This window comes from Canis lupus, chromosome 11 (assembly GCF_011100685.1).
Source record: "Canis lupus familiaris isolate Mischka breed German Shepherd chromosome 11, alternate assembly UU_Cfam_GSD_1.0, whole genome shotgun sequence".
In the NCBI taxonomy this organism is placed as follows: Eukaryota; Metazoa; Chordata; class Mammalia; order Carnivora; family Canidae; genus Canis; species Canis lupus.
In genome coordinates this window covers 60,299,483-60,371,571 of record NC_049232.1, presented here as the reverse complement: position 1 = coordinate 60,371,571, position 72,089 = coordinate 60,299,483, and the positions used below count along the sequence as shown (strand labels likewise).

At 37.0% G+C, this 72,089-nt stretch overlaps 1 long non-coding RNA gene across 1 annotated transcript; it reads right to left on the bottom strand.

Moving 5' to 3' along the window:
- Positions 1-30,007: 30,007 nt before the first annotated feature.
- On the bottom strand, positions 30,008-64,151 carry LOC119874048. The gene is made up of 4 exons (XR_005366432.1): positions 64,094-64,151; positions 51,815-51,905; positions 33,678-33,743; positions 30,008-30,096 (listed from the first exon to the last, which is right to left on the bottom strand). It is a non-coding gene; the product is annotated as an uncharacterized LOC119874048 (long non-coding RNA).
- Positions 64,152-72,089: the final 7,938 nt, after the last annotated feature.

Genomic DNA, 72,089 nt, shown 5'->3' with positions numbered 1-72,089 from the left:
GGGAATGGACATGGCTGTGTTCCAATAAAACTTTATTAGTGAAAACATGTTTTAATATAGGCCAACTTTGGGCAGCCCTGGTGGCTCAGGGGTTTAGCGCTGCCTTCAGCCCAGGGCCTGATCCTGGAGACCTGGGATCGAGTCCCTGCCTGGGAGCCTGCTTCTCCCTCTGCCTGTGTCTCTGCCCCCCCCTCTCTCTCTCTCTGTCTCGCATGAATAAATAAATAAAATCTTAAAAAAATATATATATAGGCCAACTTTAGCCTATGGGCTATAGTTTGCCTCTGTTAAATAAGTTGCTTAAGTCAAAATAGGATTTAGTTCCTTTAAAAGTAGGCTCAGGAAATTTAATTTAAATAAAGATAATATGTTAATTTAAGTAATATGGGTTACAGTAAGATTTGTTGACAATGAATATAGTAAATTTACTAAAACCATAAGATAAGATATATATCCTGAAACACATTGCATGCAAGCCTTTAATAATTTCTTTAACTGAGTGACATATGATCGTGTCAACTTTAATCCTAGCTCTATTTTAATTCTAGAAGTTGCAAAATTATTATACACATGTGTTGGTTTCCTATTCTTGTATAGACCTGTATATACATAAAAGGGTTATTTCTGAAACTTGAAATAAAGAAATCCTTTACCTTTTAATGTAGAATCTATGTTTCATTTTCACTGCACAAATTCTTAATTCTGGATGAAGCTTGAGGTAAGCACACACAGATTTTATGTTCAACAGAAATAGAGTTTCTGTCTTCGCTCTTGATGATTGCTAAATGAATAAGCTTGCTCACACATATCAAAGTTTGAAAATGTCAGGTCAGTGTTCATTGCTTTCCAATGAATGCAGGGTACTCTATTCACAGAAACCTAGAACTTCTCTAAGGCAAGTGAATAAATATCATCTTGAGTATTAAATCAGTGTGCAGCTCAGAAGATTCTTTTCTTCACGCAAAGTTCTCAGGCAAGGCAGAAGGTACAGAGAAAGTACCCAGTCATACATAGGTGTTCAAGAGAGAAGAAAAGAAAAACTTTTTTTTTTGTTGTTGTTGCAGTTTTCCTAAGTGGTTTTTCAGTATAACTTGATTCCCTCCCCCTATTCTCAAGCTCTGGCAGCAATGGAAACTTAAAAGATTTTCTTTTGCAACCTGAAATTTTTCCTCACAAAATTCAGTTTCCTTTTAAGGCCAAGAATCTTTCCATTTTGTCCAACCAGTTCACGTGAAGAAAAATCTCTCTTCAGTAGCTAGTTTCTGTAGCACTCTTCTTCAAACCACTCAGCAAAATCCAGCTACTATTTTTTTTTTGAAAATCCTAGTACTCCTACAATATATATTTTAGTTCCAATACTGTATTGAGAACTCTTCTCTGTTAAGCCGCCAGATTTCTGCATTTAGAAGAAATTTATAAGCTCTTTGTTCAGGTTTTTAAACCATTTTCAAGTAAACTGGTCTTTGCTTAATAAAGCTAATTACTTTTGTAGCATCAACAAGAATGTAATTTATTTCATCTTTACCTCTTGCAAAAAAAATCAGTGTGTGGATACAATGTTAGAATTTTATTTTTTAACAATTAGAGAGAGAAACCTTCTCACAGAACCAACCATTGATGGGGCACCATCAGGACAGATGCCAATGTAATTCCTCTAAGACACGTCTTTATTTTTTTCCAAGTATAAAGAAAAAAAAACATTAAATATAGCTTTACCTCTGTTCTGGGCAATGTATGGCAGCAGTGAAATCTTTTTTAAATTTCTCCATCATTTACAAATCTTACAAATCCTATAACATGACATTATTGGTGACATCTGTTTCTTCATCAACCTGGATAGAAAACCTCATTTTTCAGTTTATTATACAAAATTCCATTTGATATTATGTGACATATCAACCCTGTATTGACATTTTTTCATGAGAAATCTTTTCAATTCCTCCTGCTGAATCTTAATTTACTTACTATATACTGGCAGTTTTTTTCACCAGTTGTGTAACTTTTTTTCTTCTAGGCAATGTTTTGTTGCTCAGCAACTTGATTTTGAGACTTTTCAATGAGTGTGACCTTTTCTTGACAAAAGCTTTACTCTATTTTGAAATTCCAATAGATGCTTAAAATAATCATCATCTTTCTTTGTCAACTGGATGTAATTTGTACTTAAGTGTCTTTCCAAGATTTCTGGAGGCAGTGCAGCATTTTAACTTGCCTGCCACAGGGGTGCCTGGATGATTCAGTCAGTGGAGCATAAGACTCTTGATCTCGGGATTGTGGGTTCAAGCCCCATGTTGAGTGTAGAGATTATTTTTAAAATGTTTTAAAAAATAAAAAAAATCTTTAACTTGTCTGCCACAAACAACATGCAACAGGTCAAAACAACTTGGATTACCAGCCCATGTAAAAATCCATGGAAAAATAGCTTCCCTGGTAAGAGAGGAATTTATTCTTTGTCTCGCTTGATACACTAGTGCAATGAAACCACCAAGAAGATTGTAATTCTTTATCACGAACTGTATGGGAATTGTTCATAGGCCTAACTCTAGAATCTTCCTTTTCCATCTCATGTCTGCAAAGATGCTTCATACTGGACCATCTGACTTGCTTAAAAACACAAATATTAATAAAATATAAAACAAAAGGGCATAATAAATAATGAACAAGACATTTCAAAAATGTCTTCTAACTTACTTGATCGGTGGCTTGCAATATTTCTGAAAACAGCAAAGCAACAGGAGGACATTTAAGTTGTGGCTCATAAAAATTCCCTTTCTATGACGAAAAATTCCCTCTGATTGTCTGTTACATCAGGAGACTTGTTACACACTTGTTGGAGGCACGCATGGTCAACAGTGTATGAAATGATTAAAAGACTCAGAGGGGAGTGGACATGCTGGAACAGAAGAGCCATCAGAGGTTTAGCGGGAAACTTTAGGAAACACATAACTTACTAAGGCCTTCAAGAATGCACTGGAGAGATGGACACCATCATCGCTGGCCGATGGGCACAAGCTTGGCTTATTAATATAATAATACAGGGGATCCCTGGGTGGCTCAGTGGTTTAGCACCTGCCTTCAGCCCAGAGTGTGACCCTAGAGCCTGGGATCGAGTCCCATATTGGGCTTCCTGCATGGAGCCTGCTTCTCCCTCTGCCTGTGTCTCTGTCTCTCTCTCTCTCTGTGTCTCTCATGAATAAATAAAATATTTTTTAAAAATAATATAATAATACAGATAATGAGGTCCCAAAGTTGCAGGAAGGAGACTGCAATTAATGTAATGACTGACAAGTCAGAGAGGCAGAAGAGGAGGCTTGGAGATTATTAATAGACTACACTATCATGGTAACATAGATTAACAGCCAACAAGAGTGTTGCTTAATATAGGCAATCAAAAGAAGGTAAGCATGAATATTCAAGAGACTGTGGATGGACCACTTTAATTGGAAATTATGATCTTTTGCTGAATTTCTCAACTTGAGTCAGTTTTCAGACCCAGAACCTTATGACTAAACAGGTAATTAGATCCTGAGGAGGGAGGCCCATGCAACACCCTGGCAGATTTAGACTGTGGTGTTCTCAGTCGCCTAGTCATTTACTCAGATCACTGTGTTTCAGGAATAAAATAATATCTAGACTTTTTGAAGGCTACTGGACACAGGGTCTAAGTTGACATTGATACTTGCAGCCTCAAAGTATTATCAAGGATCTTGTTGGAGTGGGAGCCTACAGGAAGCAGGTAACAAATACGGTCCTGCCAAAGGTATATTTACAGCAGAACTACTGGTTCTGTGAATCTATCTAATATTACTGGTCCCGTAAAGGGACACCAAGTGATGATGCATCCAGAACTCTACATTTTGAGTTGGACTCTGTCACACTTACCAGGTCAATAAAGTCAGGTAGGCCCAGTAACAGTCCATCGTAAATGGAAATGGTCACTTAGCAGGTCCTTGACTATATAATTGGAATTGACATATTCAGGGGTTGATGGAAGCCCTACAAAAGATCATGGTCCCGTGGAATCAGAGTGATCAGAAGCCTCTGAAAGTGTTCCCCTCCTCTCCCAAAATATAACTAATTAATACAATATGGTATTCCAGGGGGATGGTGGAGATTAGCTCTATTCTTAAGGATGTAAGAGTGGTAGTCATTATTATATTGCCACTAAATTCTGAAAACACATGTACTCTGGAGAGTGACTTTGTACTACTGCAAACTTACCCAAGTGATAGCCCTGATTGTAGCTGTTGTAGCAGATGTGGTACCTTGGTTGGAGCAGATTACAAGGGCCTAAGGCACATAGTATGCAGCCACTGATTTGTCAAATGCATTATTTTCTCTTGCAAATAGTTTGTATTCACACAGAATGGACAACAAAATACATTTACGGTGTTGTTCCACACTACATTTACTTTCTTGCTCTCTGTCATAATATAACCAGAAGAGATGTGGACTGTTTGGACATACTACAAAATATCACATTGATTCATTTTGTTGATGCCATCATGTTTATCAGGTAAGGTTAGCAAGAGGTGGCTAGCATGCTGGAGGCGTTAGGTAAGATTTATACACTATAGAAAAGGACAGATGAAATTTATAATGATTCAAGGTCCTGCCACTTGAGTAAATTTTTAGATTCAGGTTCTGGTTTTTGTGAAAAGACACATTTCTGCTTTTTTTGCATTCCCTACTACTGAAAAATAAACACAATGCTCAGTAGACTTCTTTGGTTTCTGGAGGCAACGTATTCCACACTGAGGAATAATGCTTTGGTCCATATTTTAGGTGTCATGGAAGGTTCCTAGCTCTGAATGGGACTAGAGCAGGAGAGGACTCTATAGCAGGCCTACACTGTGGTGCGAGAAACTCTTCTATTTGAGTCCTATAATCCAGAAGAACCTATGGTAACAAAGGTGTCCCTGAGAGGATTGTAGGCTTTGGCAAGTCCCTGTGGGAGAATCATGACACAGGCCCCTGGGAATCTAGAATAAAAACACACCCCTTTCACCAGAGAATGATACACCTTTTGAGAAACAACTCCTGGCAATGTGGTTTGTCTTGCAGAGATGGGACACTTGACTATGAGCAACCAAGTGACCATGTGTTCAGAACACTACACTGAGTTGGATCCTATCAGACCTACCAGGTCAGTGTAGTCAGGTAGGCTCAACAACGGTCCACAGTAAGACAGAAGTGGTACATTTATGTTCAAGCTCAACTAGGAGGAGCAGGCCCTCATGTCACCCAACAGTTTGTCCTTCCCTCAGCTCATAGCTGTGACCATACAGAAGAAGGAGAAAGAAGCTTGAGTGAGAGCCCAGCTTGATTTGTGGGTAGAAGCCCAAAATGGGCAGTACTTGCCATCAGCCACATTTGGAGTCAGCCTGGTAATACAGTTGTAAGGAAAAATCTTCCCGATGAGCACAGCAGCCACCCATTCCATATGAAAGGAGAGATGGCCTTAGGTGAGAAGATGTACAGATGTACAGATGTACAGAACTGTGAGCAATAGCAAATGGCCTGGCCAGGTGCCCAGGGACCTGACAGGAAAAGGACAAGAAGACCAAAGCAAGGAGGTTGAGTGGAGATGTAAGTAGACAAGCACATGGAAATAGGCACTAAACATGAAAATTATTTAAACAATGGGGGTGGGAAAAATACCTGCTGGATAATCTGGATAATCCTGCTTGGGTGCTTTTCAGTAGTCCTTTGACTGTGACCATGGAAGGGACAACGAAGCAACTCTGGTCCTGGAAGGATATGGTTCCTTTGGGAATGTGGATTTGTCACACTTTCATCTCAGTCACCAACACAAGCAGAGGATGGATATTTGGAATGGACAGTGGAGGATGGATACCAACTACTCTACTTTTGTCCCATTAATCTCCTGCTCCTGAGTTCCTCCACAAAAAGAGAGGTCAGCTGGAACCCTGAGGATCTGTAAGTCGAACATGTATGGAGAAGTGGATTCATGCGGCGCACAAGGTGAAATGTGGCAGGTGTGCAGCTCAGATTGCCTTTCAAGAGGGAATTTGCTGGTGAGTTGCGAGGATGCTGCACTGCAGTGTTTGAACCAAAGCCATGTTCTTCCCAGGCAGCCCATAATGAATGAAAGATGTGGCTGGGTAACAGCGTCTGCTCATTCATGTCCAGTGAGAGATTCCTTTATGGGGCATCTTTGTACACCAGCAACCTGTTCGCTGCCTGACTCTTGCAACAAAGTGCTGTCATCTAAAGATCTTCCAACCTGACTTTCCTTTCTTTCCTTCCCCTTTCACAGATGTCAGATCAGCATTCCAGTCTTGAGGCTTCTTCTGCATGCTTCTGTTCCTTCTCTTTTGTAGGAATTTCCCCAAATACATCTCTTTCTCTTCTAACTCTGTCTTTGAGTCTACACCTGGAGGATCCAGCCAACACAGCTTCAAGGAAGGTTGGTTTTAGAAGGAAGAAGCCTGTCATCGGCTCCTCAATACAATACCGTGCTCATCAGTGATCACCACCATCCTTTATCTCATGTTAGCAACTGAGAATGGAATCAATTAAGTGCACGCAATCCTGCACACTGCCATTTGGGGTTAAAAGACATCTGATGAGATCACAAGCAAGGTGGCATGATGACTGTCTACCACTCTAAGTGCTGGCATTCCACAGAGCACAAAGTTCCAAAAACCATGAATAATTTATTTTTCTAAGTCAATCTCTCAAGGAACCCCTAGCATCATCTAGTGGACTCCTAGGATTCTGGAGAACCCTGCTTAAGAAACTCTGCTCTACACCAGCTGTCATATAAGACTGATGATGAATCCCTGAACCCTACCTTGGAGACTAATAATATGCTACATATTAATTGAATTTAAATAGAAAAAGAAAATAAAAAAGGAAAAACAAAAAGAAACTCTGCTCTAGAGGTTTTGTCTTCGTCTTCCTACCCTCTTTCCCTTGACCCCTCCATATGAATCTCTCATCTGCTATTTAAGTTGCCACTTTTCTTCCATGCTGCTGTCTCTCAGTCCTATCCTCACATGGTTTCTGTGAGCGAGGTGGGAGGCAGGTATCAACCTGAGAAGTAAGCCTATGAGCTTTTAATCTTTATTTCTGTTTTGGAGTGTGCTGAAAGAGAGAAAATGACACCTTGTGTTCTATTAAGAAGAGGAGAAACAAGCAAAAATACCCCATAATATCAATCAACGTTGTGGTATATAACCCTGTCACATGTCATTTTAGCAAAGAACTTTGGAAGCCTAGAAACATTAAGATAGCCCTCAATTAAAACATCAAATTTTACGAGGCACCTGGTTGGCTCATTAAGTTAAGAATCTGACTCTTGATTTTGGCTCAGGTCATGAACTCAGGGTTCTGAGAGATCGGGCCCTGCTTTGGGCTTCATGCAGGGCATGGAGTCTGCTTGAGATTCCCTCTCTCCCTCTCCCTCTGCCCCTTCCCACCACTCATGTATACACTTTCTCTCTAAACAAAAACAAAACAAAAAACTTTGGATTTTAAAGTAAACATGTCTGTATGACACTCCCAGACTTTTAGCAACTTCCTCTCTCTCCAAGTTCACACGAATCTGCCTTATTTTTTCCCTGACAGGTAGGTGATGTTTTATCCTATAGAAAAAGAACCATGACTGTTTATTTGGTTGATTCTTCCACTGCCCTTGATTCCTAGTTTGCTGATTTAATGTAAGTTATAGTTCTAGTCTACAGTGTTTTCCCAGTTGTTTTATACCAATAAGATTTAAATTGTTATAAACTATAAAATACCTATCAGTGAGTTGAGAAAAGGCAAAAAGCACACCCTAGCAAACAAACAGATAAATATTTGATGACAGCAATAGATTCTGGGGGAAATGGAGTCTTGTAATTAGAAGACTGTCGGTTCACAATTACTGAACAGGCTCACATATTTCTCAAGAGCTTCAAAATATTTCTATGTCGGAATGGTGACCATGCAGATCTGAGTATCAAAGCCCTGAAGTGAGGGTATTAAAAATCTTCTTTCATTATTCTTGTTCCTATTTAACTGGTATATCACAGAATTAGGTGTTTAGCAAAACTTATCTCCACTAAATGTAATGATCCTTTCCAAAGACAGTTAAAAACTTTTGAACTTATTTTTAGTGGAAATATATCAAAACAGGGACATATATCAATACACATTTGCTGGCTTTCTCAACTATTTGCACTTGAATGTTTAAACTTTTTGTAAGATGACTTGGGAGTTCTTATCAATTGTGTTAACACCTTATTATCCTACATCATGTTCTCTACACTCAAGTCCCTGAAACACAACTGGGAAGGGAGGTTTCTACTTCAAGTATATCTTTAATTTATGGACAGATGTTTCACTCTGAGTTTCTGGCTTTTTCTACACCGTGGTGGGCTAGGATAAAGAACATAAAAGAATCACCAATTCTACTTTCTGCCTCTTCTGAAGTCAATTTCTGAGGTCTGCAGAACTGGAAAGCTTTCTTCTGTTTGAACTTTCTCTTTTCTCAGGATGAGATTCCCTAAAGAAATCTCAGTCTCTAGGAGACTGACATTTCCCTCTTCTGAGATTTTCCTAAGGAAATATCCACCCCTCATCTAAACATCTTAGTCCCAACCTTTCAGATCTACAGGCAGGAAGGAATCTGTCTGAATTCTAGGTTGAAATAGCTAGACTACACACATGATTCTTGACGTAAGTACATTCATAAATAAAAAGCCTCAAAGACTATTTGTTTTCACTTACATTCTTTTTCCCCTCATACTATATATGCACTATGCATATGAATAGTTTTCAAAATAAATGATATGTTCCTTGGGCAGCTAGAACAAAATAACTTGGAAAGCTCATGGAAGCAAGGACAGTCATGTAGATTTTGGGAACACCACAGAGGTATTTCTGCCATATTTGGTCTTTCTTCACCCCAGCTGAGAATCATTGCGTGGGCATTGGAAGCATACTTTGTTGCAATACTAGGATGAATATACCAAGTCTTTCAGAAAATGTGCGGTTCTGCTGCTCATTAGCTTTATGACCAGGTCTAATTATTTTACATTTATTATCCTCAAGTTTCTTACCTGTAAGAGACATTAAGGTTTAACATCCCAATTTTGTTGAAGATTACATGATACTGAAGATTATATGATATAATGTACGTGGAATTTTGATTATTACAGATTGCTATAAAAATTTAAAGTTGTCTTACCAGTATAGAGAAGGGGTATAAAGACTTATAGCAAAGGTGGCTGGAAGAAATACACATGGTCATTTTGTCTAGCTGTCTTTCTAGATAAAAAAGACAGGGGATGGGCAGCCCGGGTGGCTCAGTGGTTTAGCGTCGCCTTCAGCCCAGGGCCTGATCCTGGAGACCTGGGATCGAGTCCCACGTCGGGCTCCCTGCATGGAGCCTGTTTATCGCTCTGCCTGCGTTTCTGCCTCTCTCTCTCTCTCTGTGTATCTCTCATGGATAAATAAATAAAATCTTAAAAAAAAAAGACGGGATTACTAACCTGGTAAAAGCCTGAGACATTCACTGGAACTCATTTTACAGGAGTGTGGGGTTATTATATATAAAATACAGAATCTGAATTACTACATCTTTTTTTTTTTTTTTTTAATTTCCTGAACTTATTTGGGTAGTGTTCCCAGCAAGGCTTACCACAGCAGGACCAGCTGTCACCTGGTTATCTATCTGTGTTCTGTGACTAACGTAGAAAAAGCAGGTACTATCCTCATACACAATTATAGTCACTTCAGATTCAGAGAAGTGGACCAAAGGGGGTGCTATACACTCTTCAAGGCCTAATCCTTTCATATCAGCATAGCTTACCAGTGAATCCCTAGATTTAGAAGAATAAAAAATCAACTTGTGTCCAGAAAGCTTCTTCTTCAGCACCCATTATGCTATTGCTACTTTTGGATATTCACTCTCATAGCAGAAAATGCCTGAAGGAAAGAATGAGTATTTGTATTCCAGCACCAAAACAACATCCCAAACTTCTAACACTAGGTGAGAGATATATAGTAATGAACTCCAGGAGATCAACTTTAACATGGGAGATATACCACATAAATGGTTATAACGTCACTAACATAAAGTGCAAATGGTATTTTCCTGCAACCAGGTCTAGAAAGCTCAGGAAGGATTCCAGGATGGTGTGATGCCTGAGCAAAGTCTTCGAAAATAAGCATCAGCTAGGGGGAGAGAATTAGTTGTTCTAGGTAGAGGGGGACGTGTGAGTAGATAGGGTTGTGAGAGTAAAAAAATCTCTTAGTAGCTTGAAATTGTTGGAGGCAACAGTGCAAGGTAGGAAGTAATAAGAGGCGCGGCTTGAACACAAGGCAGAGGATGCATAATAAAGGCTTTATGCCACCTTAGGAACTGGAATTTCTAGCCTGGCATCAAAATGAAACTACTGAAGAGTTCTTAGTAGGTACTGTGGCATAATTGTATTTGCATTTTTGAAAACAAATTTTGGCAGTCACACACTTCGTAAATTTGAAGGGAATGTGACTGGAAACCTGTTAAGGAGCTTTTTCAGTAATAATTTGTGTCAAACATTGAGTTTGGGAATTCAGCATTATATACATATAATATACAAAAATGTCTATAACATATACATTGTATATAAATATAATAATAATTCTTATATATTATCATAGGTATAATAATTATTATATAATCACATATCATACTATATATTTATGTTATACTATAATATGCACTATATTAAATGTATTGTATAATACATGATATAATATATATCCTATATGTTTATGATATTGTATTATATATTATAATATATTCTATAATATGAATTCTGTAATATAATTACAGAATATAGTATGTATTTTATATAATATTACATGATTATAGAATATTACATAGTATATGACATAATACATCATAATATCTAAATATATATATAAAAATTCTATATATATTTTAAAGATTTGGGATCCCTGGAGACCCGGGATCGAATCCCACGTCGGGCTCCCGGTGCATGGAGCCTGCTTCTCCCTCTACCTGTGTCTCTGCCTCTCTCTCTCTCTCTCTGTGTCTGTCATGAATAAATAAAATCTTTATTTTTTTTAATTTTTATTTATTTATGATAGTCACAGGGGGAGAGAGAGAGAGAGAGAGGCAGAGACACAGGCAGAGGGAGAAGCAGGCTCCATGCAGGGAGCCCAACGTGGGACTTCATCCCAGGTGTCCAGGATCATGCCCCAGGCTGAAGGCGGCGCTAAACTGCTGGACCACTGGAGCTGCCCTATGTATAAATTATATTTATATAATTTTTAAGCAGACGTAGTTTCTCCTGTTTTATATATGTATTATGCATATATGGTGTGTTTTCAAAATAGAGGCGTATCTGAGTTCCTTGGAAAGTTGGATCAAGATATCTGGATCAACTAAAAAATGTCTGGAGCGATAGTCATATTCGGGAACACCACAGAGGTATTTCTAACATATTTAGCCATTCTGTCACCCACTTGAAAATCATTCATGCACAGGCACTTGAAGTATGCTTGGTTGCAAATTGCTAGGTTGAAAATACCGTAGGAGTTTATACCAAAAATCTATCTCACTGTTATTGACATCTTGGAATATGATGAGTTTTTATTATGATGATAAATAACAGTTTACTTTTCTTCTTCTAGAGAAAATGAATTGAAACCTGCAGGACAGCATTAGCATGAGCTTTGTTTGTAGGTTTCTCTGAAGTGAATTCTTCAATTAAATGATTAATAATTTCAATTGCTAGTCATCCGAGAAACATCACGCTTGACTACACTTTTAGTATAATATAATCATTACTTATGACTAAGGCTTTCTCCTTCACCAAATAAAATTTATGATATTTACTCAGGTGTACTCCAGCATGTAGGTAAAGTCAGAGAAGATGCCAAAGGTAAGTGAGAAAGTAGACACTGTCTTCGAAGTGTCCCTCTGGGAAACCTGATACATATTCCTTGAGTTGTAACATTTCACATTTTGCTTGTAAGTGATAACCTCAAGCTGCCTCCATACTTTTCTATATGTCATTGCATCATATTAACTGAAAAAAAATTGAATATGATTGTAAAAAGGATAACACAAGTGTCATATCTTCAGAATAGATGGGTATTAAAAACTAATTCTGGGAATGTTTTAGTGGAGAAACATGATGCTATACTGATCTGGAATCAACTCCTGGCTCAACTACTTCTCTGTGATGTGACCTAGGGCAAGAATTTAGCCCACAAGCACCTTGATTTTCTCTTACAAACTGTGAGTAATAAAACTTACCTTGGAGAGTTATTTATTTTGATAACCAGTTGGAAGTTATTTAAAGTGCCTCACTTGGCAAATAGCAGGCTTTCTATAATTCTTACTATATTTTTATTCTTTGCTGTCACTTTCTGAGAATTGGTATTTTCTTTCCTCTTCACCACTAACTACTCTTCCTCAATTTTCCTTGTCACCTCTCTCTTGCTAACTGTTGGGAGTTCTAGAAGGATGTGATCTGGGATGTCCTTTGTTTTCTTGGGATGTCCTTTGTTTTCTATCTATAGTGCTAGATGGCCTTATGCAGTTCTAGGAACATTCTGTGTGCTCATGGCTCCCAAATCTTTATCTCCAGCCATGACCTTCTCCAGTAGCTTTGGATTGCCTACTTGAAATCACTCTGTGGTTGCCTGATAGGCATTGTACATAGTAAATAAATATCATTTTATTATTACTGTAAATGTTATTATTACTATAATTATAGATGTTGAAGATATATCAATAGGAAAAACAAATGGGGAAAAAAGGAAAAACAAATGGAATTCCTTCTCCATATGTTTATGCTCTGCAAATGATATTATACTATAATCAAAATAAATAAATTATATGATATGACAGTAATAAGTGCAATGGAGAAAAATAAAGCAGGCAAAATAGATATTTATTACGACTTAACAAATTTCCCAAATTTAGTAGCTTAGAACAATGCATATTTAATATTTCCCATTTTCTGAAATTCAAGAGTACAGGCATTGTTTAGCTGGGCAGTTCTGGCTTAGGGTCATCTATGAGATTTCAGTGGAGATATTTATCAGGCCTGTAGTCATCCAAAGACTTGTTTCAAAGGACTAGAGGATCTGCTTCCAAGATGGTTTATTCATGTGGCTACTGACAGGAGATTCTACTCCTAGATATCCTACTACAAGAAACTGGGAACTTCTGAATCAAAATACATACACAAGAATGTCCAGAACAACATTCTTCATAATATCCAACTGTTCATCACAGTAAAATGGCGTATTAGTCAGGGTTCTTCAGGGATATGATATGCATATGTGTTATATGTATATGTATGAGAAGATTTATTATAGGAATTGGCTTATGCAATAATGGAGCCTAAGAAGTCCCACCATCTGCCATTGGCAAGCTGGAGAACCAGGAAAGCTGGTAGCATGTTTCAAGTCCAAGTCCAGAGGCCCCAGAATTAGGGACACTGATGCTGAGGGCAGAAGATGGATGTCCCAGCTCAAATAAAGAACAAATTCTCAGATCCCTGGGTGGCACAGCGGTTTAGCGCCTGCCTTTGGACCAGGGCGCGATCCTGGAGACCTGGGATCAAATCCCACATCGGGCTCCTGGTGCATGGAGCCTGCTTCTCCCTCTGCCTATGTCTCTGCCTCTCTCTCTCTCTGTGACTATCATAAATAAATAAAAATTTAAAAAAAAGTTTAAGAAAAATTCTCCCTTCATCTGCCTTTTTGTTCTAGTCTGCCCCTCAATGGATTGGATGATATCATCCAATCTCACTGCATTGGTGAGAGCAATCTTTACTCAGTCTACCTGTTCAAATGCTAATCACTTCCAAAAGCATCCTTACAGATATACCCAGAAATAATCTTTTACTTGCTATCTGAGCATCCCTTAGACCAATCAAGTTGACATAAAATTAGCCATCACAAGTGGATAAGTAAATTGTGGCATATTCATAAATAGGATTCTTTAAAGAAGTGAAAAACAAGCCAACTATAGCTATGTACAGCAACATAGATGAGTCTCACACTTGGGTTGAAAGAAGCAAAAATGTAAAAATACATACAGGATTGATTTATATTTAGTTCGAAAACAGGCAAACAATCTATATTTTTAGGGCTGCATTCATGGATGATAAAACTTTAAAGAAAAATCAAGGTTATGACTAACCCCAAAATCAGGATGATGATCACCTGGATAATCAGAGACTACCAGTCGGAGATTAAGAATTGTAATCAAGAATGAGCACATCTCTATTTGGGAAGGCCAGTAGCTTTATAACAATCTAGATGATGATCAGACAGGTGTATGCTTAACAATTTTTATTATGCTCTACATGTTTGTCACTTACCTTATGTACTTTATGTTTTACAAAGGGAAAAAAAAGATTGCGTGTTCACAGTAGGCCACTGGAGGTCAGTGACATGCAAAAGAGACATGGAAAAAGGTGTAAAGGAGAGAGTTCTCTTCAAAAAAAGAAAGGAGGAGGGAAAAAAAATGATGCAATGGACTTGTTTGGTACTTTTAAACGAGAATATTTATTCCATTCTCCTGATGTTTCCTTCTATGTGGAGGGACTTTCATTAGCTGGCAAGTATTTACTCTCCATTATCCTTCCCCTGAGGGGGCAGTTGGAGGGATGGAGTAGGCAATGACATACCTAATTGATGAGTTTTGGAGAAAAACTAGACCTTTAAGAGCTCTGGCGCTTTTCCTCTCTCTCTCTCTCTCTTTTCTTTTGTGAGTGAGCTAATTGCAGAGAATGCATGTGCATTTCTGCTCCTCTAAATATAGGTGAGTGAATCTAACCATAAATGAGTGGATAAACCCATTCGGGAGTTAAATATGAGGAAGCTTACTTGCTCACAAAAGAAGCCACATTCTCAAATTCTGCCTTGTAAATAGCAAACGTAAGTAAATCAATAGCCATCTGCTGACTTCTGGCCTTACTTTTGATTGATTCAAAACCTAAGTGGGGAAAAAAATCCTTATTTCGCTCCCTGTCCCCCTTCTACAGTCTTGGGTAACATAGCCACTGGCCGCTCATTTTGGTGAGGACTCTGTTGAGCTCCTAACTTGCCCTGCACTAGCACTGTGAATGGCATTAGGGCACTCCCTGTGACCTAGAGGTTTAAAAGTTAATTTTATCTTCCTTCCTGCTTTCCAGATCAGTACTAAAATAGAGCTTTCATGATCAACATACAGTTAAATGGGCACATTTTGGAAGCAGGCCCTCAAGATTTCATGGCAACGATGCCAAGCAAACGCAAAGCTAACTCAAGGATGTACATGTGGGCAAATAATCTGGGAGTAAGGAATGATAACACACAAAAAAACATGCAACAAAGCCGCATAAACATAAGCTAATATATAAACTAATAAATGTCTCCCTCTTGATATGCCTTTGCCGCATGAAACAAAATAAGATTAGAACACAGATGTCTTCAATTTCACAAGAGGCATATCGTGTCTGTTCTCCAAGCTTAGGCTAGGACAAAGAGCATGTACGGTACAATGAAGACTCTAACAGCTCAATAAAATAATTATTGTTTATAATAAAAATATTATTAACAGCAATATTTGTAAGTGCTCTACGAATTGGTAGCTGTTACTGCTTGCTATTAAGAGTACTGTCGGTGTCAGGAATCAAAGTGACAGAGGAGGATTAAGAAAAAAAAAAAAACAAAGAAAAGTGTAAGATCTATTTGTTTCCATATGTATCTTCCTCATTGCCTCATCCTCCTTCCAGACTGCTTGCCTCCTTCATGTCTGCTCAGCTATGAAAGGAATTTGTGGTCTGCAGGGACAATAAAGACTATTTCCTTACAGTTAGGTCTATGACTGCTCTTTGCTAAAGTGACATTGTAGTAATAACAGATAAATAAAATAGAGAAAGGGGGAGTCTCTCTGCAGCTGTGAAATAAAGCGGTCCCTGAGGTGCAGTGACAACTCTAAGCTCAGATGTTGAGGGATCAACAGCACATTCGAAATTCAAATTGAAGCCTAGCCAGGGTGGGGTTCACGGTGTCACCAGAAAAAGATGACTTACATGTCCTTCATCAGGCTCTACTAAGTGCCATTATCCTAGTGCATTTGTCAAGGTCCAGGCTATGATCAACAGCTTTGCAGTCTTAGACATTTGTAAGTTGTTTTTTTTTTTTTTCCCAACACAAGTAGAATCACAGTAATTAAGTTCATCAAGCTGATGTATAAAAACAGAATGTTAATATATTAATTTAAAAAAGAAGAGTTAAACTTCTACATAAAGTAGCACTCTCCTACTGGCATCTCTAGAATGTGTTTACTAGGTCAGCAGGCAAGTAAAGGTCTGAAGAATGCTTGCTGAGTACAGAAGCAGAACAAGCCCACCATCATCCCTCACACTCGCTGCTTCAGGGAACTTCGGATCTGATCTGGGTTCATGGATACTCTTCCTTCCTCTATCAGGGAGAAGCTATAGTGGACTTGATTTTTAAAATGCAACACAGTATGGTTTTGTCTCTAAAACTCTTCAACTACTGGCCATCACAGGCAGAAACCCTAAACTCTTTGTACTGCCTGAAAGTCTCCGTATATCATGACCCCAGTTTACCCTCAGAATTTAATCAGAGATGCTTAAGTTTTAGAGCAATATTTTCAGATTTCAAAACACAATTACTAAGGGGTGCCCAGGTCGCTTGGTTGGTTAAGCGCCTGACTCGTCAATTTGGCTCAGGTCATGATCTTAGAGTATTGAGATCCAGTTCCATGATGGGCTCCCTGTTGGGCATGGAACCACTTAATATTCTCTTTCCCTTTTCCTTCCCCCTTCACCACTGCACACTCTTTCTCTATAAATACACACACACACACACACACACGCACACGATTACTAAAATTCCTGTCAGAAAAAAAATTTTTTTGAAAGATTTATTTATTTGAGAGAAACAAAGAGAGCACAAATGGGAAGAGTGGAGGGAAAGGGAGAGAGAATCTCAAGCAGACCCACACTGAGTGCAGAGCCCAATGCTGGCCTCCATCTCACAACCCTGAGATCACAACCTGAGCCAAAACCAAGAGTCTGATTTACCCTTCCTGCTGCCACCCAGGCGCCCCTCAGAATTTTTATTGTTACTTTGAAACTATATACCTCATATTCCTCTTTTCCTCATAGAGGTTTGTTTTTATAACTTATTTTTAATAATGTAGCATTGCATTAAACAAGGAAGCCATGAGACTGATGTGGCTCTAATGCCGTGGCTGCCTATGTAAGCAAATCAAAATCTAAGCATGTAAATGCCTCATGGTTATGAAAGCAACCCGCCAAGGCCAACCAGTCACCAACAGCCAAGTAGGCTTTAAGTTATAGCCAGTCGGGGTCCCTGGGTGGCTCAGTGGTTGAGAGTCTGCTTTCTGACCACCCAGGGCGTGATCCTGGAGACCCAGGGTCAAGTTCCATGTCGGGCTCCCTGCATGGAGCCTACTTCTCCCTCTGCCTGTGTCTCTGCCTCTCTCTCTCTCTCTTTCTCTCTCTCTGTGTCTTTCATGAAAAAATAAATACAATCTTTTTTTTAAAAAAAATTATAGCCAATCAAATACTTTCCTTCTGCACTTATTTTGTGTAGGTGTTTCCCCAAGGCTCCTGGCTGGGGTGGGGTGGGGCAGCAAGCCCCTAACCACTTCAGTTTAGCACTGTCTGATCAGAACTGATAAATTCTCAAATGAACTCTTAAAAATTTTTAAGACGCCTCAGTTTATCTTTTAACAATAGCTTTATTTCTACTGGAACAACTTATTTTGGAAATCAATTGTTACCAAAATAGGCAGGATCTCTATTAGTGATCTATTACAACATCTAATTTTAGGCACAGAGATTTAGAGTCAGAGGACCTTACTTGCTTATTCATTTATGATTTATTAAGTACCCTCTAACTATCAAGCACTGTCTTAGGCATGGAGCCAGAAAGCAATAACAAAACAGATTTCCTGCTTTTTCATGAGGCTTAATATTAGATGGAGGAGGAGGAGTCAGGACAGATCTATCTATCTGTCCCACACACATGCACAGATCAGATAGACCCAAGATGCATGCAGAAACTTAAAAGAGAATAGAGGGATACAGAGGATACAGAAAGATTATATTGTAAGGATTGGAAGAGAAACCTTAGACAGTATAACTGGGCATATAGAATCCAAAAGGAGATCTATATATCTATATCTATATCTACATACCTACATATATATATATTTAACATTTGAAAAATTCCCTGTGGCTTAGAGGAGGTTAGAGGATGATTTAATAATTTATACGCAAAAATATTACTAGGAGCAAGGGCTCCATTTATCTAAATGCTGATATGTTACATTTGGATGGGACCTCTGATTCTATATTGCCAGATAGGATCCCAAGTGGACTCCTTTGCATACTGAAAAAAGACTCATAAGGGGGATCAAGCTGGTTCAGATAAGTGTGCACATTTTAAGGTGCTTTAAATTATTGAGAACCCTCAAGAATGCTTGAACGTGGTTTATAGGAATAAATACTTGCTGTTAAATACTTCAGTGGATCTGATTATTTTCTTACCAAATGGTTTTGCTACCCCCCAGCCAGCTGTTTCACCAGATAAACTTAGGATTGCTAAAAGGCCAAGGCGAGTATTTCTGAGAGTATAGTTAACGTGACGATATCTCTTTTACGAGGATACATTAAAACTTGTACCTGAACTATTAAGAAATGCCAAGCTAGTTAGGTGATGAAAGGAGATGTTCAGAAGAGATCATTTCAGTTTAATCTTTTCTGAAATTTGATTTGGGTAGGCCAAGGTGAGCCAGAGCCAACGTAGTGATCATTTCGTAGAAAAATGAAGTATGACAGTAGATACTGACCATGAAAAACATTGTTGAACAGCTTCATTGACCAGTCTTGATTTCCAGAAAATCTATTTGTAATGAGTTTATTTTATCTCTTAAAGCAATTAGAGAGAGAAACCAGCAAGACAAAATTTTCAACATTTAGACGAAGAAAGTAAGAAAGAGGTAGGACTTTGGAAATTTGGTCTGTACTAAAATTTACCTGAGTGTTATATTTGGAAAACTTATAAAATAATAGTACCTTTAAAAAGTTCAGAATTAGAAATATCAAATACTGGCAGTGTTTAGATGTCTTCAGATGGCAGAAGGAGTTATTTTTTAATGGTTTTGGAAAGGGAATTATATATGATCAAAAAACTATGTTTACTTTTTTTCTGTATATTTCTGTATATTTACTGCCTCTATATCCTTGATAAGTTATTTTATCACTTTTTTCTACTTTTCTATCTTTCTCTGTCTCTCTGTGTATATATTATACATATGTATACATATATACACTTACGATAACCTTAGCTAATATATACTGAAATTTACTACGTGCTATCTTATTTCGTCTTTATGGTAATAAGCCAATGATACAGATAGTAGCAATATTCACATTTTGCAGACCAGGAAACTGATAATTACAGCAGCTATGAATCTTCCCTTAGGTCATGCATCAACAAATGGAGGAGCCAGTATTTGAAATTAAGAATGTTTATACAAGGTGGTTTCTGTTTTCTTTGGTTTGTTTGGTTTTTCAAAGTAGAGATACCTTAACTGCAAACAGTTAGATGGCTGTCTGACTTCTCTCTATTTTTATGATCTGGCCAAAGGGAAATTAAGTTCACTATCAACATTGTTAGATGTGCTAATATTACGGTGATTATATGAAAAATTTATTTTTATTAAAGTTGTATACTATTTGTAGGTAAAAGGACACAAAATTCCTCCTGAAAGTTAAAAAAGAGGATACAATAAAAGAAAAAGTAACATAGTATCTGCTGAAGCTGAGTGATGAATACACGGAAATTCATTATATTGTTCCCTTTATTTTTGTGTATGTGCAGCTCCAAAGTAGAGTTTAAAATTCCAGAGCCCAGGATAAATCTGGGTATGACTTTTAATGTGTTTATGCATTTTCCACATAACTGAGTAGGTTATTTCATGTGTAGTTTCCAGGTATTTTTATTCACTTTTTCTCCAGAAGTTCTTAAATTGTGTCTTGGTTTTGCTCTTGCTATTGATCTTACTGTGTTTTCACAAGGAACACATTTAATTCGTAGGTTGGATCTGTAATTCTGCTCAAAATGTTTATTATATTGTCTTGTATTGATCTCTCTTTTTACCCTTTATTCTTAGAATTTCTCAAGTTTATCTGCCATATTATTGATTTTATTTTCTCTAAGTTGAGTGTATTACTTATCATACCCCATTGCAGAATTAAATCTTCTTCTTGATTTTGGAGTTGCTTGTATTGTTAATTTTAATTAATTTAATGAGTTCAACTTGCTTGTTATTCTATACTTCTCTCTATTGACTCTTACCTTCTAGCTCTCCATCCCTCTTTCATGAGGCAACTTTTAAAATAAGTCAGACAACTTATTGTCTCTTTATTTTAGAAGCTGAAAGAGGTGTGTATGAAATAATCCTTTTCCTTATGCTGCAGTAGCTCTTCAGAGGCTTTGTGGGTGCATTGGTGTATTATGCATATCCAAGAGGAGGAAATGGTTCCCAAATATTTAACTTTTTTCACCCATTATGCAGTGATCTCAAAAAATCTCTGGTAACATTATTCTATAGAATCTCAATTCGTAAAATGTTGGCTAAATTTTTTGAAATTGTTCTTTTCTGCCCATAATCAGCAAGAGGAGAGCAAATTCATGCCTTGGATCTTGTATATGTCTTCACCACTACCCAGTTCAGTAGAATATTACTTTACAACTATAAAGGACCGAGCCCTGTGTGGATCTGCAGATATAGAGACAAATATTTCTTCCCACCCAAAGAGGACTCTGGGATAATAAACACATAGACATAGGTGTTCTGGTGACAGAAAGGAAGGTGTATCTAACTCTCACTAATAGCACTGAACCAAAGGCTACAAAAAAAAAAAAAAATCCATTAACAGAAAGAAGCCTTCCAGGAGTAGTAGTTCAATTACTAAGTGGTTTGTTTTTAAAAATAAAGGCCATGTATTCTCTTTATAAGGGTTTTGGTATTTTGGGTAACCCTGAGGAAAATGAAAATGAATGCTATTTTGCCAAAATGTTTCAAAATCTTTTATTATGTATTAAGGTGAATGGTTTCTGAGTTTCAAAAAAAAAGAGGTTATTCTGGTTCAATACTAAACCTCTTTAAGATTTACTGAGAGGGTGTTTAATATTAGAACAATTGTTTTGGTTCATTAAATTTTTTAAGAGGTTCTAAACTTTAATCAGTGAGAACTCACTCAAGCTTCTAACTGCAAAAGCAGGCTCTTTTTTAGTCATGGGACAACTTTAAAATTTTACAATTTTAAAGCTCTTTTTGCAGAATTTGACACAGGTGCCCCAGAAGTTTCAGGTTTTGTTAATGTGATAATGCTTATAAATAGAAGGCTACAAACTCTATAGGACATAAGGAGACTAATACAAATGAGTTTTCTAAGTCTAAATCTGGTTTATAGTTGGGATTTCAGAGGTTATTTAAAATGTTACCAAAAAAGCTACTATTTGTTAAGACCTTTATGGCTTAGTGTTTTCTTTTTTTCTGTTTTTTTTTTTTTTTTTTTTTTTTTAAGATTTATTTATTTATTTTAGAGAGAGAAAGAGAAAGAGTTGAGGGCAGGGGAGGGCAGAAAGAGAGGAGGAGAAAGAATCTCAAATAGGCTCAGCCCCAAGCCTACTAACACGATGTGGAGCTCAATGTGGGGCTCAATCTCATGACCATGAGAATGTGACCTGAGCAGAAATCAAGAGTCAGATACTCAATTGACTGAGCCTCCCACATGCCCCTCTTCTGTTTTATAATCATTCTTTGGTTAGGATCTCCAACAAAGAAATGATTAGAAAATCTATCATCATGAAATGATTAGAAAATCTATCATCATGTTAATATCCCTAATATGTAACCCTTACCCATTGGCAAGGAAATGTGAAGTGGTCTTACAGAAAAATGGATACAAGAAATGTAGAAGAAATACACAGAGATACAGTACAAATCATTGTAAACATAGAGAAGCTCAACCCTCAGCAGTAGAAACAACAACAAAACATCTATAAAAGAAAAAAAAACAAGAATTAAAGAAAGCATGAAACTGGCGAATCATTTTAGAAATAACGATAACCTTTCTGGTAAGAGAAATCATTAATTCAGGTACTGTGTTACTGAATTGAAAACTGGCACAGCCTTTCTGGGAAGGAGAGAGGTAAAATGTACCCCCCAAAACTTTAAAAGCATTTATCATCTCTGAGTCATTAGCATCATCAATTCTGGGAATTGATTCTCTGGAAAATCAACTCATGGTGCTTGAGCATCATGTCTTTGTATAACCCTTATTATAGTTTGGTTTTATGTCACTCATTATTCCCATATTCCAAGTGGGAAGGCCAAAACTCAGAGAGGATTACACCCGAACTCCCACAATAAGTCAGTGACAGCCTGGATCAGATCTGTTCAATCTCAACTTCATAATTATTGGTCAGGCTAAAAATATTTAGTTCAATTTTGGGGGTACTTTTTCCTGGCTGCATTCAATGTTTGGTTCTGGATGTACAACATAATATCTATCAAGAATTTACTAAGCACTAAGTTTTTCATATGTGGATCACCTCTTATTCTTGGAACAAACCTTTGGTGTCCTGTTTTTTCAGTGAGGAAGCTGAGTAACTCCCTAAAAAGTATCAAATAGCAGAGCTGACAAACCAGTCCAAGCAGTATTATCCCGGGTTCTCTCTCTCTTCACTATTACATTGATCTCTCTCCCCAAGATAGACACCACCACCCACAGATCCTGTCCTCAAAGAACTCAGAGGGTAGGTGCAGGAAGACAGATTTGTTATGGTTCAGAACACATGACAAAAATACTATGCGGACAGAAGAGGAGACTAACATAACTATGCTTTGGTCCTCATGGTGCTGATGGTGGTGTGTAGGTGGTTCCTTAATATTAATTGTCATTTGAAGATCAATTTATATTTATATTTGCATCTTGCATATCCACTGAGAAGGCTTTGTAACACGAGATAAATATTTTTACTTATTGATTGATTAAAAATTCTACATGTGTTTTCAATCCTATAGAAAAGAAAGTAAAATCATGAAAACTCATAGAAAAATTGTGGAATTAAATGTATTAAAACATTAACAGGGTCTATCACTCTCACTAAGGATTGAGAGATTTTAATAAAAAGGATTGTTTTATTTTCTTTTTCATATCTCTCTATAGTTTCTTTGCTTTTATAATCAGACAAATGCTATACATATAGGTTTTTATTTTTTTATTTTTTTAATACATTTATTTTTTATTGGTGTTCAATTTACCAACATACAGAATAACACCCAGTGCTCATCCTGTCAAGTGCCCCCCTCAGTGCCCGTCACCTATTCACCCCCACCCCCCGCCCTCCTCCCCTTCCATCACCCCTAGGTTTTTAATTTATATATGAAATGAATGATATGGTATGAGTATCAGTGTTGAATACTTAATTCACAACCTCTTGGGGGTTATACATATAATACAGCAGATATTTTCTATGGTTGTTCAGAAGCAGAGGGCAGCTCATATGAGCTTTCAGTGATTTTCTAAATTCCAGCCTAGCTTCTAACCTTATGCATTGGGTAAATGTGGGTGCTCTCATACTGGCCTTCCTGGGAGGACTTAAAACTTAAGAGTCTAGGGGCACCTGGTTGGGGCAGTCACTTAAGTGTCTGAATCTTGGTTTAGGCTCAGGTCATGATCTCCTGGTGGTGGGATCGAGCCCAGTGTTGGGATGCATGCTCAATGAGGAATCTGCTTGAGTTTCTCTCTCCTTCTCCTTCTATCCTTCCCTACCACATGTGCATGCTCTCTCTCTCTCTCTCTCACTCTCTCTCTCCCCCCTCAAGTAAATAAATGAATCTTAAAAAAAAAAAAAAAAAAGCCCAAAACCAAAAGACCACTTGAGTCCAGTGTTGGGACTGGCCACAGAAACAGCACGGTAGTCATGAAGCTAAAGTATTGGTTGCCAGACCAAATGAAAAAATGCATACAATTGCATTTGAAAACATGTAACTGTTATATAAATACAAGATGCATTTTCAAGGTTTTAAAGTATGAAAAGGAGACTTATTAGCAGAAAAATCACCAAAGAAATAATGCTATCCAGAGTGTTCCTGGTGTTGATTGGTCAACCAGTCATTAGTAGATGTTCTCTTGAAGGTAAATTTTAGATGAAGTAATTTTCAAGCTCTAATACAAAGAGCAATCATTGGCCAAATGTCCTTTATACCAAGTACTTTAAAGCAGTACTCATTTGAGCCTCACAACAAATTTTTGTCATCACTACAAATGTGGGATCAGGGCAGCTCCGGTGGTGCAGCAGTTTGGTGCCACCTTCAGCCCAGGGTCCTGGAGACCCCAGATCAAGTCCCATGTTGGGCTCCCTGCGTGGAGCCTGCTTCTCCCTCTGCCTGTGTCTCTGCCTTTCTCTCTCTCTCTCTGTGTGTGCATGTCTATGAATAAATAAATAAAATCTTTAAAAAAATGTGGGGTCAGTAATTTGTTCAGGGTCACACTTCTGCGAGCTATAAAGCCAGGAATTAAACCCAAGAAGCAACTGGGTCCTTACTTATTAATGGAAGATCTATTGCATTGAAGAAATAGAATATTAAATATTGAGAATTTGATAACTACTTGCCCCATGTTTTCTGCATCTACTTCTGCTCACTTACCCTAAAACAACTCCTCCAATAACCTTTATAACACATTTTTAAAATGCCAATTAATATATGTTTTCTAGTTACTTAAATATTATGAGGTAACTTGACAGAATTAAACACATCCAGCAGTCCTGAAAAATTAGAATTAAGATTCTCTGGAATGGATAAAAGAGATAGACTAGCAAATAATACATTCTTTTGTCTCCTCTCTGTTATACAGCATTTTGAATAGCCATATGTGATTTTGCAGTTTTTTCAATTATGTCCCCAAATACAATGGTTCACAAGTTCTGCTCCCCTCTAGTCTTCCACTTCCAACTCAGAAAATTTGATAATTCCCACTCCATATTGTCTCTTGAATCCAAATGTGTCTACTACAATTTTAAAGAAAATAATGCTGAACTATTTTGAAAGTGTTCCCTACTCCAGGAGTACGGTAGGTTGAAGAGAACAAAGCACATTTTATAATTCTGGTTATCCCACTAATTATTAATATGAGTATGTAACTAAGGCACAGAGTCAGGAGGAGAACCTTTACCCTGTCTTTGGTAAGTAGGTAGAAAATGTACAGAATAGTACAAAGGTAGAAGAATCTCCTAGAAGTCATGGGTGTCCCTACTGGAAGTACAAGACCAATTTAAAGAAACTAGTGGTGGTGCGCCTGCGTGGCTCAGTCGGTTAGACATCTAACTCTTGATTTCCACTCAGGTCATGATTTCAGGGTCCTGAGATTGAGCCCCACCTCTGGCTCTGTTGCTCACTGCAGAGACTGCTTGAAGATTCTCTCTCTCCCTCTCTCTCCCTCTCTCTCTCTGCCCCCATCTCAAATAAATAAATAAGTCTTTTTAAGAAGAAGAAATAACTGGGTAGAAAGATAAAAAGAGGAATTCAGAGGGAAAATGATGAGCAACATGGAATGGTGGAAATACTGGAGAATTTGTAGTTCAAAGGACAGGTTAAAGGTCCACCTCTGTCGTGTATAAGCTGTAGTACCTTGGGAAATTAAATAAAGTTGGTTTTCTCACCTAATCCCACAGGGATGTTTTAAAGATTAAATGAGTTTGTGCAGAAGGCTAGCACATGCTAGAACACAGTAGGCAGCAAATATATAATAGTTTTTATAGCACTCTTAGATTACTAATTTGGGGATAACGCTATTTACCACACAGGGTGATCACGAGAATTAGATGAGTCTCTCCACAGATGGAGCTTACCTTTCTGTACCAGTCAAGCTCCTGGATGGATCTCTTTGTTCTTGGTTAAGCCTTCGTGGAAACATTAATTCACTTATAAAATCCTGCTTGCAGAATTTATGCCTCCCCATAAGGCGTTCTATCTATCTGCTCCAATGCACTTTCTGTATCATTTGTAATAAACAAGTTTTATTTTTATAATCTGACCCAAATAATAATAAATGTTGCTTGGAGGGAAAAAGAAATCCCACTTCTTGGGAAATTCGGCCACAAGGGGGAAGTAGAAGAATTTGTTCAGGAAATCCAGCAGAGTTTTTCTTTGTTTAATTTCTCCTCCCTTTCTCCCCTTATTTCCTCAGTTCTGTTTGGCATCTTGTACTTATCTTACAGGCTTCCTGATTCTAAAAATATCTTCAGAGGCCCTATACTTGGAAAGTTTATCAAAGTCAACCACCTTTTGATATCAGAGTGATGTTTGCAGGACGAGGTAAATGGTGCCTTGCTGGCAATGATGCCTTCGATTCCCGGTCTGTCCTTATGGATTGTAAAGCAATAAGTGCTCACTGCAGCACTGTCCTAGTGCAGTTAATCACTGAGAGGAATTATCTATGGTCACAGTAAGATGGCTGTGTCAGAGCCAGTACAACATCACCTACATGGGAAGAGGTGCTTTGCAGGTCCTGCTCTCTCGGGGAATTACTCATTTAGATTGCCTGCTGTTAGCTTATAGGATTTCTCTGGAATCTACCTGCTTTGTTGCTCTTTCTTTCCAATAACTAGGGGCTCTTTTTTTTTTTTTAATGCATTCTCTTTGTCTGTACTTGATTAAAATTCAAGCTTTAGGTTATGCAGATTTAATCAATTGTTTTCAAGGTTACTTATGTTGTTTAATAAGTATGTGTTGTGGCCAGGTATATCATATAGTCTTGTAGGTGCTGGTTATGGCACCGAATAAGGCAAGGGTTCTGCTCCTAAGGAAACTACAGTGTGATAGGTCATTTTTTTCCTGCTAATATTCAAGTTGCATGGATATCTTTATATTCTAAAACCTTTTGGTTCTCATTTCATACAGAATTAAGTCCCAATCTCACACAATGTAAAGCTGTATAGCTTAGGTGCCTTGTAGGAAGAGGGTGCAACCACTTACAAATTTACAAGGAACGAATGTGTGTGGGGGAAGGCTAAAGAGAAATTCAAAATTGATGGCAAAACTTAGCTTAGCTTCTGTCCCTGAACTGGGAAAGAGCAGCAGCCTCAGGAGAGGGTCACCCCCATAGAGGATGAGCACTTTGGTAGTTAAATGACTGGGATTCAGCTGCAAAGTGGGGAGCTAAGAAAACAAATGTCCCAATATATGCCTTATAATCTCCCTCTGGGGCATCCACTAGTAGAATTCAGTCAGATGCTTAGAGAACATGGTACATGTGGACCCCAAAGTTCAGACTCCTGGAACCCAGAACAGGGTGGATTCAGGAGGAAAACGCATCAAGAATATCCAGCATGAAGGCCCCTCCCAATCTAACCCAAATTAACTTGCCATTTATTATGCTTCTATCCTGACATTTCTATCTGCTACTATCCCAATCCCTATAGATAAGAGATAATTTTGGAAATAAAATTCCTTTTAATAGAAAGAATTCAGCACTAAATTAATAAATATTTTTGGAGTGCATATTATGTACCAGACATATTTCTAGCAGCTAGATGTGGCTTCTACCCTTCAGGAGTTTATATTTGAGTGACATCATCACAAAGAGGGTACAGTACAGTGTGTGATCAGAGAAAGACACATTAGGGGTAAGTAACATGTAATTAGGGGGATTCAGAGAGGTTTCCCAAATATAATAATGGCTAAGTTTATTTGTGGAAGATGACAAAAGAGAAAAGAGACTGGAAAAGTATGATCCAGACAGAAATGACGGTGTGAGCAAGGACCTGGACATAAGAGCAGTTCCATTTTGTGGAACTGCAGACAGTGCATACTAGTAATGTGCTAAAGGGACAGGCACTGTGTGCGAGGTATGCAGAGGCAGAGCACGAAGCCCTGGAAGACATGCTGGAGACGTTCGGAGTTAGCTGGACAGTTAGGTAGTCAGGGTCAGGGTCCCCAGCAAGAAAATATGGAGTCAGGACAGCTAAGATAAAACAGCACTAATATACTATTTTGCAGCTTAGACAGGACTGCACTGGCATTCTGTTTTGCAGCCTTTGCAGAAATGGCTTCTGCAAAACGTCCTAAAATAAGACAATTAACCACAAAGCATTTGTCCCTATCATGGGCAAGGAGAAGTTAAGACATAAGCCCCCAGATGTCAGCCCCAAAAGACCATCCGCATATTGACATTAACCTAATAGGTAGACAGATACATGACCAAAGCCCTGATTACTTAAGATAGTTCTGCAAAAGACCCCATAAAACCCTCTAAACTTAGAAACTCTGAAGGCAACTCTCTCGGATCCCCTCCCTCTCTGGGAGATTTGTACTAGGCTCAATCAACTTTGCTGCCTTGCTGCCCACCACTCTTTGTCTGGTCTATCTCTTTATTCTTTGAAGTGGTGTGACCAAGAGCCTTGGGCACTAAAGGAATAAAAATCCTGCAACAGAGAGTCAAGGCTTTTGGGTAATTGGAAATAACTGAATGTACTCTGCTTTCTGCAAAAATCCTGCCACAAATTACTCGAGAATGTTTCCTAAGAAAGGAGGCTATTGGAGGAAAAACCAAAATTTCTCCAATCTGCCCATGATCTGAAGTCCTCTGATCTATGCTTGCTCACTGGGTGGTTCCATTACCAGTTCACCAGGACTGAAGCAACTGGGATTAAAATTGGTCCAAATGCTATCTTGGTGCTTTTTGCCATTACCAGTAGGTCACCTCTAATTGAGCATCACTGAAATTTAATTCCTGTGCCAAGACCTCCTCGGTGTACGGCACTGCCTTGGGCAGCAGCTATCAGAGTATCACAGGTGGAGGTGAAGTCTCCTTTCTCCTACCCACCACCTCCTACTGCCCCCTTCCCCTACCCCAGAGCTGAAATCAGACTGCCTACATTTACATGTGGGCTCTGACTTAAACTAGTTTTACATTTCTTCCAATTTCCTTGAAGCTCATTTTCCTCATCTGTGAAATCTCGAGAATTTTAATTTGTGAATTGAAAATTCACTACCGGTTCTTTAAAGACAAAGCGAGACAATTAAAAAATAAAAAATAATAAAGTTTTATGACTTGTAAGTGCACTGCTGCCTGAAGCTCCTGCGGTCTGGCTACGAAGCAGGTGCCTCTGGTTCTTAGTACAAGGATAGAAAGAGCCTTTCTGGGCTGATGTCCAGAGTATTGGGAGGAGGTTGGGAGGTTGGCAGGGAGGGAAGTAAGACAACTTAAGGTGCTGATTAAGTAGCAGGGGTAAAACCCTGGGGGACCAGCCCTGGGTCAAATGCAGCTGTTGTATTATGCGATGGTTCTACCCCCTTGAGAAACACTGCAACTCCCTTGCTTTTTAGTATTGTAGCAGATGGGACTGTCATGGTTTCCAGGTTATAGGAGAAGAGCACCTACATGGGTTGTTTCTCTCATGGATATTGACCCACATCCGGAAGCCCATGCTTCTGTTTCTGCAGAGGAAAGCCTGAGTAGGTCGCACCCCCTCCTGGGACTCTCAGGAGGTCTAAGCACAGATGCCACTGGGATCCTTGTTTCCCTCTTTGGTGCCGAAGCTGAGAGGGCTGACAGCTAGGTTCAGTGCCAGGGTTATATGGCACTTAGCATGCATCTTAGACCCCAGACTGATCTTGAATATGCTAAACCTGGTCCTAATGACAGTCTGGGATGCCAGCATCTCCAGAGAAAGTCTGATGACTTTTCGGAGTTGGAAGCAAGAGGATTAATATCAGTTCAGAACTGGGTTTGAGGCTGGGGGAGGGGGTGACAAGAGCAGGTAAATGGGTAGGTGAAGAATGGAAGAACCGGGGCCCTAATGATGCACATGACTGGGAAGCCATGGTCACAGGGCAGGCCAAGCAAGCACACGGGAAAGTGGTCCAGGTGAAAGCCAGACTGGAATGCTGTTCCCCTCCCACATACCTTTCATAAGGTCTCTGGGAACCGAAGGCCACGCAGGCTGGCACATTACACATGACTACAGTCAGGGATCCATGCTTGAATCTTGGCTCTGTTGGGTGAGCAAGTAATTTCACTTATCTGACACTCATTTTCCCGACCAGTAAATACAACAATATCTAAAACGTAGCTGCCTCTAAAGGTTTTATGAAGTTCAAATAATATCTATCTACTAATAATTTTTATTGAATGTATGATGTTATAAGAATCTAGCACATGTATGTAGAAACTATATATACACCAAACATATGCTTGCCAATTTTAATTTTTAAAGACGATTCATTAACTGAAAAGTGCAATAATAACATTATAAGATAAAACTTGTTTTGGTTATTTTTTTTCCTATTTAAAAAAACTGTAGAATCCACCCAATGTTTACTTGTATCATAATTCCAGATAAGGGAGCCTAAATTTTCATTTTTGATTTTGTGGTTTTATTATTGCACAGATCTGGTCTCCTTATAATGCATCCTGCAAATGTTCGATTTTCCTTCACCATGTTGAAATCCAAACAGCAGGGGAAGTGAGGCAGTAAAGCTCAGGTCCATGTGAAACATGACAAATTTTTTAAATTCTGGCTGTAGAAAATATAGTTTTTATTTCTGATTAATTCTGACCGTCTTCTTCATCTGCCAGTGCATAAACCTGAAATTGGTTTCTACAGATATTCCAGAGGCAGGTTTTTGCTCATTCATTCTTTCACTTACTCATTATATAGGAATCTACTAACTTTACCCCTTAGGAATCTACTAACTTTACCATTTATGAGTGAGGCACTGAGCTGGTTGCTGGTAATACAACAACTACACATGGTTTCTGGACACAAAGAGCCCAGGTTCCAGCAGAAGAGATCTCGACAAGGAAGAAGGAAGTTGTGATGCAGAACGATATCAGAAATGGAAGCTCAGGGCAATCTGAGAGCAGAGTTTCTCACTCTCATTATTATTATTATTATTATTTTGACAGCAAAACTGTGACAATTTGACTGCATTTGAAAATTTCTCAAAAAAACTCCAAAATGTGCCTGATAGAGAAAGAAATGCCTTATATATACAAGGAACTATGTATACAGAAATATAAAAGTCCTTAACATCAGAAGTCAAGACAAAGGGATCCCTGGGTGGCGCAGCGGTTTGGCGCCTGCCTTTGGCCGAGGGCGCGATCCTGGAGACCCGGGATCAAATCCCACGTCAGGCTCCCGGTGCATGGAGCCTGCTTCTCCCTCTGCCTGTGTCTCTGCCTCTCTCTCTCTCTCTCTCTCTCTGTGACTATCATAAATAAATTAAAAAAAAAATTAAAAAAAAAAAAGAAGTCAAGACAAAAAAAAAAAAGAAGTCAAGACAGAATTGACAATTTGTTTCAACACTGTACTACCAATATATTTTCTTGAGTCATAATTAGGGGCTTTGTTTGTTTATTCCTTATTTCCATGAAATGTCTCTTCCCACCCCCACCCTTCCCCAGTAATATCTTTGGGGTTTTCATTTTCTGAGTCATTTAGAAATAACATTCACAATTTACTTTTTGGGATGATTTCATAGAAGACAAAATTTGATGTAACCACCGGGACAAAACAGTGTCCTTGGTATTCCTCGTAAAGTGCCTTATAATAACTAATTTGTATATCTAAGAACTTTCTTAAATATACCATTAAATCAGTAATATTTTAGATATTTCCTTTATTAATTTTTCCATTTCATTTATTCATTCATCAAAGTTTATTGGCATAGCCACTCTGTGTGAGACTTCTGCTAGGAAAATAAAATATACATACATATATATATACGTCTTCAAGTAATTTATAGTCTTGTGGCATAAACAGACATATTCACTAAAAATAGCATTTATAGATTGTTACTGTTGGCCCTGACACCCTTACTTACAGATATTTTTAAAAAATAACTCCTCATCCAACTATTTTTGAGAATTTTTGGCTTAAACTAGGAGAGGAAACTTTACCTTTGCCGAGTGCTAAATGAACTAAATGGCTCGTTAAAAAAAATAGTAATAAGGTAATGAGAGAAGATTCAGAACTCCAGAAATAAATATTAGTCAAATGAATTTGTCAAAAACTACACTCAGTATATGATAATCAGGTATTACATATGAGCAGGAAACACTTAACTTCTGCTTTAGGAAAGGGAGGATTAAAAAAATTGTCAGCAGGGAAGTTAACTTACAACTTTTCTTTTCTCTGTTGAGGCACTGATACTCAGGCTTTCCTAGCTTGTAACAGAAATCTAGAAATAAGGTTTTTTTTGTGTGTTTTAAAATATATATATATATATATATATATATATATATATATATATATCTGTACAATATCTCACAGTCTTATTTCTTTCTGGGTTGTTAATTACATAAATTATTTCTTGAAATGGAATTGCCCAAACCCTGAGGTACCATGTTCTTCTAGTTTCAATTTTGTGGTATTGCTTTATAGTTAAGAAAGGGGCTATGTGGCAGATGGCCAAAAAGTCACTGGGGCCTGCAAAGTTCAATTGCTTGAGAGTCCCCTGGCACAGCAGCTTAAAAGAGGAAAATAGGCTTATACTGAAAATAAAAGAAACTGATAGAAATACCACATCCCTAGTGTTCCAAAATAGGTGCCTACCTAACTCCATAACATGTGCAAGTCCTCTGAGACCTGTCAAAGCTGAGCTTCTTCACTTTCTTACTTTAAAACTCCTTAAATATTTCTAAACATTATATAGGTTAAAGCACAGCACCTAAACAAAACAAAACACCCAGATGACCACATATATTTCTCATAATATGTGTTCTGTCCTAAGTCCTGGCTCATATAGCCATTGGGATTTCCTGTGATAAGAGTAATAAAAGTGTCTTTTATTATGTTAAAAAAATGAATTTTGGAAAGCCCTTCCGTGACTTCTGCATAAGGATGCTCGTTGTCAGGGGAACCAACTACAAGATTAGAGAATCTGACCCTTCAGGTACCTGACCCCCACATCCATTCCCAGTCTCCTCCAGGGAAGAGAGAGAAGTGATTGAGTAATGATTTACTCAATCATGCCTTTATAACGAATCCTTCATAGAACCCCCAAATGACAGGGTTTTAGAGAGCTTCCAGGTTGGTGGACAGGTGGAGGTGTGGGTACAGGGGCTCCCTCAGAGATAGCATGGAAGTTTCTGGCTTCCAGTAAACAGATTTCCTGCTTCCAGTAAACAGATTTTCTGAGCTCTGTCAGCCATTCTGCCAAATCAATTGAGCCAAAGGAAGAGGTCTTGGGAACCTCTGATTTTTAGCCAGTTGGTCTGAAGTATAGGTAACAATTTGGACTGGCAACTGTCATCTGAAGTAGAGAGGTAGGTGAGTCTTATAGGAGTGACCCCTTAAACTGTGGAATCTGACATGACCTCTGGGTAGATGGGATCAGAATTGAGTAGAATTGTAGGACACCCCATGGGTGTCCAGAGAATTGTTTGGGAGGTGGGGAGAACTTCCCACCCATGCACTGGAATTGGGATCTGGACACGTTTAGAATCCAAATCACTTAATACCTTTTAAGGCATGCACATAAATTATTGTCACTTTTCAGCCTTCCCTCATTAGCTCCCTTCAGAATTAAGTCTTCCTGTAATAACGGACTCCCCATGCTGGGTGTAGCTTACCTCTCCAGTGCAGTGTCTGCTCTGTGTTGCTTGCTGCTATCGAAGCACTAATTGTTGGTATGGTTCCTAAGGGAACAGGTACATGAGAAAGAAACAGAATTAGTTAGGCTTATGTTACGATTGTTAAATTATTTAAATCTGTGGGGGTTTTGTGTTTTATTCACTTAATGTCCAGATGTCTTTAAGATGCTTATGATAAGAAGTGGACGACTACAAGGCTAGTTTTCAGACCATGTTGATGACATCAAGTATCCTGGGACAACTCCCAGCTCACAGAAAAGTCACAAAAAATATATTCACCCAGGAAATCTCTACACATAATTCAAAACTCATTTTTACTAGAAAACGTACTCCAATTATGGGAAATAATAATAATTACAAATATTTTCCAAATTATAATATTGTTTTCAAGCAGTTGTTAAAAAGAATAGCAGGTTCGGGATCCCTGGGTGGCGCAGCGGTTTGGCGCCTGCCTTTGGCCCAGGGTGCGATCCTGGAGACCCCGGATCGAATCCCACGTCAGGCTCCCGGTGCATGGAGCCTGCTTCTCCCTCTGCCTATGTCTCTGCCTCTCTCTCTCTCTCTCTATGTGACTATCATAAATAAATAAAATTAAAAAAAAAAAAAAAAAAAAAAAGAATAGCAGGTTAACATCGGTCTCCTAACGAGTTGTTCTTATGTCTAGAATACATTAAAATATGTTGGTTGGTGAGATCTCTATGGGAAGTATTTGGTTACCCCTTTTTGATTCAAACAGATTTGGCCTTATTTGCAGTATAGCAGTTTTCTAAATGTACTTCTAAATATGAGATTTCTTTCCAAGATGATTTTTGAAAGTGATCTTGAAGACAGTGTCAGACAATTTTTCATTTGCTTGTTTGATTGTTCTTTTTATTGTTTTGCTCCTAGTCAAGACATTTCTCTTTTTAGCTCCAAAACTTCTGATGATTTGCCTTCAAAATTTGCATGATTGGCTTTTAAATGTTGCTGAAAGAGAGTTTCATGTGGTAATTGTTCAGTTTCTTTTTTCACACAACAGATACTGACATTTAGACTAATTTGCATCTCCCCAATAATAAAGCCCATACTTTAAATAAACATCTAAGTACATCTCATGGCTTTTATATTGATGACTGCTGCTTAGTACTGAGTCACAAACTGTGGCAGAGAAGCGCTGTCATCTTAGTTACTTTGTTTCTTTGGGAAGCCACAGGGACTAGACAAAAGTTCCAAGTTTCCTAATCTGTTGCTGCAAATAAAATGTTCTACTCTGTGAGTTTTCATGATGAAAACATGAGGCTGGCCCCTGACAGCAGTAAGGTGCTGCTGACTCTGTATATGTGACAGGTATGTCGTGGAACATCCTAAAAATATGGAATACAAACTTTAGCCCCAATTCTAAGTAAAATATAAACTTCTTGAAAGTGTACCATGCTTATCCTGCACCTTCACTTATGGTCCAGCACACCACATACTAAGTGGGAGTAGAAGCTGGTTTACTTTCCTACCCCAATCTGGCCCTCACCACAGGGAATTTCTCAAACTGAAATTTAAGGGATTTTTTTTCCTTAGATATAACTCATAGAAGATCACTCTGCTACTTCAAATGCTTACAAGGGGTTCTGATATCTCTGTTGACCTCCAGAATGTAAGTCAAAACTCTGGAACCTGGTTTCCCAAATTTGGGAGGGCCTATACGAATTGGTTTGCACCTGCCTCTGCAGCCTCAGAAGTTACCATTTATTTCCTCATGGACGTTCTGCACTTCTCTCAGTTGCCTGAACTTGTCAAATTCTTTCCTTTGGATCCTTGTCTGAGTTGTTCCCACCGGATGAATCACTAAACCCATAACTTCACATTCTTCTCCTTTCTTGGTTAATTCTTTACCCTTCATTCCTGGAAAGGTTTACCCAACTTCCCAAATTCAGGTCAGCTTCTCTCAGACATGAATGTACGAACATAAACTCTACTTCCTTGTTATACTACTTATGGCGTCGTTTTCATTTTCTGGTTGTCTGTTCCTCCTGTGAACTTCCAAAGGCAGAGAGATGAACTCTATCTTTTTTTTTTTTTTTTTCTGCTTTATTTTTAGGCTTTAACCAAATACCCTGCACATGATTGGGATTCAGTAAGTATTAGTTGAAGTAACTATAATAGGCAACCACCAGTCAAGAATTAGCCAAGAGTCAACTTTAATTTTTTTTAAAATATTTTATTTAAAATATTTTATTCATGAGAGGCACAGAGAGAGAGAGAGACAAAGACGCAGGCAGAGAGAGGAGAAATAGGCTTCACGCAGGGAGCCCTGTGTGGTACTTGATCCTGGGACTCCAGCATCATGCCCTAAGCCAAAGGCAGAAGCTCAATCCCTGAGCCACCCAGGTGTCCCAAGAGTCAACTTTAGAAGTGGAACTGTCAATCTCACCCAAGGCTTTATCTTTAATAGTCTGCTTTTCATTCTATAATCTGTCCCTCTTTCTCTTCTCCCATCCAAGTGGGATGAAAATGTCCGTATCATTAGAAGCTCACAACAGGACACCGATATGTGGTAGATTGGACAGGAGGTATTCATCTTTCCTGATACACATGCACATTCCACAAAGGGCTTTTATGGTACTTCTTACCCTATATTATAATCATACCTCTCCCCAATAGTCTGTCAGCATTTTAAGGGCAGTAAACTTGTCTAGTTTCTAGTGTTGAGCCCCAACTCTAGCATATATAGTAGTAGAGTCTAGTATCTAGTACATTTAATAAAATGTACTAGAACGAAAAATGAAAAATCAATTTTATTAAATGGGAAGCTGTGTCTCAAAAACAGAGAATAATGAGGCACCTGGGTGGCTTATAGTTAAGTGGCTGCCTTTGGCTCAGGTCATGATCTTGGGGTCCTGGGATTGAGTCCCACATTGGTCTCCATGCTCAGCGGGGAGCTGCTTCTCCTTCTCCCTCTGCCCCTCACCCTGCTGAAATGTTGCTCTCTCTCTCTCAAATAAATAAAATCTTAAAAAAAAAAACAAAGACTAATGTGTTTGAGGATCACAACTACTAAATTGTCAAGGCATAAAAGGCTGGGAATCAGAATTTTTGACTCAGAATTTGATTAGAATCAGAATTTTTGATTTTCAAATCATTTAATAGTAATCTGATTCTCCCTATTTTATTTTTTTTTAAGATTTATTTATTTATTTATGATAGACCTAGAGAGAGAGAGAGGCAGAGACACAGGCAGAGGGAGAAGCAGGCTCCATGCCGGTGGCCTGATATGGGACTCAGTCCCGGGACTCTTGGGCCAAAGGCAGGCGCAAAACCACTGAGCCATCCAGGGATCCCCTGATTCTCCCTATTTTAAAAGATACACCAGATTGTCAAGAACAATACCATAAATTCCATGATTCCCATTTGATAAAAGACACAACCAGTAGGCATACATGATTACACCCAATTGGCAGAGACTTCTTTAAAGAAAATGGCTCAGGGCAAAGATAATGTGGAAGAGAAACAAGTAGCCAGGTAGTCTCCTTTCTGAGTTTGGACTTTGGGTTCATCTTCACTAATGTGGACACTTTCATTCCGTCTCTTTTTCTCTCTTTTAAACTAAATACTGAGGCAAAACATATATAAACAGATAAACACAAAAGTGTATGGTTCAATGAATTACTATAAAATGAACACATCAGTGTAATCACTACTCTGGTGAAGAAATTGAAGAATAAGAGTAATAGCACCCAAATGCCTCCCATTGTGCACCTTCTCAATAACCTCCCCTTTCTTCCATCCTATTTTCCTACTTTTCTTTTAGATGCATTCCTAGGATATAAGGCATATAGGGACAAAAATATCACTGTCTCAGGTAAGAAGACTCAATTCAACAAAAGAGGCGATTTTATTCAAACAGATATGAGACAATGTACTAAGAGGCTAGCACTGTGAGCAAAGTATTATGAAAACTCAAAAAAGGGAAACTCGTTGGTGGAGGTGAGGCAAATAAGTCTTTAGACAGGAGGTGACAATTAAAGGGAGTTCTGAAAATTGGCTTCTTGGGTTCACAAAGGGAAAAAAAGTAGATGATCCCAGCCAGAGGGAGACAGGATGGTGGTGAGAGAAAAAGGAGTGGCTGTTTGTGAAAAGGCAACAGGTTTCAAACTTGGCTGTGAATCAGAATCCCTTGTCGTGCTGTTTATGGGCCACACTCTAGGTCTGGAGGATCCTGTGTACCAGAGTTATAGGGATGAGACCTACTTGTGTGAGTTATTTACAAAGCTTCACAGTTATTTTGGTTTGAAAACATGATTGTGAATCAATGGACTGGAGGCTAGAGTACCTTAGAGAATGTGAAGTATTATGTATATGGCGGGTCTGAGCAGATTATGGAGAATTTTGAGCATCAAGCTATGTATTTTGGCTGAAGCCTTTAGTCTAGTGTTTTCTAAATTCCCCTAGATAAGAATTCCAGGCAGCCTAGTTTTTTACTAGTCAACTTTTGCTGACTTGGCTCCAGTGATAACCAACAAAGGAGATGTCCTTGTCCCCCACCCTCCCTTCCTTTTTCTCCTTCCCCCATTCCCTCCTGTCTTCTGTCCTTCCTTCCTTCCTTCCTTCCTTCCTTCCTTCCTTCCTTCCTTCCTTCCTTCTTTCCTTCCTTCCTTGTCTGTTTTTCTTTCTTTCCAAAGAATTCAGGTGACTTTCATGATTACACCCAGTTAGGAGTCATTTAGATTTTAGTGGAGTCAGACCTGCCACAGAGATACCTTCATACAAATGTACTGGTTGGAGAAAGAGATTTATGTGAGGGAGAGAAGATAGAGGCTCATTCTATCATTTAGGGCCTAGCTTATTAGTAGGGACCTTGGTTAGTGCACTTTTTAAATCTTTTCTGTGAGACTGTCCAACACATAATTGTTACCATGTTACCAATACATGGTAAATGCATGGATGAATTATTAACTTATGAGTTTGGTGAACATGTGTTATTTTCAAGAGCATTTTAATAGATAAAATGAACAGGACTTGGTGAACAAATTGAATGTGGGGCTGGGAGGGAGAACTGAGCATGACTGGGGAGCATTATTATTTCTAGCATGAAATGGTTGATGGGCAATAATGCCACTCACTGAGCAGGATCAAGTGTTATTTTTTAGATTCAAACTTGAGGAAAATATTGTTTCTTTAAAAAAAAAAAAAACAAAGTTACCAGCAAATGACTTTATTTGAACATCACAAAATCTCATACATTTCCTTTCCCCTCTTTCTACTTCTATCCAGTCATGGCAACACCCCTAACACCAATCTTACTCACACAAGTGATGCATACTGGCATGGGGTACGGATTATGCATTTAAGGTCCACACCTTAGACTGACAAAGCCAATTTTCACACCTGTCAGAGCCTCTCCCCTTTGCTCCGCTCTCCCTTCTTGCTCAGAGCAACTATTTTTTTTTCCTCCACAACACTTTAATACATAAGAGAGAGCGAGTGAGCATGCCTGAATGAAATGATGGCTGTCTGATTTTGTTACAATAACTGCTGCAAAATCCTGAGTGAGTGGTGTAACTTGGTGCTAGAGTTTGAAACAGAAGGGCAAAACTCTAATTGAATGTAATCTTCAAATAACCAGAGTCATAAAAGAGAAATAGAGGTGGAACTTCATCGCAGTTCCATTTGAGAACTCGTGTAGCTGCTCAATTGGAGAGCACCACATAACAATTACCTGTATATTAACAGATCATAGGTGAGTCTTGATTTTTCACCTCAGTGAACAGTTTTCTGGCAATAAAACAAGGAGTACTTTCTTTCCTTATTACGGTAAAACTGCCACTGGGCTTCATTTAATAAGAATTAACTGTGAATAAATTACAGCATCAAATTATGCACCATGACATGACTTGGTGTGAAAAATCTAGGCAGCTGCAAGACTCCTCGAAGTTAATTCAAGCTGAGCTCAGTAGAAAAACCGTTAATTACTTCCTGGAACCTGTGGATCTATTTTCAGTTCCTGGTGCCACTGGGATCACAGTTTAGATGAATTACCAGCAAATTCTAATGAAAGGCAGCAGTGGGAATGGGCCCACTGAAACAGGGGTCAAAATTTTTTATTCTTGGATTTGCCTCTGGCTTTTATTATCAAGTATCTCTACAAATTGGTTTGAGAAATCACAGCTGGATTTAGAAGACTCTACATTTTATATTTGGAAGGAAACATAGAATCATCTAGTTCTACCTCCTACAGAGAACAAACTTCCCTTCCTTGTCATTTCTGAGAGATGGTGAGCCTCTACTTATAATAGCTCTGTGACCAGGGCTCATTACCTCCCAAAGCAGCATATTCTTCTGATAGAACAAAGTTTTGGAAATTATAGTCAAAATCTAGCTGATCTTAACAGTCTTTCTACATCTAGTTCTGGGAATTGGAACAGTTTCCCAAATTTGCCTGATTAAGATCACATGGCACTTGCTAAACCTACAGATCACCTAGTCTTTTCCCCAGGAAATTCTGAACCCAAAAGTCTGAGTTTGGGTCTAGGGAATCAGCATTTCCATCACACACATCAGATGATTATTACTTTCAGGTAAGATCAAGAAACAGTCCTCCAACCACTTATTAGACATGAATGTACGTGTAAGAATTACCTGGCACCTTGTAAAAATGCAGATTCTCACTTAATGAATCTGGGATGAGATCTGAGTTTCTGCATTTCTAATGAGTTCTCAGGTGAGCCAATCCTGTTGGTCAGCGAACCACATGTTGAATATCGAGACTCCTATCTCCAGGCTATAAGCCCCTATTACTTAATTTCTCATACAGTATGGATATGCCAAGGTCTCTCTACTCTCTTCATCATCTTGGTTATTTTCTCCTGGCTCCATTTTGTTTTGCTAATGTCTCTCATAAAATGCGATGTATATAATCTAATATGCTTCTCCTACTGTGCTTTGAAATTGGCACTCTAGTGTTCTTCCAATAATTTAATCCAATTTTCACTAAATTTGTAGGTTCATATTAATTTTGTGATCTGCTGAATCTTTAATTTCCTTGCTTAAACTACTGCTACGTATGGTCTTCTGGAAGCCAACTTGATTTTACTTTGATGGATGAATACTAAATTTTGTTACTGTTGAATTTCCCATTTCTTTTATTCTTTTTGAGAAAAGAATTGAATCTTGATTGTTTCCTAGGATAGTAGATATCCCTTCCAACTTTATTTAATCTACTTCCTAGTTCTTCATGGGTTTTTTGGAATGTTGAAAACAAGAGAATTTTCTGACATGTTAATGGAGAGGACTACTATAAACTGATGAGCTGCTAATCTGTATACTTCTAGTGTGGCTTTTAAACAAGAGGAACTCTACCTAAAGTTACTATCAGCCAGTCATTGTTTTCTAAGAGGGGCTCTATTGGCATTTCAGCTATGACAATTCTGTTGTATGAGATGCTTTACATATCATTATTCATTTAGCATTCCTTGACACTAGCCTCTAAATGCAAATAATACTCCCTGGACATATCTCCAAATACCCACAGGGTACAGTACTTTCCCTGATGGAGAATTGTCCAGCATGTATTTTACCTTCTTTCCAGAGTATATTGTGAGAGACTTTATTTGATACTTTTCTCTATGTTGAACTGAGACCATTCCTTCTGTAAAAACTAAGACCACTGCTCCCAGAGAATTTAACCATAATTAAATTATAAGGGACTAAGAACTGAGACCACTCATGTCAATATGATTCAATTCTTTTCTCAAGAATTTTTTAACGAAGGAAATAAACCTGACACCCAGTAAATAATTCTTTTTTTTTTTTTTTTTTTTTTTTGCTTGAAGAAATTTTTATAAACCAAACTATCTAGGTGAATGATGTGGACAAAAGTTCATCACCTAGACACAGTTTGCTAATCAGAACAACAGGTTGATTATCAAGGCTTGCTTTAAGATTCTTGGCCCGATGGTACAGCAATACTAAAGGATACATCATAAATGTTTCCTAGTTCATTTACCATCTAAATACTAAAGGATACATCATAAATGTTTTCCCAGTTCATTTACTATCTTAAAAGACCTGCCTTAAGCCACTTTACCCCAGACTCCAAAATTCAAGACTTTCCAAAACTTTTCCCTTTTGAGACATATTTAAAATTATCAAGATGATGATGTCCTCTGCTTTGGTAAGTTTAGTAGACTCAGTTTTGTTGGGTTAACAGGCTTCTCTGGTGGTCTTTGTTAGGGTGCTGCACTATTTATTCATAAAGGCTTTAAAATATTTCTAGTGGTGAGCTTTTGATATCTTGATTTGCAAGTCCTCAGAAGCTGAGTACCGACTTCAACCTTGTTTAATGATTGATATGTACTTTTGAAGTCTTTCAGGAAAAGAAGAAAAGACATGGAAAAAGAGAAAAGGGGTAATGATGAAGATCACAGAAAAGAAAGGATCAAGAAAAGGAAGAGTAGGGGGATGGAGAGGAAAATGAAGAAGACAAAAGGAAATAATGGGGAGGGGACACCATGGGAAGTATCTGACAGCAAAGAATAATGAAGAAAAACAAAAAAAAGATATGACTATCTTTTCCCTCCTTGTTTTCATCATGGAAAATAGGTTGTGTCTCTTTGTTGTTTTCTGTCAGCATGATTTAAGCTACAAACATGGACAAGGAGAAGAAAGACAATGAGTATAATCAGGCATAGGGGATGATGCCAGGACATGAATGAACACTTCATTCATTCTGCAGACAAGGAACTCTCCTTCTTTCCAGAGATGGCTCCTCCCACCCAAAATGGGTGACTAATGCTCAGGACTTGAGTAGGTTGGGACTCCTAAAATCTGACACATAATGAATTTTACATAATATTTATTGATTTATCCTACAATTAATTGAGATTCATTCTTTATGATTTTTCCTAGCCAACTTCTGTGGGTTTTTTAGTTTTTGTTTATTAAACATTTTGTATTTAGATCCACACTACTGAAATTTATTCATGATCTTTTTAGTAAATAGAGGTATTTACCTCTTTCTAGATCTTTTATACATTTCCCTATAATAGAAATATTTTAAAAATTATTGCTTGTTTTATTTATTTATTTATTTATTTAAAGATTTTATTTATTTATTCATGAGAGATACACACAGAAAGAGGCAGAGACATAGGCGGAGGCAGAAGCAGGCTCCATGCAGGGAGCCTGATGTGGGACTCAATCCTGGAACTCTGGGATCACATTCTGAGCCAAAGGCAGACACCCAACCACTGAGCCATCCAGGCATCCCTGCTTGTTATATTTAAAAAACATTTTCAAATGTCTTAAACTCTGAAAGTGTAAACTGCCTAATTATGTATAAATTGGATGCTTCTAATAATTAAATTTATACAATAGTGTATGGCCCAACATGTTTCGTTAGGAAGTAGAAATAGCATGAATAGATATAAACAACCTTGAAAATAAAATTTTTCTAATGAGCAGTTTAGACTTTTCTGTAATTTTCTACAACACAGCATAATATTCCACTTCTGGGTCTTTTATTTTTCTGGATACAGGACAGTCAAACATTCATTCTCCATTGGCTGAGAATATGTTCTCTCATTCTTGCTAAGCCATTGTATTGTAGAGTATAATACTCCCCCTTACAGAATCCGGAGTGAATTCTAATAACTTCTTAAAACTGGTTCTTTTTTTATTTAAAATGTTTCATTTGTTGAATATGGAGCATAGAATGGAGGTGAAGAAATGAGTTTCAGTAGAAAACCAGTTTGTTAATCTAAGCAAACTTGGTTTAACAACTTCATAAGACCAAAAAGCCACAAATTAAACTTCTCCCATTGCATGAATTTTAAACTAAATGAGCCTTTATAAAGCAACCAAGAGTGTCTTAAACTTTAGGTCCGGGCTGAGTTGTTGATATTAGGAACTCTTCCAAGAATAGAAAGTCAATAACTAAATGAATGTGAACTGGAAGTAGTTTATATGGATTTCAGAGGGCAACCAAGATAGGGTGCAAGCACAAGATGAGGAAGAAGTAAATGGTGGTGTAAATCCAGGATCATAAACCCCAGGGACACAGGCCAAACTCAAATCCAAGCCAGGCAGACATCTGTTCCAAAAAATTCTATTTTAAATGGGGCAGATATTTTGTGTGACATTACAGATTTGAGAGCAACAGAGGGGACACTGGTAAGAAGTATGAGTAATGACCACAAGCTGAGGCCAGAGACTTAGTATTCCCAGCCCAGCAGAGAAAGTTTAGTCTGTAGTTAGTCAAGCAGAGATATTGCACAGCATTAGTGTAGGTCAAGAAGTTTCAGCATGATGCTCTCACAGGCACCTGGGGTTTTGAACACCTCCAGAAACTCATTCATCAGGCATGGATGGCAGCTGTGAACTATTTTTGAATTTCACTTGCTAAGAAGAAAACTATTAATATATTTTGGTTAGTTTTCATACTGGTTAGGATTTAGCTTGCAAGTGAGCATAGATCATTCCTGGAATGGGGTTAAAGGAGTCATAACTAATATTGAGGTATGTGGGGGGGATGTGGAGTCAAGGGTGGCAAGTGATAAAGAGAGGCCAACCTCCTCTTAGGGAATTTCTGGTGGAGAGACCTTCACTCCCTCCTCAGTATTTAAAATTTTAGGTCAAAAGAGGAATCTGGTAGCAGTCAAATATTCTTTGTTGTGATTATTCTCTTGTTATAAACCAGACTGTGATCAGAGCATTCCTTTATGGTGTTTTGTTAAATTATTCCAACACCATGTAAACTAGGTATTATCAGCTTTTATAGATGAAACAAAATAATGAGGTCTGGAGAGGTAAATGCCTTTCCTTTGACCGACTCCAAGCTCTGCGCTCTTCTTCTACACGTCTTCTTTTGGAAACATTCTTTTTATCTCTCCCATATCACACAAAGCATCTGCAGAGACTGACTTGAGAAATTACCCTTGCTAACATAGAGTAATCCGCTGTAATTAGGCAAATTAAGCTCAAATAACGGTCCTTCGTTCGTACATATTGATACCCCGAGGAAAGATCATTTCTGAGACTTCTTCCATAAACCTGGCCAATGATTATATATATCATTGCAGAACAGGATAGCAGGGTGCTGTTGTATGATTCCACGATGATCATAAATAAGTTATAGGAAGTAATTTGTATTTTTATCAGTAAGTGCCATCATCCTAGATGAGCAAACAGCAGCAGTCACATTCCCCTCAATCATTATAGCTGCTTGTGGTGTGGTGTTTTTCATAATTCTGACTTTAGGTCTTAATCCAGCACTAACACTTAGCAGACCAGAGCAATATCTCTTCTGTGCTCTGTTTAATGTCCAAACATTAAAATTTTATGAATGACTGCAAATAGATAACAAGTGCCAAGGCAGGCCCCAGTTGCTATTGTTCAGCAGTGTTTGCTCTGCAGCAGTTTTCGGAGCTCTGCAAACATATCTTCCATCTGGCAGCTGGCTATGTTTTCAATTTTTTCTCTGTATAAAGCCCTTAGGCAATGCCATTTCATGCATTTTGCTACTCAGGCTAAGTGAATAGCTTATCAACATCTTCTGATGAAGTCCCATAATCAGTATTATTGATAAAGTAGAGAAAAATTATAAGAATATATTTGAATATTCTTCACTCATTAACAGAATCCATGGGGGGAAAAACCTTCAAATGCAAAAGTGTATGTTTGGTTAACAAATTAATCTTTTTATTTTCCTCCTTGTTAATAATACGCAGACATCTTCTGCTCTTCCCAGTCTTACAGTTTAGGTATCTCTGCTTACCCTGCATTGCCAGACTCAACCAAAATCTGACGTCAAGCTGGTCAAGTCAACTCCTTCTTTTTCACCATTGACCCAGCCCTGGAATTTGTTTCTTCTTGCAGACTCAGTGTACAGTGTGCTGTGGATGAAATTCTAGTCCATTTGAGCTTTCAGCATTGTACTATCTCCCATTCCTGGTCCCACACACCAGGCTGACTCATTTCACAGATGGACTTCTGTGTAAGATTACCCATCTTAAATGGGTAAATCAGGTGTAAATATCATAATGGGTAATGGGTAATATCATAAATATCAATAATGGGTATCATATCAATATCATAAATATCAAATATCATATATCAAATATCAAATATCATAATGGGTAATATCATGGTCAGGTGTAAATATCATATTTACACCTGACCATCTCATTCCAGATGACGCCCCCCCACCCCCGCCCCAGCAAAAGCCCTGTGTGCATATCTACTATAATTAACTCAAGTAGTTATTTTTTGACAGATAGTGCTTTATTTTTTTTTATTTTTTTTTAAATTTTTTTTATTTATTTATGATAGTCACAGAGAGAGAAAGAGAGAGAGGCAGAGACACAGGCAGAGGGAGAAGCAGGCTCCATTCACCGGGAGCCGGATGTGGGATTCGATCCCGGGTCTCCAGGATCGTGCCCTGGGCCAAAGGCAGGCGCCAAACCGCTGCGCCATCCAGGGATCCCCAGATAGTGCTTTAAAAAGAGTTGTTGCAGCTTATGAAGAATAATATGGAATTGGATGTCAAAAGCCTTTGATTCAGATCCATCTCTAACAGTTTTGTTTTAAGCAACCACCTAGCTAACCCTGGATCTTAGTTTCCATATCTGTCAAATGAGGAAGGGGGATTTTCAGAGCCTGTTTGGAAGAGGCAGAGAAATTTATCTACTCAGATCTCATCACTGTCCCCCTTAATTCCTGCACTGAAATTCACAAAGGAAATGCATCATACAATGAAAGAGAAAGAAAACAGCCTGGCCAGATCAGCTAAATTTAATCACAAGGTAGGGAGGTGGACTGCCCTGAATTCTATGTTAATTAGATGACTCTAGGTGTCCTTCAGTTCCAAGTAAGTCAATAATTCACTTGGCATTTGTTAGGAAAAGATAGTCAAATAATCAATTGATGTAGTTTATAAATTAGTAACTGACCGGTTTTATAGTCAAACTGGTTTTCATAAAATTAATGCAATCATTAATGTGAAGCATCAAAGGTGTTTTTTGTTGTTTTTACGCAATTCTAGCTTCAAAGTTCTATTAGAGCATTCAAAATTCCTTCGGAAGAGCAAAGACAAACTACAACTAAGTATCTCCCCCTATTGAATGACTAAAGAAAGCCTCTCTGTTAGGTAGGGAACATTAGTTAGAGTCTCAGATATTGGAAGCATTATAAATAGAGGGATAAACAAAGCACTGGTTTTCTGGGAACAAACAAATTTTAAAAGCAGAAGTTCATAATAAGATTAACGCAAATATTTTTCATCTTAAACAGGATCTTCCTACAATTTTTAAAAGCTAATACAAAAGGATTTTGCACAGAAGTTGAATCAGTCTAGAGTTCATCATGCTACTAACAAAGGTTCACATGCTTATATAAATGGAATTCATAAGAAGGTATTTAAAAAGCCTTACTTTGGCACCTGGGTGGCTCAGCTGGTAAGGATCAGCCTCTTGATTTTGGTTCAGGTCATGATCTCAGGGGCCTGAGACTGAACCTTGTGCATTCATGTTGGGCTCCCCCCTCAGGGGGGCGTCTGTTTATCCCTCTGCCCCTTCCTCTGCTCATGCTTTCTATCTCTCAAATAAATAAAATATTAAAAAAATTTAAATATAAAGCCCCACTTTATTTAGGAGTGTCCAATTTTCCTATGATTAAAGTCTTATTGGTCAAATCTCAACCTCAGTGAATATTATTTGGGAATTTTTCTTCTATTATTTTCTTCTATTATGTAGATGCACATACGTATTTTGCAAAATAGTATATTACGGGAATATAGTTTTGAATCAAGGTAGTTTTACTTAACCATATGTTATGAGCATTTTCCTATTGCACTAAATATTTCATAAAACTAAAAAGATTAGATTTTTATCAGATGAATACATCAAACTTTTTAAACATTTCCCTAAAAGAGATTTTGTTTATCATAATAGTGTTAACCAACATAGATTTTTACTCTATATAAGATATTATAAGATGTATACTATTCAATGCTTTACATGTATTAACATGTTTAGTTCTCAAAATAAACATGAGGTAGGTATTATTTTTCTTGTTTTATGTCTAAGGGAACTGAGTTGTCCAGAAGTTATTACTTATAGCACCCACCTCACCTACCTCTTTATAAATACATTGACATATCTGCTAGCAGATCCATTGATGATATTTGCTAGTAGAGGAGACTTTATTATGGAATTCTTTTAGCAGGATCTATCCAATCTGTGTAGAATTGTTTGTGGTAAACAAACATATTTATAGGGAATAGTTCTTGGAATATGTCATATATGCTATGTAATGACAATGAAATTGAACAACTGAATGAGTAGGAAATATCGAAACAGTCCCCTTCTTTGCAAGTGACAGGACTATACACTATTCTTAGAGTATTCATAATGTGACAAGAAAGGACCTGGGGAACTGTCCTGATGGTCTCAAACCTCTCCCTGACATCCTTGAGGCTGGTAATTATTTATAAACTTGAAACTGCTATCTCCATATGGAGTAAAATTTTTTATTCATTTAAATCTTATTTTAGCAACCCTATCCTTTAGATAATATCAGTTATTTTTTTAAACATTTTTGATGTGTAGGGTATATTGGGAGACAATTATCTACATTTTGTAAGCACAATCACTCACTACCTTTGTTCCAAATAATTTTCATAGATGTTTATGTACTGAACAGTCTTGGAAAATAGAGGTGTTATCTCCCTCCAGAACAATGGGAAAGCAGCTTACTGTCTGGTGTCATTAAGGGTCAAGTTCCTCTCTTCTGTTGCAGTCGATCACATATGGGTATGTCACCTGGACCTCTTCACTTTCCTCTGTGGATGCCTGGGCTTGGGGCACTGGCACAAGAAAATACAAGAAAATGATACTGCGGCTACAGAGTCTCACATCCTTCCGCCAACCTTCATATAAGTGTTGCAGGCTAAATTTTTAGCTTGCAAGGAAGGTAAAAATCTCTTAACTCTTCACAATCCTTTTCTGGTTAAATTTCCCTGGGTTAAATTTCACTGGTACCTCATAGCATCAATTAACAATGTCATTAATAGTGGATAGACTGCCTCTATACTCACTTTTGACAACATAGGCTATTATAAAACAGAGGGAACTTTCTCAACTTTGTTAATTGATGGTAAATAAGGCATCTCTTTGTTTGGCTATGTACATTTTAATTGTTACTGAAGAAGTTATAATTACCTTTATTTGTTTACTCTTAAAATAGACTCTCAAACTCCATTGCCAGAGACACTGTCTAAAGTAATTTTATTTGGTGTGGTCTAACTCACTGCCCAGCATCTATTAGGTAATCAGAAAATATTTAGAATTGAATGGATAAAAAGGATGCATTGCTTTATGGGCTGCCAAGACCATTTCTGGTTCTTAATCTTTATTCTCTGAATTAACTATTTCTTTGTTCTAATTTTCTTGAAGTTTCAACTTTCCCTAAAAATTCACGAGTTTTTTTGAGAGTCATTTTCCATTAGCAATCTGCTCTCTTTCTTCTCAGTAACCTTTCTTTTCTTTGGCTGTCAGTTAAAGTAATCCATTGTTTCTAACTTTACAAAAGAGAAAATTGATCATTTATAAGTCGTTTCACTCTGACAACCCTGCAGAAGGATCTTATATTTTCCAGTCATCTGTTCCTTAAAGCCTAACAAACGCTAGTCTTCAGTTCAGCACACTCATCTTCTTATCTAGCATCTGTCTCTTCCATTAGCTTTGATGTTTTTTGTTTACCCTTTTGGACCAATTTACTGCCGTAATCTATGAATGGAGAAATTTTATTTGCTTCAGTGATTTTTATCCTGGTAGAATTGAAAGCTTATTTTCTGTAGGGTGATGTTAGCAGTGATTTCTGAAATTCTCATTCATATATACCAGATTGGCTTGCTTCTTCAAATCTCTTTTCAAAAAATAAATATTATAAATATATTGAACTGATTTAAAATTATGTATCTATATTTATACACATTGATATGTATTATTCTCATATGTATATGTATATTAAATGTTGTATTTTGGCACAAACTTTTGGGACAACAAACTGCCCATTTTAATCAAGAATCTTAAAAAATGAAAAATATACCTTTTCTCAAATTATCCTAAGGGCATCATTTGAAGTAGAGTAAAAAATAAAACTTTATGCTTAGAGATGGCCATTGCAACATTACTTCCATAGTCGAAAACTTTCAGAAACCTTAAATATCTAGCATTAAGGACATTAAATAATTAATGGTAATGTTTAGAAGAGTCTTAATTAGCACTGAAAAATGATATTTATGTGAAAACGCAGAAGTTTTAAAGAAACCACTTTGAAATGCTATCAATTATATTTGGGAGATGAAACTAGTTTAATCAAATTTTTTATTTAACAGTGTGTTCTCAAAGACTAATTTTGCTTCTCTGTATAATAGGAATAATAAATATAGCCCTCTTAACATTGTGGGTTTTTTTGGCAAGACTTAGAGAGGTAATGGATGCAAATTGCTTATTACAGTGCATTATACATATTAAACATATTATTAGCACCCGTTATTGGGGTGCCTAGGTGACCCAGTTAAAGTGTCTGCCTTTGGCTCAGGTCATGATCCCAGGGTCCTGGGATCAAGTCCCACATAAGGCTCTCTGCTTAGCAGGGAATCTGTTTCTCCCTCTCCTCCACTCCTCCCCACCACTCACGTACTCTCTTGTTGGTCCCTCTCTCTCACTCTCTCAAATAAACACATAAAATCTTAAAATAAAAATGAAAGAAACCGCTGTTATTGCTGCCTGGAATGATTATTCTTGTATTATTATTATTGGTAGTAGTATCTATCATTGACTAAAAAGCAATATTGTGCTTCCCACTTGCCTAGCATTATTTTTCAAAGTCAGAAACTGAGATTTGGATATGTTAACCAGTCCAAAGTCAATCTAAGATTGAGAAAAGTCAAGCTTCTAACATCTGTCAGAATGTTATCCTTGATAGGCATGCAACCATTGCTACCACCTGAATGTGTCATCTCAACATGGCAAACTGGGAAAGACTTGGAAAGCAGTGCTCACATATTTGCTGAAAAATGAATCCCATTAACTTCTCTACTAGACTATAACTTGTATAAAATCTGTGGGGTAAAGTGCTTATTATTATCAATTATTAAACTTACATATGTGTGGGATTGATTTAGATGTTAAATGACTTATGACACTCACCAACTAATTTAGATTAGAACTGATAATGTAACCCAGGTCTTCTAACTGTCCCTTTTCTGCATGTGACTATATTACCAGATAATCACAGTGAATGTATTCTTTCAGAGGTTAATCTGCAGAGCAAAGTTTTAGCAAAGGTATGTTCCCGTCTGGCTCAAAATCTTTAAAGTATAGGACTGTTATCCAAAATATACAAAGAGCTCTTAAACTCCACAATAAGAAAATGAACAACCCATTTTAAAAATGGGAAAACTATAAATAACTCTAGGCCTACATATTCGGTAATCTAGATTAAATCAACCAGTTCCTTGAAAGACACAATCTACCAGAATTCACATAAGAAGAAATACACAATCTGAATAGGCCTATGTCTATAAAAGAAATTGAATCAATAATTATTATCCTTATAAAACAGAAAGCATCAGGCCCAAATGGGTTCACTGGTGAATTCTAATAAACATTTAAGAAAGAAATTAGGCCAATTTTCTATAAACTCTTTCACAAGACAAACGCAGAAGGAATATTTCCTAACTCATTCCAGGAGGCCAGCATTACCCTAATAATGTTTTGAAACCAAACAAATACATTATGAGAAAGGAAAACTACAGACCAATCTATCATGAGAAATAGATGCAAAAATTCTCAGTGAAGTATTAGCAAATCAAATCCAGCAAAGTATAAAAAGAATTATACACCACTACTCAGTAGGATTTATCCAAGGTATTGAGAGCAATTTCAATATTCAGAAATCAGTTTATGTGATCCATCAATCAAGAAGAAAAATCACATCATCATATCAATAGATGCAGATAAAGAAATTGATAAGTTCCAACACCAAGTCATGATTTAAAACTCTCAGTAAACCAGGAATACAGGGGGCTTCCTCAACTTGATAAAGAATATCTTCAAAAAACCTGTAACTAACACTGTACTTACTGATGAGAAACTTGAATATTTCACGATAGAATCAGGAACAAGACAAGGATATCCTCTCTCACCACTGCTCTTCAACATTGTACTGGAAGTCCTAGAAAATCCAATAGGACAAGAGAAGGAAATAAAAGGTAAAAGATCAGGAAGGATGCCATCATTGTCAATATAGAAAATTCCAAAAAATCAGCAAAAGGACAAAATCCTCCTGGAATAATATGCAATGATAGCAAGATTTTTATAAGGTTAACATATGAAAGTCATTTGCTTTAGCTATATATTAGCAATGAACCAATGAAATTTGAAATTACAAACCACTACAATTGACATTACCACTGACATTAGCACTCCAAAAAATTAAACAATTTAAGTATAAATCTAATAAATATGTCCAAGATCTATATGAGAAAAACTATAAAGCACTGATAAAATAAATAAAAAAACTAAAAAAATGGATAGATATTTAATGTTTATGAATAGGAAGACTCAATATTGTCAAGATGTCAGTTTTTCCTAAATTAACCTATAGATTCAATGCAATCCCAATCAAAATCCTTGCAAGTTATTTTGTGGACACTGACAAACTGATTCTAAAGTTTATATGGAGAGGCAAAAAAACCAGAATAGCCAACACAATATTGAAGGGGAAGAAGAAAGTTGGAAGACTGACATTACCCACTTAAGATATACCAAAAAGGTACAGTAATTAAAAGACTGTGGTATTAGTGAAAGAACAGACAGATCAATGGAAAAAAAAAAAGAGAGAGAGCTCAGAAGTAAACCCACATGGGGCACCTAGGTGGCTCAGTGGCTGAGCATCTGACTTTGGCTAGGTTGTTGTCCCAGGGTCCTGGGGTCCTGGGATTGAGTCCTGCATCAGGCTCTTTGGAGGGAGCCTGCTTATCCCTCTGCCTATTCTGCCTCTCACCATCTCTCATGAATAAATAAATGAAATCTTAAAAAAAAAGAAACTCATACAAATATAGTAAACTGATCTCTGATAAAGGAGAAAAAGCAACGGAGCAAAGGTAATCTTTTCAACAACAAATGGTGCTGGGAAAACTGGACACCTAATTGCAAATAATGAATCCAGAAACAGACCGTACATTCTTCACAAAAGTTAATTCAGAATGTGTAGTAGACTTAAAACACCTATAAAACAAAATAGGAAAAAATGTAGGCGAACTTGTGCTTAGCAGTAAATATTTAGATACAACAAAGGCATGACCCATGAAAGAAAAATTGATAAACTGAACTTCATTAAAATTAAACATTTCTGGTGAGAGACTATCAAGAGAAGTGCTAGAGAATAAGAGAAAATATTTACAAAAGGGGCACCTGATAAAGGACTGCCATCCCAAATACACAAAAACTCTTAAAATCAACAAGAATATGAACAACACGATTAAAAATATGAGCTGAAGACATTAACAATCACTTCCCCAAAGAAGATATATAGATGGTAAATAAGTATATAAACAAATATTCCATATGGTACGCCTTCAGGGAAATACCAATGAAAATAATGAGATACTACACACACCTTAGAATGGCCAAAGTCCAGAACACTAACAACATCAAATGTTGATATGATATGGAGCAGCAGGAACTCTTAATTGCTAGTTGTAATGCAAAATTATACAGCCATTACATTATTTAACTATTAAATATTTTGTTTACTTATGAGAGAGAGTGAGAGAGAGAGAGAGCATAAGTGGGGGAGCGGTCAAAGGGAAAGGGAGACGCAACCTCCCCACTGAGCAGGTAACTTGACATGGGGCTCGATCCTAGCACCCTGGGATCATGACCTGAGCTAAAAGCAGACACTTAACTGACTGAGCCACCCATGCACCCCGATACAGCCATTTTAGAAGACATTTGGGTTGTTTCTTGCAAAAAGAAACATACTTTTTTTTTTTTTTTTGGTGAAAAAGAAATTTACTATGTGATTCAGTAATCACATTCCTTGGTATTTAGAGGAGTTGAAAACTTATGCCCACACAAATACTTGCACATGGTTGTTTACAGCAGCTTTATTCATAACTGCTGAAATTTAGAAGCAACCAAGATGCCCTTCAGTAGGTAAATGGATAAATAAACTGCTACATCCAGGAAATGGAGTATTACTCAGTGCTGAAAAGAAATGAGCTCTCAAGCCTTGAAAAAGGATGGAGGAATCTTAAATGTATATTACTGATTGAAAATCTGGAACAGGTATGTACAGTATGATTTAAACTATATGAGATTCTGGAAAAAAAACACAAAACCATGGAGACATTTTTTAAAAATTATGTTTTTTAATTTTTAAAAAAATTTTAAAAGATTTCATTTATTTATTCATGAGAGATACAGAGAGAGAGGCAGAAACATAGGCAGAGGGAGAAGCAGGCTCCATGCAGGGAGCCAGATGTGAGATTCGATCCCAGGACTCCTGGATCATGCCCTGGGCCAAAGGCAGGCGCTCAGCCGCTGAGCCCCCAGGCGTCCCTATGGTTTTTTTTTTTTTTTTTTTTTTAGTTGTCTTAAGCATCTCTTCCATTTGCCTATTCATGAATTTTCATCTTTTTAATAAACTGGTAAACCTAAAAATGGAAAAGAAAAGAAAGAAAAAAATATTAAAGGCTGCCAGAGCTCGGGAGCACAGAGGGCTGAAGAAGCAGAGCAGTAAGGATTTGGGGACAGTGAACCTATTCTGTATAATATTATAATGGTGGAAACATTTCATTAAATATTTGCCAAAACTTATAAATTATACAGAACTCCCCATGAGGCAATAAAAAAAAACCCTCATAAAATGTACAAGATTACACTCTAACATAAACTATGGACTTTGGGTGATAATGATGTCAAAGCAAGGTCACAGATTATAACCAATGTACCATGTTGGTGGGGGGTGGTGACAATAGGGGAGGCTGTGCATGTGTTTGGGCAGAGGGTATATGAGAACTCTCTACTTTCTGTTCAATTTTGCTGTGACCTATAACTGCTTTAAAAAATAGTCTATTTCCAAAACCTTTTAAAAGTGTTCAGCTTTTCTGACTGTGATGTGGCTTTTCACCTTGGATATATTATAGGTGTTTTTATTTTCATTGTCATGCTCACCATTGTTACTACTAATAAAATGCAATGGAAAAAAATGAAAAGCAATTACCCATGACTCTTTCTATCCTAATATAGCAGGTATTTTTCATTCTTTGTGTATTACTTTCGTGTGTTATTTGCAAATAGCTTATTTTACACAGTTGAAGCTGAGTATAAATTACAATCTATGGGTTTTTTTTTTGCCACTTGAAATTGTATTACAAATACTTGTCTCCCCTTTATCTTCATAATCATCATTTTTCATAGCTGTGTAATATCCCATTATATGAATGTACCATCATTTAACAAGCCTTTCCCTATTGTTCAGCATTTATTCTATTACAGAAAATGCTGCACTGAATATTCTTTAAGCATATACCTTCTTTCTTCTGTTGAATTATTCCCATAGGACAAATTTCCAAATGTGGAATTACCATAGCAAAAGCCATGAAAACCTTTGGTTTTGCTACATATTAGCATATTCTTTTCAGAAGTAATCTATACTGAAATGAGTAGAGTACAAATGCACTGATTTGGCTATAACTTTTTTTTTTTTTGCATTAGATACCATCACCTCTAATGATGATTTGTTAGTTACTGTGGAAATGTTTTAAACCGATTTAATCATTTTATTAAAAATTTGGCTATAATAATAATGCTACATAGGAATATCAGTATTACTGTATTTCCTGAAAGCAATCCTATACTCAAATATGTTTGAACCTCAGTCAAAGCAGGAGAAATAAATATTTGAGACAAGTTGATTAATGATTGCCAATACTTAGGTGTGTAAGTATATGGTTTTGAAAATTTGGAAGTAGCTCTGTATCTAAAATAATTTAATCGCTTACTTTGGTAATTGGGTTAAAATAATTGAAGAGCTTTTTATAAATATCACAAACTAAAAGATAGTCTCTGTGTAATTAGGTACATTACAAATCCAGAAGTTTAAATTTAACATTGCTAAGAGTGATGGATAAGGGCAGTAGCAAACCCTCTGCATTTCTTAATCACGGATTCTACTTTTTCATTGTTCCAATGTATACATGGCTTTGAGAATGCAGATTGAACAGACTGGCTCAGCAATGCCAGGATAGATTTAGTATTTAAAGTTCAGTCAAATACCAAAAGGCCCAGAGGTTTTCTTCTGCACTAAAATAGCAAATCCCATTAGTTAGAAAAGCAGAAGAGAATAGAGTACCTCACCATCTTACCCACATAATTCCTTGATGTTTTCATGGATAGCACTCCCCTTCACAGTGGTTTTGCAGATTAGACGAATCCAACATCCATTTTTGACCATACTTGTTAATACTGAGTTGATAAAACTCATTTAGTCAAAGTTAATATATTTCTATCTATTAGGCAATTTCTAAATGCATTTCCAAGTAAACAGTCAGAAACACTGGTCTAGCCTGTACTTTTCTAACAAATGTATAGATCTCGTAATAAATTAAATTGGAATTTCTTTTCACTCTCCAAGATTAACTTGGTGGTTGCCTTAAGGCAACAGCAATTAAAAGTTGTTTTAGATTTTTTTCTTCTGAACTAAGCAGTATTAAATTTCTGAAGAGATGTTGGTAGATGAAACTGACCTTGTGGCATACACAAATAGGAAAATTCAACTATTTTATTTTTCTTAGGCTAACCAATGTCTACAGTGAATATTTTTGTAAGAAAGTATAAATATGTGAAATTGATGGACATATTTACCCAGAGATATCAGCTCTTTGCTTAGATAATTAATACTTATGATTCAGAAAACTTATTCAGATAAATCATCAGGGAGATAGACCACTGTGTCCCAAGTAATAAGTATATTTTATTAGCATATATTTGATGGGCAGCAAGTCTAGAATTAAAGATAAAATTATTAAAACTGAAATGAGTTTTTTAAATTTCAATTTCATGTACAAAATCACATAGAAAAACACAATACCATATGGTATTGCAAATTGGAAACCATTTTGGAGACAAATAGATTATGCCAAAAAAATAAGTAATATCCTTTTGTGGAAGAAATTTCCTTTAGTCTTTTAAGTCTTTGATAAGACAATTGGACAATTCATTTTAATTTGGCTTAAATACTAGGGCAAAACTGTTTAAAATGTTCGTTAAGTATATATCATATATTTATGTTTTTTAAAAAACTCCAGTTATTTTATATTTTTCTTGCCAAATTACTGTGGGGCCTCTATAGTGATTTTTCATGGAAGCACTGAATAGAATATTTTGGTCAAACCCATTTATACACACATGTGCGCACACACACAAATATACACACAATTTTTAAATATTTAAGTAAGAGTGGTAATTATTTTGTGATAGGTATTTGGTAAGAAAGTCATGCTTTTTTACTCTTCCCAATTATTAGCAGAGAAGAAATACCGACATTTAGAAATGTGCTTGTTAAGCCCAGATTCACTACAAGTAGAGTGAGTTATTGATTTTAATGATTTAAAAAGGTTCAACCTCTAGCATAGGGATTTATCTCCCATATGAAACATACCCATGTTCATGGTCTTGAACTTTTTGTCATCAGCCACCCCTGTGCTCTGGTAAGTGGATAATTTTGCAGCTTGGGGAAGCACTTGGGTGTAATAAAACACACTATAGAGATTTCTTTCTCCCTCTCCTGAACTCTGCATTGTGTTAGAAGCAATAAATGTACTTAGGAGAAAAATACCATTTTGGAGATGAATAGAAAATATTCAAGTATGAAACAAAGAATTGAGGTTAAAGCTGAAAATAAATCTTTAAAATGTTTTGAAAATTAGCTCCAGTGATCAAATGAGTGAAGTATTTTCATGTGATGTTAAACAAAGGAACTAGATCTCAAATATTTGAAAACCAATTGTTAGAGATTATCTAAGACCATATATTGTGGTTTCTAAATTTTCTTCTCTAGGGCTGAGTTCAAATCTGTCTTCAGACTTTAGATTAACAATTGTTACTTTTCTCTATAGGAGTCACTGAAGTCAAGAGGGAATGGTCAGGCTTTCAAATCAGATGATCCCTGATCAAAGCTATAATCATCTCTGCTGCCCATTAACCGAGTGACTCTGAGCAAATGTGTTATGGAGAACATTATGAAGCCATTGGTTTTCTTTATAGAAAGCAACTCTGAAAGGCCATGGTTTGCAGCATACATGACAAACGTTTTCATCTAAAGTTTTAAGTCTGAGAGAATGATAACTGCTTCCTGGAACTCTGTATTGGGAAGATTTGAAGATAGATTCAGATTCAATACAAGAGTGGGCCATAATCAATTATTCCCAAATATCAGATATTTTTAAAACACCCCAGATGATTGTATAGCCAGTACTGGGCTGACCTGTTCAACCACCTGAATATAGTCATTAATCCATAAGTAGTATAAAAACAAAGAAAATGACACCTAAGAAAATCAAAGACAAACCACAGAAAAGCAAATATAATCACAAAATTTAGAGAGCAGATTTTCTATATTGGGAGGTACAGTAAATAGGATTTCTAATTTCTTGCTAGAAACAATAGTGTTCAGAAGACAGAATTTTATATCCTTTCAAGAATGAAGGTAAAATAAAAAGAAAAGAATGAAGGTAAAATAAAGATATTTTTACATTAAAAAAAGATATTTTTAGATAAATTAAAACTAATAGAATATGTCACCAGCAGACCTACATTACAAGAAATATTAAGAAGGTATCTGGGTGGCTCAGTCAGTTAAGCATCTGACTCCTGATTTCGGTTCAGGTCATGATCTCAGGGTTATGAGATTAGGCCCCATTTCAGGCTCTGTCCTTAAAGAGGAGTCTGCTTGAGATTCTCTCTCCCTTTCTCTCTCTGCCCCTTCCCCTGCTCAAGAGCTCTCTCTCTCTCTGTCTCTTTCAAATAAATGAAAAAAAATCTTTAAAAAAAAGTTTTTTTCAGGAATCCCTGGGTGGCTCAGCGATTTAGCGCTGCCTTCAGCCAGGGGTATGATCCTGGAGCCCTGGGATCAAGTCCCGCATCCGGCTCCCTGCGTGGAGCCTGCTTCTCCCTCTGCCTGTGTCTCTGCCTCTCTCTATGTCTCTCATGAATAAATAAATAAAATCTTTAAAAAAAAAAGTTTTTTCAGACCATAGGGAAATGTTACCACATAGAAATTTGCTCTTTAGGAAGGAATAGTATCAGAAATAGTTTTTCTATTTATTTATTTAAAATATAAATGATTAGTTAAAACAACATTGTAACATATTGTGTGATTAGTAACATATGTAGATGTAATACACATGGAAACCACAGCACAAGGTGGGTAATTTCAAGGTTCTCACATTTTACATGAAGAGATATGTGAACTCTAATTATTCTAACTCAAATTACTCTAATTTGGGAGACATTACAGAAAGGAACCTCTAAAAATTAATACCAAGAGGTATAGCAAAGAATCTAAAGATAATTTAAAAGAGAATTATAAAAAAAAAATTCAGGGATGCCTGGGTGACTCAGTGGTTGAGCATCTGCCTTTGGCCCAGGGCGTGATCCTGGAGTCCTGAGATCGAGTCCCACATCAGGCTCCCAGCAGGGAGCCTGTTTTTCTCTCTACCTATGTCTCTGCCTCTTTCTCTGTTCTCGTGAATAAATAAATAAAATCTTTAAAAAAAATTCAATTAACATAAAAGAAGTTCAGAAGGAGTAACAGAGGAACAAGGAACAGAAATTATAAATAGAAAATAATTAGTAAAGTGGGATAAACATATCTTATTTACAATTACATAAATCTACTCCTATATAATTATATAAATGTAAATTGACCAAGTAGTATAATATGCATATATGAGTGAAAAGGAAAAAAAAAATCTCAGCAAGACCTAAATATATGCTGTTTAGAAGTGATACACTAAATATAGAGACTCACAGAGGTTGAATTCAAAGGATGCTAAAAAAATACCAAATAAATAGTAAGGATAATATCAGATGATGAAGACAAAACCTATTACCAGAGATTGAGAGGAATTTCAAAATAATAAATGGATTAATTCTGCAGAAAAATATTTCAAAAAACAAGTCTGCCTCTAAAAATAGAGGCTCCAAAACACATAAAGTAAAATCTGACAGATATAAAGAGAAAAACAGATAAATGCATAAGCATATTTTGTGATATTAATACCACTTGTTCAGTAACTGATAGAATATCCAGACAAAATATTAGTAAAGACATAGAATATCTTTAACCACCTTGACCAAATTGACATTCATAGAAAACTACATCTAACAATTTGCCAAATGTACATTTTTTAGAAGGGCACAGTATACATCCAATAAGATGGGACATATGCTAAGCCATCAAAACGATCTCAATAAGTTATAAAAGAGTGAAATGTGAGAGAGTTTAACTGTGACCATAGTGGACTTAAAATCAGGGACAATGTTATATCCAGAACAACCCTTTTCTAAACGTTTGGAAATTGAAAAACTTCAAGTAAAGCTACGGTAAAAGGAGAAATTGAAAAGGTAATTTTTTGAATGACAATGAAAATATAACTATTTGTAAGATTCAGCTGAAGCAATGCTTTGAAGAAAATTTTAGCTTTAATAGCTTGTTTTAGAAAAGAAGGAAGATATAAAACAAGTGATATAAGGCAGAGTTTGATAAATAAGAGCCAGTGGGCCAAATACTGGTAGGGATATTTTTTATAGCCCATCAAACAGAAATGCCTTTAGATTTTTAAATGGCTATATTTTAATAGATATGTTTATGTAGAATATCTTCAATATGCATACCTATAAAAGTATCTATAGAATATCCTCAATCTGCAAAGCTTAAACTATTTATTCTTTGGCTCTTTACCAAAAAGTTTACTCAACCATGACCTAAAGTTCTATTTTAAGAAGCTAGCAAAGAAGGGGCCAGATGGCTTCATTGATGAATTCTTTGAAAGTTGTCTCCAGTTAATTTTCCTAGCCACTTTACTTCATCATTATGTGCTACGATCTCATTTCATATATGAGCTTCTCTTAGAGACTCATTGCTCCCCACCCTTGAAATTTCCATTCTGTACCCTGAAAGGAACCCCGGATGTGACTCTATTCCCCTTGCTGTGCTACTCCTTTTTGCTTCCCTTACCCATGTCAACAGAGCAGTCTTCCTACTTCTCTACACTATATATCATAACCTCTTTGTCCCAAGATGGCATGTACCTTGCTGTCTTCATAGAGACCATAAAGGGAGAAGAGGCCAGAAGGAAAACAGATTTGTTTCCATAAGGAAAGAAAAAAAATACGACCTCCCCCCCTCCTTTAAAGTGATTTTCTTTATATTTAGCATTATTCCAGGGCTAGTGATAAAATATAGATTACCATGGTAAAAAGCCCATTGGGGTCAGGGTCCATCAAGCTAGATGTAAGATAAAAAAAAAAGATGGAGATTCTAGAAGCTGGGGGAATGCACTTTCTTCATAGCAACATTTAAAGTTTGCTCTTTGTTTTTGTCGTTTTAGCACGGCATACTTTGAATTAGTCTGGTTGGCCAGTCAGTTGCCTACAATTCAGTCACATTGTCTAAACGTTTGCCATTTTGGATTGTTCCATCTTATTTATAAATATGCACAAATATAAATTTCCGAGAGATGATAAAATGTCACTGAATCTACATCAGACAATTCTTAGTGAAAAATCTGAGCAAAAGCACATGTAAAAAGTTAAAGAATGAGTCAGGATGCACATAAAAATACAAAAGACTACCAGAGTATATATTACTAAGCATTTGTTTAACTCTTGACAAGTAATAAAACACACGGCTGTGAGATACATTGTTTCATAATCTTTTTTTTTTTTTTTTTCATTGTTTCATAATCTTGACAGCAACTCTGAACTAGACAAGGTCATATTTATTAATTTATTTTTAATTTTTAATTTCTTATGAAGAGGATTTAGAAAGGCTAAGATTAAGTAAATAAAGCAAAATAAAAATATTTGGGATGCTTGGGTGGCTCAGTTGGTTAACTATCTGATTCTTGGTTTTGGTTGAAGTCATGATCTTAGGGTCCTGGGGCGGAGCCCTTGCACTGGGCTCATGTGAGCATGGGGTCTGCTTGGAATTCTCTCTCTCTGCCCCTCCCCTATTTGTGTGTGAGCGCTCACTCCCTCTAAGATAAACAACAATTTTTAAAAAATATACTTAAGCAAGAGATGAGACTGTAAGTCTCAGAAATGTAATAGATTTGAAAATGAAATTAGTACCCATGATATATCCCATAAGTTTACACACATTTGCTAAAGATGGACATTAATTTTGCTCTAAACTAATAAATCACAATTAATCCTATAACTCATAGTGCACATAAGATAACAACCCTTAGGATGAATGTATTTTTTTTAGAAGAAAAACCAAAAATGAATTTCTCTTACGGGTCCTCATAGAAGGCATATGGGTAATTTGATGAAAAGTGTTCTCACAACTGATCAGTACATGCTGTGATGACCATAACAGACTTTTTATGAAGTTCCTTTAATATAAACTATAATATAAATATAAATTTATATATTTATAAATATAAATTGCTTTCACAAAGTAAGAGCAATTTTAGAAGGGGATTGAGAGGAGGCTGGGTATCCCCATTTGGCAAAAGTAGAAATGGGAAGAACAGAATACGCTCTTGCAAAAAGAGGGAACCTGAGTTGAGAATTAAATAATCAGCACATTTAATTGTTGAACATAATCTGCATAAATTCTTCCCAGGTTATCTATTAAAATCCATATTTTTCAGTTGATAAAAATTGTTTTAGAGACAACATTGCTTGATCATAACAATATATTTAAATAGTGAGAGAGCCAAGATTTAAAGAGGGTCTAACTAGATCCAAAGCACAAATTCTTTACACCACTATACCTTGCCCATTAGGTAGATAAGGAGGTAGATGCAATTAACTGGATGAAGAATTATGCAACTATTTTATTCTTTAAAAATAACTATGAATTGAATTCTTAAGGATGAATCAATCATGAGTTATTTCACTACACAAAACTCTCAGCTATAAAGTATTAAAAATAATCCTAAAATTGTTGATTTTCATTTTTACCAGTAACTTTCAGAGTATTTATATCCCTATATATGTATATTCCTATAAATCCTATGTTCAGTGACCACCTCTAGTCAGGAGGAAGATATTGCACTGAAGTTAATTGTTATCTCCCTTACAGAAGTTAATAATTTTGCAGCCTAATGCCACTAAAGATAAAATTTTTGTGATCTTATAGCCTGAGGATATCAGAAGTGATATATGATACACCAACCTTATTAATTCCTTTTTAAAAAAAAATTAGGTTTAAATAAAAAACCAAGCAAAAGGGTTCTGGCATTTGAAAGTAAGTAGGCTTTTATCTATTATTAATTCACATAAGAAAAACAGCTATGATGGCAAAGGCCAGATACTTATACACAGGCTATAAATATGGATGAATAATTCATTTTTCTATTAATGTTGAATTTATAGTCTAATGATTGAACTCGATTTTTTCTCTTCCTAGAAGGACATACACCAAGCAAAATACTGCACTGTCAACAGAACATAAAGCAATGCAGTAAACAAAATGAGATTTACTGGTCACATATTTTTCTTATTGGAATGTCCCCTATTCATAGACTTTATATTATGACTCACTAGAAGGTTCTGGAAAATCATATCTTTCTAGAGATAACCTTAAGTGTGAAGAGGTATTTGCCTCTCTATCAGGCAACATGTGATTTGACAGCTGCCAGAAGGCCCCTGTGCTCCATGTTACTGAGTCTGTAATCCAGGGCATTTTCTTCTGAATTTCTTTATTATAATTCAAATATACTTTCCCAGATCTCAACTTCTCACTCCAAGGCAGACAGCAAAACTGATGATCCAAACTTAAAATTTATTTATGGTGCTAGGAAGTCCTTGACCGTCTCTTCTGAGATGATCTCATTTTAAGACTGAGAGGGACTCATTCCAATTAAAAGGTTATTCCTAAAACAAATTTTCAGTGACCAGTCACTGTAATCTGGAATGAAAAGTCAATCAATTTGATGCCACCTGCCCTTGTTGCCCACTGGATGCATGCCTAAACCAAACACAGAAATGAGTACATCATACACACTCAGTTTGCCTAAGGCAGATCACACATCATCTATGAAGAATTGCCGAACACACACCTACACACACACACACACACACACACACAGAGAAAAACAAAAACAAAAAAACAGCAATTACCTCTCAACTTCACAGATGCTCCACTCGTTTAAATCCATCTTTCTTCTCCACTCCCATGTACTTCTGACACTGACTATCATAGGTTATATTTGTACTGCGGTATCATTCTAATTCTTCATGACACAAACAAGGTAAGTTGGCACAGAAGACAGAGATAATATTACTGGAATCCATTTTTATACCATAAAGCTAGTAATATCCTAACTTTAAGCAGAAGTAGTTCCAAATATCTATATGATATAGTTACATATAATATAGTTACATGTAATTCAGTGGCTCTGAATTACATATATACTAAAACCCCCAAACTAACTATATCTCTGATTCAAATTCCTGTTAGTCAAACACAAAAATTTTCTGGTTATTCCAGAAAGATTGGACTGGAGAGAAATGGGACTTAGATTGGAATACTTATCTGTAGGTAAAAGTAGGTTAGAGTATCCTGCTTTGCAAACTTTACAAAAAATATGTGACTATATGAACCCAATATTAGGGCCCCTCCAGGGGTACCTTTATTTAAGGGGACCTGACTGAGGTTTAAGCTTCATTAGCCTTATTAATTTTTTAGTACTTGTGTCCTGTGATAACATTTTGGATAAAGAAGAGTCAGGAAACTTTGATGCCATATCCCTTGGATGAACAATATGGCAAGGACAAAGGCATACCTGCGGTTTTCAAAAAGAATCCCAAACTATTACAAAGGGTGCTAGGTACTAAAAAGCCAATTAGTATGATGGCAGTGATAATGAAACTGTTAATGAAATACATAGAATGGAAAGCTCCATATCTTTTCTCAAAAATATAACTACCCTAGAAATCATTAAATTTCTTAAATCAATTTAGTTCATTTAATACTTAATTCATTTTCAGTAAAGTCTCTTTTCAAAAACATAAAGCCTTTCAAGGAGTGATTTATACTCTTATTAAATAATATAAGTATCAGCTTAAGCTTTTATATGGCCATCTTTCACATCCTTTTTATAAGGCAGTTTTATCTATGCTTCTTAATCCCTTAAGAGAAAGTAACTTTCAAAATGATTTCAGTTAATTGTTTAATAAGATATGTAAAGTGTGTTTCAAGAATATTATCTTTTCCACAGTTCCATTGTATCAATGAAAATATCTATAATTTCAATGCTACTGTATATTCATGAGGTTGAATTTGTGTCTAGGAAGAGTGGTAAATAAAGGAATTGGTGAATTAGAGGTTAGGAAGGGATTTGTAAAGTTCATTAACCACACTATTCTGCCTTTGATCATATCTCACATGATGCCAGATAAAATCCATATTAATTTTAACCACCTAAAAAGAAGACTCCATTTCTTTTCTTAATCCTATAGGGCCTTTAACTATGTTCCTGCTGTGTGTAAATACTTCAGCTATCAAAAATGAACAGGACTCTTCTAGGCTATCAAATCATTTAGAGCTGTACCATGTTTTATTCACTATTGCATTCCTTGAATCTAGCACAGGGTCTAATAACCAAATACTCATTACGTGTGTTGTTGGAGTAAGATACCTACATGGAAGCTGATTTTAGAATAACTAGACAGAAACTTTTGTTTGGTAAAATACCTGGATGGCAATTGTGATAGTAGCATGATAGTTTTAAGGGTATAACCAGGAGGAAGCCAAAGAGCCATATGAATAAACTTTTCTGAAGTGCAGGGTGCTTAAACTAGGGAGGAGAAATAATGAAATCAAGGAAGAAAGGACACCCAACATTCAGGCAGGAGCCTGGACCAAACAGGAAGGGATGACCAGAGGAATTTGTGTGCAGATAGTAGGAATGGTCCAGAGACTCCTAAGAATTAGAATATATATGTGTATATATCACATATATATACATACATACACACATATATATATAGATGTGCGTGTGTGTGTATATATATATATATATATATATATATATATGATTTTATTTGTTTATTTGACACAGAGAGAGAAAGTATACAAGCAGGGAGAGTGGCAGAGGGAGAAGCAGGCTTCCTGCTGAGCAGGGAGCCTGACTCGGGCTCAATCCAGAAACCCAAGATCACGACCTGAGCCAACAGCAGACACTTAACTGACTGAGCCACCCAGGCAACTCTAGAAAAAGTGTATTTTTAAGGACGGTGTCTAGTAGGGTATAGTATTGCAACTGGACAGCATGCACAGAAGGAGAAAAGAAGAAAAGAGAGAATTCAATGGAAGAAGAAAATCAGAACAGGAGGTGCTAAAAAGACAGACACGGTCCTCTCCCTCTCCCCCAAATCCATTGAAGGAGATGCTATCCCTTTTTGTGTAGGGTGCAGTTTAAGCCAGTTTAAACTAACAAGAACAAGCAACTCTTTCTGCCCATGGGTTCTGTCCCCTTGCTTTAATTAAACCACCTTTTTGCACATACATACATACATACATACAAGTTGATTCCAACAAACTGGAGGATTTGACGATATTCCACATGTTGAAGTAGGGGTTAGAAATGCTTCGAATTAATCAAACTGAGGACCTCCCTTCTGCCTTGAAAGAGCCTAAAGGCTAATGTTTGAGAGATGCCCACAGGCAATTTGATAAATTCTGCAGCAGGTGTGTGATCAACCTGCAGCGAGAACATGGACAGAATGGGTGTTACACTCTACCTGCTGGGGAGAGATGGTAGGAGGGCAGAGAAGCAGCAACACAAGAGTGGGCTTGGAGGATGTTCCAGAATTTCTTAGGAGGGAAAGTGGGGAAAAGCATTATGGGGATAAGAAGTAGAGAGTACAAAATCTTGGGAATCTAAAAGGTGCACTGGGATTGAAAGAAGGAAAAGACTGAGAAGGAAGCCAGGGTCCTGCCCTGAGAGCACTCGCTGTTCACAGCAATCTGAGGAGGCAGAAACTGGTCCCTACATGAGCAAGGGAATCCTATTAGGGTTTTGTTTCTAGTTTTGTTTTGTTTTCACCATGGAAGTGACATATGCATCAATATCTATCCGTTTTATTTCACTAACATGTTTTTAAGACTTCCCTTAGGAAAAAACAAAACAAAAGATTTAGAATATTGGGTGACATCAAGTAAGAAGGCAAAGACTTTGAAGAGATGACTAATGACAATTGTCTGCACTCGGCTGGAAAAATACAATTCCCCTTACTTCCATTTCTTGCTTAGTTTCCTGAAAAGGCACTCGATGTATCTTTTGCAATGCATGCTGTACTCTGACCCAATTTTCATATTTCTTTCCAGGGTTTTGCCTGTTTGGTGTCAATGTTTCATTCACAGAAAGACACAATGACAGATTATTTTCACTTGTCCATCCATTCCTGGAGCTACAGGCAGATCTATATTCCACTTTCTGCTCTAGTAAATGAAATAAAGACGCAGGGAAACAGTATATGAGGAGAATGTTACAGGAAATCTATAATGCTGATAAAACCCACAGGTTTAGCAGAAATCAGACAATTGAGAGTTTTTATTTTGTTATTATTTTTCCTGGCAATGCTTAACTTATTTATTGCAAAACTAGGACAAACCTCAAAGTGAATGAAACGATGCAAGTTTTGTTGAATTTTGTCTAGCTAGCCAGGTTTGAAATATACTTTTTTGTGCTTCTAGGAAGCGATTTTGGGGTGCACTGAAAGAGTGTATACATTCTTAACATTTTTTTCAAGTAGGAAATCACAGATTTTATCTGTAAGCATAGAATTAAATCCATTCTTCATGACTCTTCTTCACTACCACCTCTTCTAGGATGCCCTACCTGATTCTGCTCTTCTCCCTGTAGTTCTATATTACATACCAGGTAATCTAGTTTTTATTGACAGGACAAGGGATTCTAGGAATTTTTAATAGAAGTTGAAAAGCCTCCTGGGAGGTAAGAGAGAATGACAGCACAGAAATTTTGTCTGAGTCATTGGACCTGTTTTGGATGATAGAAAACAGAGTACATGATTTTGAATATGTCATAGCTCATATAGATTTATAACTGAAACCTAGTGAAAGGTTTAAAGGTTTAAAGTGAAAGGATTAAAATACCTGAGTGAAAATTAAAAAATCTAACCTTGCACCTGAAGGAGAGGTTAGAGAACAATAAACAAACCTAAAAGAAGGAAGGAAAAATAAAGATTAGAGTAGAAATAATGATATAGAAACTAAAAAACAATAGAACAGGTCAATGAAACCAGGAGCTGCTCCTTGAAAAAAAATCAACAAAATTGATAAACAATCCTAAATTTGTATGGACGTATAAAAGACCCCAAATAACCAAAGCAATCTTGAAAAGAAAAAGTAAAGCTGGAGGCATCAAAATTCTGGACTTACGGTTATATTACAAAACAGTAGTGTTCCAAACAGTATGGTACTGGCACAAAAATAGAAACACAGATCAATAGAACAGAATAGAAAATGCAGAAATGAATCCACAACTATCCAGTCAATCTTTGTTAATCTTTGACAAAGAAGGAAAGAATATCCAATGGAAAAAAGGTCTTCCAAGAAATAGTGTTGGGAAAACTGGACAGCAACATGCAAAAGAAAATAAAACCTGGGTCACTTTCTTACACCATACACAAAAATAAATTCAAATTAATTAAAGACCTAAATGTGAGACCTGAAAGCATAAAACTCCTAGAGGAGAACATAGGCAGTAACTTCTTTGACATCAGCCATAGAAACTTCTTTCTAGATATGTCTCCTTAGGCAAGGGACACAAAACAAAAGTAAACTTCAGATACATCAAAATAAAAAGCTTTAACACAGTGAAGGAAACAACAAACTAAAAGGCAACCTATAGAATAGGAGAAGATATTAGCAAATGACATATCTGATAAAGGGTTAGCATCTAAAATATATATAGAACTTATAAAACTCAACACCAAAAAACAAATAATCCAATCAAAACATAGGCAGAAGACATGAACAGACATTTTTCCAAAGAAGACATGCAGATGGCCAGCAGACACATGAAAAGACACTCATCATCACTGATCATCAGGGAAATGCAAACCAAAACTTCAATGATATATCACCTCATACCTATCAGAATGGCTAAAATCAACATAAGAAACAACAGAGGTTGGCAAGGATATGAAGAAAAGGGAATGCTTGTGCACTCTTGGTGGGAATGCAAACTGGTGCAGCTACTGTGTAAGTTAAGGTTCTTCAAAAAGTTAAAAAGAGAACTACCTTATGATCCAGAAATCACACCACTGGGTACTAACTCAAAGAATACAAGGATACTAATTTAAAGGGATATATGCACTCCTATGTTTATAGCAGCATTATTTATAGTAGCCAAGATATGGAAGCAGCCCAAATGTCTATCAACTGATGAATGGATAAAAAAGAAGTGGCGTGTGTGTGTGTGTGTGTGTGTGTGTGTGTGATGGAATATTATTCAGCCATGAAAAAGAATGAAATCTTGCCATTTGCAATGATGTGGCTGGAGCTAGAGAGTATTATGCTAAGTGAAATAAGTGAGTGAGAGACAAATACCATATGACTTCATTCACATATGGAATTTAAGAAACAAACCAATCAAGCAAAGGGAAAGGAGAGAGAGAGAGAGAGAGAGAGAGAAACCAAGAAACAGACTCTTAATTTCAGAGAATAAACTGATAGTTACCAGAGGGGAGTGAGTTGAGGGGATGGGTTAAATAGAAAGGGGGATTAAGGAGTGTACTTGTTGTGATGAGCACGAGGTGATGTATGAATGAAAGTGTTGAATCACTATATTGTATACCTGAAACTAATATAACATCTTATGGTAATTAACTGGAATTAAAATAAAAACTTAAAAAACATATTAAGAAAGTAAAATGAAATACCTGAGTGAGAACATTTAGGGAAAAAAAAAAAAGAAGCTGGAAAACGAGAGCCCAGTATTTAACAGGACTGATATCAATTCTTCAATAATATTGCCAATAATAAATTCAGGGGATAAAGCCCATAGTTCAGATATTAGTGTGTCTACATACCTCAGCAAGAAGCTCAGGGTTATCCTGTAACTGTAAGAAAGACAGAAGTGAAGCTAGTCATTGGGTACAATACTTCCTAAGGAAGTCTCAATGAGGCCAGAAATCTCTCTAGAGTTCTTCTGTCTTCCTCTTTCTCTATGACAACATTCCCCTCTACTGCAAATTTGTCTTCCACATGGCAAGCACTATGCTGTTGAAATCTTCAGGGACTCATCACCTGTTTCTTGGGAAAAGCTGACATTTGCTTAATCTAATGTCATGTTATAAAATCCAAGAATAAGGTTAATTTGAGTTAGGTACCCAGCACCAAGCCAATCACGTAGTTGGGGATGGGGACATGGGGAGATGCGCATGCTTTTAAGAGTAATGTAACCTTTCAGAACTCATGTTTAGTTCTGGAGGAACAGCATTTCTGTGCAGAAGAGAGACAGTGTTTCCAAAAGAAAAATAAAGGATCAATGGGCAGCCATAAAAGAACTACTAGAGCAAACACATAGCAAGCTGTGGCATCTTTAACATCAACACACATGCTTTTAACCTCTGTCATTGGCTTCTCGGAACAAACATCTAAAACTTATGTTGGCATCAGCATCAGTGGGTGCCAACAGACATCGATAACAGGGCTCATTCTTTTTGAATCATTATTGACCGGCGTAGCATCACAGTGAGCTGTAGCAGAGGAGGAGGAAAACAGTACATGCTATTGTAATAAATAAGAAAATTAAAAGGGACACCCTGAACCACAGGGGGTGTATCTGAGTGTGGATTAGATTCCTATAGAGCAGATAGTGATGAAGCCAGAGAAACAGTTTGGTAAGATGCTCTTATTTATACTTTAAGCAGCTATGGCCTGGGAAATACAGATTTTGTATATTTTTTGGCTATATGATTGTCTCTTCTATCAGGCGTGCATCCTAGGACTGTGCGTGGATGCTCGATAAAGGGAATGTTTTGCTGAACTGTGGTGTGGGCTACTTCCACCTCAAAATCGTGTATTTTGTACATAGCCATTTGCTGCACATATCTTAAAAGTAGGTCAATTATTCAGTTTTAGAGTAAAGCCATGGATGGGGTCAATTCAAAACACAAGTGCATAACAGTACAGGAATAGTGACTAGAGGAAGCAGTTAGCTGATTATGGGTATCTGAAGTGTCCTAAAATTCTCAAGGCATAGATCTAGCACCTTTGATGCTGGTGGGATGAAACACTATAGCAAGGGATGATGGTGGAATCAGCCCTTGAGACTTAAGAAGTTGCTGTCCATGAGTCCATACTCACCGTGATGCAACCTGGGCTGCTGGATTAGACAGTATGCCAGAAGGGCACATGTCTGCCAAGGAAGAACATAGAGTCCTAGAGCACAAGGCAGTACTTGGCTGGAAGCTACTCAGCTTAAAGAAGTTAACTAGAAATTAGGAAGAAGGGCTGGAGTATAACTTAAGCCTTGTAATTAAAGCAACAAAAGGAAAAGGGGGAGTTTTGACTTGGAGGGCGACAAAGATCTCAGAATTAGCCTGTAGGGAGATTAGTCCCAAATCTCATGGTTAGTGAAGCCATCTTAAAAAGAAGTGGTGTAAGCCAGCAACCTGACTCTCGGTGGGCATTAGGTCTTAGCCACAACAGACCAGACCAGGAAGAGGAGGATGAGAGATTGAGGATGCTGATCTACTTCCACATATGTCGGGGTTAGCCCAGAAACTGCAACAGGAAAGAATTTGCAGGCAAGGCGGGGGGGTGGGCACCAGCATGTATCTATGGAGAACAAATACAGATGCAAAGAGAAACAAGACAAGATGGACAGGTAACTTTCTGAACTGAGAGGAAGCTGTCGTTTCATGCTTACTCCCCTTCTTAAATGTTTCATTGCTTAACTGAAATGAATTCAGATGTTGTTCAACAGCCATTTGGTGTGATAAGATTTTGGAAGATGAACATGATCTAATTCTATGGGGATATATGTGCATGCCATATGGAGAGACGAATTTTGATCTATGAATCTCCTTAGAGAAGATTTGAGTTAGGTTCTAGGAGATCAGAGTTTACTTTCCCCTTAGA